At 45.0% G+C, this 72089-nt stretch overlaps 1 protein-coding gene across 1 annotated transcript; it reads left to right on the top strand.

Moving 5' to 3' along the window:
- Positions 1-60675: 60675 nt before the first annotated feature.
- On the top strand, positions 60676-69863 carry LOC127300335 (DNA polymerase alpha-associated DNA helicase A). The gene is made up of 7 exons (XM_051330434.2): positions 60676-61214; positions 61357-62372; positions 63044-63327; positions 64618-65661; positions 67445-67613; positions 68865-69022; positions 69195-69863. Exons 1-7 carry the CDS (start codon positions 61189-61191, stop codon positions 69441-69443), a joined length of 2946 nt encoding a protein of 981 aa, XP_051186394.1. The 5' UTR covers positions 60676-61188; the 3' UTR covers positions 69444-69863.
- The last annotated feature ends 2226 nt before the right edge of the window (positions 69864-72089 follow it).

The following is a 72089-nucleotide window of genomic DNA, read 5'->3' as shown; positions in this document are numbered from 1 at the left end:
CTAAAAAACCTTTAATTTCAAGGGTTCCCTAATTTCAAACGATCGGCGCTCGATCTCTTTGCGAGAACTCCCAAAAAAATTTGCGGACTATCTTGACGGCAAGGAGCCAGCTAAGGTGTATCTGCGAGCAGCTGATCTGGTCCTCGTCTCTGGACCGTGGAGGTCCTATTTGACGGACAAGGCCGGATGTACCTCGACAAGGGCTGGGAGAAATTCGCCATCGCGCACGGTGTGGATTTCGGCTGGTTCGTACACTTCAAATATGAAGGCGATGATGTGCTCACAGTGAAGGTGTTCGACGGAACAATGTGCAGGAGGTACTACTACTCGGGCAGCGAAGATATCGACGATGAAAGCGACGACGACGTGAAGCCATGCATCCATCCCCTTTAGATAATTAAGGGGATTATGACCAAGAATATATATGTAGCTTCATATGCATCGATTTAGAGATCTAGCTATTTTCTATATATTATGCATGTAAAAAATAATATCGCATTTCCACTATTATTCGAGCACCACATCCTCCAAACGATGCCGATGCCGATGCCGATATCGGCATGGTCAGAACGGCTATGCTCGCCGCCACTGCTAGGTCAACGTCGGGATACACAATGTTTAGCATAAGAGTCACTTTAGATTAAGCTGCGAAAATGGGCTGAGGCGACCCCTACAGAGCGGCTCTATATTATATTCTCTAAATAAAATAGACGACCACAGCGGTCATTGGCTGCGGAGGCCCCACAGAGCGGCAATATATAATTTTCTATAAATAAATAGACGACCCACTGGTCATTGGCTGCGGCAGCCCCATAGAGCGGCCCCATTTGTCATTGGCAGCACCGCGTATACAATCAGGAAATAAAACGGCCCACGCGTCAGCGGTAGATAGATCCACCCGTCAGCACGAGACGGTCAGCGAGGAACTGACCTCACGGTAACGGTAAGGCCTCTGACCTGACGGCAACCCGCGTCTTCGAGGGGTTTCAAACTAGAGGGAGGGGAAAACTGAGGAAAAACTAACGAGCTGGGGAAAACTGAGTACAACTAACGAAGCAGGGGCACGAAAATAGAAATCCCTATGAACTAAAACCCTAACTCTATTATTTTGTGGGAACCCTAATTTACTTCCAAACCTAAACCCCAAGTTAACATGTGATCATGTTACTCCAATAGTAGTCATAGAACCATAATAGCAACTAAATATTTGCCATGACCACATAAAATGTAGAAAACCTATCACTAATAAGATGGGTATCCCATGTGTTCATCTGCATCAGACCTAGATGATCAAATAGGGTTAACCAAGTGTAAACCCTAGTTCATATCCTTAGAGACAACAACCCTATTTATCCATGCTTAGCATCACCCCATTGTGATGAACCCTAATAGTAACCATACCTATTATTTTGCACTACATACCCTTGTTCCACTAAACCCTACTAGTGTTGGATACTTATGAACCATCCTATCTAGGAACCAACCATTTTACTTAGGGAAATAAATAGCAAACCTAAACAACCCCAACTTAATTGATATAATTCTTATTTAAGAAGTATGTTCTTCAAAACTTATTCTTTTGAAGAAAATAAGGAATCATCATCAATCCTGCCTAATAGGACCTATAGCCAATAACCATCTATCACCAACAAGGTATAACCCACCTTATAGCACCATGTGTAACTAATTGCTTAAGATGCTTAGGCTTAGCTCAACCTTACAAGTTCTAGCTATTGATGAATCCAACTTTGTTGTGATCCATCTACTACTTACTCCAGAAACCAATTAGAACCATAGAAAACCATAGAACTCCACAAACCTAATTATCATACTTGTTCTTCATTAAAGAACATGTTCTTCAAAAGTTATTCTTTTGAAGTATATGATAATTAATCATTAACCATGACATATAGTAATAAAACTGACAACTATTCTTTACATGTTAACATTATGCCAAATATCATTCTTTGTGTGCTCAATTGATTACTATACTTTATTATCTACCTGTCTATGATACCAAGTAATCCTACCTGAATAAGAACCTTGTTTGTGAATCACTCTAAAAGTGCAACACACCCTGAATCAATCATTACAACTCACTGATCCTAAATCATCGGGGTTAGGTCACGCTTAGAACGATTGCATCTCATACTTATGCATTAATGCATCCTTGCCAATCTTTTAAACATCGTCCTTACCGGACGATGATGCTATTTCAGAATTTGGAGTTATTACGTATCGAAGACCTTGTCTGCATAATCTTGCAGTCAAGAAAGGCAAGTTCATCACTTGCTCATGTCATTTGAGTATCTTTATCAAATTACTTGCAAAGTACTATGATTATCACTATTGCATAAAAACCAAAACCACTATTTTCATAACTATGAATATGACTATGTGGTGGGCAATGGAACCATGGATTGTGTTGATATGGTGGAGGTTCCATTGCAAGGGTTTATATCCATCTAGGATTAAACAACAAATGTCGTCCAGTGATTCTTGTGCCGTAATACCCGTGTTAACCATAAGATCTGGAGTGGGACGGAATAGTCAATTGTATTTCCACCTCTTGTACATCAACGGATGCGCTTTACCGTAGACCCTTGATCCAAGAGAGGACAAGTGGTACCCTTGATCCAAGAGAGGACAAGTGGTAGGGTGGGGGTCCCGATGAAGTCCCCACGGTTATTGCGGTCTATGATGGGTTGCAGCTGCCGGCGAAGGAGTTCATGGTAGAGACATGAACTGTTGTCGTGGTCGGGGTCCATCCTTAATTGGTGTAAGAGGACCGGCGAGGACCCAGGGTCGGGGTATGCAACAAAGGGTGGGTGTGCGAGGTAGCGGAGGAATATGATTGGCTATGACCTTATACCGGGCCTCACACCATAGGAAGTGTGGACGGGAAACTCGAGCCCGGTTGGCACCAAGGTTAAGATCTCTTATGGGTAAAGCAACACACCTCTTCGGAGTGTAATAAACCGTGACCTGTCACTCCCTGTTCCGGGATATGGAACTGCGAACGCTGCCGGAAAGGAGCTCCATGAAGTTCTAGTAAACCGGTGAAGGCTGACGGACATAGTTCTTCTGAATAAAAGCAACCTTTTGAAGAAATGGTTATGAAAACCTGCATTGGTATTAGACTTTCTGGTCTAATGTTGTAGCTAGTGCATTAAACACCTCTTTCCTATAATGAACTTGTTGAGTACGCTCGTACTCATCCCACTCTTAAATCCCCTGCTTAGATATGGAGGCACCGAAGGAGGATCTACAATGCAACTCGAAGGCCGAGGAATCAACAACTACTTCAAGGGACAGGACCCTGTCAGAAGAGTCAGATACCACATCCAACAAGGAGAAAACCTAGATTAGCAATAGAAAGGAACTAGCTTCCTAAACTTAGATCCTATTTAGCTAGAATCTATTCATAGCCTCTATATATAGCTAAATACTCTACAAATAGAGTTCGTGATAGGATTAGACTACGAGTCGTTCTTCTGGAGTTTAATTGCAGTTTTACCTCATTGTAAAGTAGGAGGCTGTGTTGATCTTCTGTAATAGAGTCTGTATGTAATTCTATAGACATGCCTTGGACCCGCATATGTTTCTGTTGTACCACTCTGAGCGATATAATACTAGTGGAACGGTGTTTCATTGGTGTTATATCAGACTTGCATACTACACCATGCAGTGGTATGCCGGGTCACCACAGCTGGTATCAGAGCAAATGCTTTGACCCTAGGATTAAAACCCTTTAAATGAGACCTATACGATTGGTAGTGTCTATAGGAAGTTGCCTTAGTTAAACCAAATGCTTCTTATGACTTGAGATGGATATTCACTTGAGAATAATCCTGACACACTTGAGTCAACATTTCTTACCTAGCTTACCAAGATGAAGTCAAGTTAGTCAGCTAATCCCAAATATGTAGTATACCATGAAGTCCTTAAACAATAGATGAGTAGACCCCAGTTGGTATACAATACAGGGTAGTCCAAAGAGAGGATACAACCATAAGGAAGCTATCCTATTGGAAGATGTGTACCAACATATGTTATGATTAAGTAAGAGTTATCCAGACCTGTAATAGGAGTAATAACAAGTGATTAAAATCAGTATACCAGGAAGATATCCTATTAGAAGGTGTAAACCAAGTTAAGTAATGAGTAAGTAAATTATTTAGACATGTGAAACAATTGATAGTAAGTGATAACTATGAGTCATATGAGGTAGTATAGACCATGATGAGTCAATCATGGGAGGTAAGGAAGAGTGATAGGAATAATATATGCTACTTACATGGTAGAGTTGTTAACCATATATGATTCACTTGAGAACCATTATGTGATGGAATAGAACATCATAAACATTTAGGAGGAGAACAATAAGAAGCCAGACAATAGTGCAAGAATTGTGTTCCAAAACAATGGGAAGTGTGCCAAGCACATCATGACCATAGTCTTATGAAAGAAACACATGGAAGTATAGGAGCTATATTCTAAAAGTTATGTGTTTAGATTAATCATGTTAGAACTTAGACATATCATGTGAAGTAGTCCTCAACAAAACAGAAGTCAAGCTAATACTTCCAAAGAACTTTAGGTCAACCACAACTATTCTAGACCACTTTGTTTCAAGTTTATCTCATTGCAATTGTGCAATTCAGGTAAATGTCAAGACAAACAGTAGAATGCCAGATATATGTGCTAAGTATCACAATATAAACCTATCTTATGTGGTGTTATATACTACACATCAGAGCCTGATGTTTAGAGATGTTTTACTCAACTATTATATTCGGGCTTATGATGGTGTGTATTATAAGCACAAAGCTGAATCTTCTTGGATTTTATTGGATTTTCATTGTTTGACTAGATCCATACATGAAGTTTGACTTTGATATGCAAATGCATGTTGCAATATCAAGTTCTTACGTGATGCTATAGATCTAGAGGGTAATAGTATTCGTGTGAGGAAGCGACGAATTCTGGAAGATTCCGAAGACAAGATGAAGGTGCATCAGAAAAAGGAAGTAAAGTTGTGGGAAGCAACCACAATCTTTGGAAGGAAGTACCAATCAAAACTCATGCTTAGCCTCAACAGAGGAGTACTTTAGTACGGAAGAAGCATGAAAGTGAGAAATATGGTGATTATGGTGAAGCTCAAGCAGAACCATAGTCATCATAGAAGAGGGAATGCATGGGAAATCACTTAGGATACTATATTCATAGTGTCAGCTAGTGGATTTCTTGCAAAAATAAACCCTTGAAAAAAGAAGAAGACCAATGAAACCATAGCAGATTTAAGAAGACCATAGTTGGCCTATGAAACCATAGCAGATATAAGAAGACCACAGTTGGTATAAGAAGACCACCGTTGGTATCAGAAGGCCACAGTTGGTATAGGATCAATACTGCGAGATAAAGTAGAAGATGTCTGGTCCAGTTAATCAAAACCTATAATAGAGTACACTTCTAGATAACAAATAGCCACAATTGGTATCAAGTAGTCCATAATTGGATTATTCGTACCGAGAAGTTGTGAACAAATAAAATTTTGTCAGTCAAATAACTATGACCTATAAACATTCAGTCGAAGGATTCATATTGGATGTCCATAAATGAGTGGATACACCACAAAGATTCTTCGCGAAACCTTAGAAGAAGTACAAACCATAAGTTAGACCCAGACCAATATCCTAACCATAAGTCCAATGGCTGGAAGAATAGGAGTGGAAGACCATAAGAAAACTCTAAGGGGTAGAGTAAAGATTGAGTTGGATGTACAATAACTCAATATTTTGAGAAAGATAGATGAAGAAGGTCTGAACTGAGAGGAAGTTCGATCTTATTTTCATAAGATTGTTGAACAATACTTTCAGAAGGATGTCAGACCAGAAGCCAAGGTTTATATCTCGAGGAAGTAAGACGTGGACTATAACTTGAGAAAGTAAGAAATATTTACTCAGAAGTACGATAGCTCAAGTAAACTAAGGTTAATGAAGTTGGGCGAAGGAAATATCGGATACCAAACAAAGCTTTGAAAAGGCCAAAGACCGAAGAAGTTTGACCATACCAGAACCACAGACTAATTGAAAGATTCCTTTCATGGAACCTAAAGAACCCAAAATAGTTTTAGGTATCAGCCATAATCCATGATTGGATAGATTAAGTGAGTCTAATCCATCCCTTGGGAAATAGACCATCAAGACCATTTCCATAGTAAGTAACTGTTATCACCAGAATTTGACTGAGTCAGAGGTGGGCCGCGATCAAGATTGGGCTTGAAGAATATACATAGAAGAAATACGTGAACCGGCCTTATACACGAAGATTGGGCAGTTTGCCCTTGTATCTGTAAATATAGTAGGATACGTGTCGGTTAGATAAAACTTGACTCGTGCACGGTTGGGATTATTCCCACGTTAGAAAGTCTACGGACTATAAAAATGTATCTAGGGTTATCGAGAAAAACAACAATCACGTTCATCACAAACCAATCTTGGCGCATCGCCGACCCCTTGTTTTGAGGGTTTCTTCCGGGTAAGCATCATGCTGCCTAGATCGCATCTTGCGATCTAGGCAGTATACGTTTATTCGTTGTTCATGCGTTGCTCGTGCTGAAGCCTTTTTGATGGCGAGCAACGTGGTTATCATAGATGTGTTAGGGTTAGCATCGTTTTACCTTGCTACATGTTTTCGTTCATGCAACCCTTAGACGTCTAGCCGTCCTTACACCTTTCTTAGGTGTAAGGGCGGCACCTTGCTTGATCATTATTTAGTAGATCCGATCCGTTATGATTGTTCCTTGTTCTTCAAGGATTAGTTTAATATCTGCATAGTTAGGCCTTGCAAACGGGTTGAAGGATCCGGTGGCACGTAGGGTGCAGTTTGCTAACCCTAGATAAGATGTTCCGGGGATCAACTTCATGTTGGTTTTTAGGCCTTATATAGGGTTGGTTTATTGACACCGTGCGTGGCTGCTAGGCTCAATCACGAGTAGGATGTTCCGATTATACGGTGAAAACCCTAAATCGTTGTAGATCGTTTTAGCTTTATGTTGATCAAGTAGGACCACCATGCTATCGTAAACCCTTTACGAATCATGGGTGGATCGGCTCCTTGAGCCGATTCACGGGAAAACCTGAGAGCCGATCGAGGCTCGTATTTAATGTTTACGTGTATGCCATGCAGGAAACCTAAGCGAAGCAAATCCATCACCTCCCGGACCAGGTATAGGTCGGGTGGCACGCCTTGCACCGGCATCGGACGTGTGTGCGAGTCTTTGCGGGCCGTCGCGTGAGGGACCGGGGCCAGCCGCGGCTACGAGTTGTTCCCGGCTCTTCGTGTTGCCAGCCGTTGCTCGCCGGTGGGTTTCGGACGCCAACACATTACGGCACGCCCAGTGGGACAGTCTTCGACATCAACTGCATCGCCATCTACATCTGAGATGGCGGAAGGTACTCCAGTCACGTACGAGGATCTGCCAGAGGAGCTCAAGAAGAAGTATGACGATGTCAAAGCTCTCCTCGAGGCCGACCTCATCGGCTCTTTCCACAGGACCCGCTCACACAGCATCAGGTGGAGAGGGTTCTCACCTGAAGGCGCGCTCGATGGAGTGGACCTGTCCACCCCTTCAGAAGAACGCACCACGTCCTTGCGTCAGGAGATCAATTTCATGGTAGCTCATTCTCTACACCGCCACTCTGAGAGCCTGGTTAACACTTTGGAGCGGGTCGCTCTTCGAGTGCTCCATGAAATCTTGAATCATCGGTACTCTCCGTCAGGACCAGCTCTAGGAACTCATCAAGGGGAGCTACCACTCCAGAGCCGACCACCGCTGCCGTTCGCGCTGGCAGCACCAGAGGTGCCGAATACACCGGCATTCGTTGTCTACAAGATCGGGGGCGATCCTAGTGATTACCAGTTCTTGTACGAGGCGCCCAAGGAGATCCCTCACGGATACACGTGCACATACGTGCCAGACAGCAGTAACTGGGCACTCATGAACCAGACTACAACAGCAGGGACTTCTGGAACAGCGGGGAGGAGTTTCGGATCAGATCTTGAGAAGCAGTACGTGGCTGGCTAAGTATGCCGCTCCGACGAACCTCCGAGCTCAACTCCTGTGGCTAGCTCAGATCTCGAGAAGCAAGCGTGGCTAGCTAAGTACGCCACCCCAGCAAATCTTCGAGTTCAACTCCTGCAGCTAGCACGGCGGATCGGATCGGCACGATCTTAAGAGACCGATTCGGCATGGTGCCGAAAAGGAGGGCAATCGGCTATTCCAAGCCGTATCCCAACGACTACGATTTGATCCCACTACCACCCAAATATCGGCTCCCTGAATTCTCCAAGTTTAGTGGGGCAGATGGCTCCAGCTCAATCGAGCATGTAAGCCGATATTTGGCGCAGCTGGCACGATCTCAGCTGCCGATCCACTACGCGTGAGGTTCTTCGCACAGTCCCTCACAGGATCGGCTTTCGGGTGGTACACCTCGTTGCCACCAGACTCGATCCGGACTTGGAAGCAGTTGGAAGAACAGTTCCACATGCAGTATCACTCAGAGGCTTCCGAGTGCGGCATTGCCGATCTAGCACAAGTACGTCGAAGCGTGGAGAAAGCGTGGCAGAATACATCCAGCGCTTGAGCTGTTAGGAACCGATGTTATTCGGCTCGTGTGACTGAAAAAGAAGCGATCGAGTTGGCGGTGGTGGGCCTTGCATCACCAATCAAGGATATGGCCTCCCAAACGAGACTACCCTTCAGCAGCGCACATGGTTCGAAAGCGTCGTTATATGAACAGCGCCACCCAGACTTGTACCAGGACAAATTCAAGCGTGCGGTAGTCTTGGTTGAAGCAGATGAAGATGAAGGGTCCGCGGGAGATCAAGAGGTAGCAGTAGCTGAATGGACTCGGGGGGCAACCCCCGTGTCCTGCAAATGGGTGAAGCCACAAGGTCCTCCTAGAGGGTTTGACTTCAACGTGACCAAAGCCGAGCAAATTTTTGATCTCTTACTCAAGGAAAAGCAGCTGAAGTTACCCGACGGTCTCAAACTCCCCATAGCACAGGAGCTGAATGGAAAGCCATATTGCAAATGGCATAACACGTTCAGCCATAACACTAACGACTGCAGGGTGTGGCGTCAGCAGATCCAAATGGCGATAGAGCAAGGGCGTCTAATCTTCAACCGCATGCGCCATGAAAGTCGACACACACCCCTTCCCCGCCGTTAACACGGTGGAGTACGCTTACCCCGAGGGGTGCCAGCCAGGTTTTTCGTTAAGCATCAACATGGTCGAGCCTGGGCACCACTCTGGAAAGGACAAAGGCGAGGGCAGCCGCTCTCGTAGCAAGGACAAAGAGGAAGCCGCGCCACGCGATCGGCTCCGACACGATAGAAAGCGCTACATCACAGAGGGAGAAGTGAAGAATGTACGATATCAACGACCTCTCTCTGATCATCTCCTCAATAAATACGTGAGTCAGTATGACCAGCACCGGCGGTACAATAGCGACGATGAAAGGGATCGTCTAGCTAGCAGGAACGCCAGGAGACATCGTCGGCATGATCGCGACGAGGTGGGATATGAGCGCTACGCCAAGGAGAAGTCGAGAGAACAGGACGACGTGGACAAGCACTGGGACTGCCCTTTCTTCAAACACTGCTGGGATTCAGGAATGAGCCGATTGCCTACAATCGGCAACTGCCCAGAATGTAGACAGAAGAAGAAGGGTGCAACAGACGTGTTAGTGTTCAAACGTCTTGGGCCTCTCCCATCTAGGAACAAGCCAACTGAGTCCTCTCGAAAAGAAGACCTCGAGGAGTTGGAAGATGACTATGAAGAAGAAGAGGACAAGTACCACCGGCCAAGGTGGTGCCCTGATGGACTCAGCCGTTCCCAAAAGCGTAGGGTTCAGCGACTGCGTGGTTTGGAGGAAGCCGAAAGGTTATACCTGCACACGCTAAGGAAGGCGCGGCCCGATCTGGCCGCGAAAATTCAACGAACCCTAGACGAAGAGGGTCGACCACAAAAGATGGAGTGGCGCCCCAAGCAAAGGAAAGCCGATGATGGGACATCGGCTAGTACAAACATGGTGTTCATCCTTCCAGCGGAGTTTTGCGCTCCAGGATTAGACGAAGCACCTGTGGCACAACTTGACTGCGGCCCACGGCCGGTCATCTTTGAGAAGCCACGTGAAAGAAGTTACAGACACCTGAAGGCCCTGTACTTACGAGGTTATATCAATGGGCAGCCTATCAATAAGATGCTGGTGGACACCGGAGCGGCAGTCAACATCATGCCATACTCAATGCTACGTCGGTTGGGACGCTCTAGCTCGGATCTGATCAAGACCAACGTGACACTGAGTGATTTCAACGGCCAAGCATCTGATGCACAAGGTGTTCTGAACGTGGATCTGACCGTAGGAAGGAAAACCATCCCTACGACGTTCTTCATTGTCGACAGCAAGAGCACTTACGCTGTCCTGCTAGGGAGAGATTGGATCCACGCCAACTGTTGCATTCCATCTACGATGCACCAATGCTTAATACAGTGGGATGGAGATGAAGTAGAAGTCGTCCATGCAGACGATACAGCCGAGGTTTCAACGGCTGGCATGAACGTTTGGGAGACGGAAGGCCAAGAGCCACTCTCAGGCATCACTTTGGACGACTGCGAGTACATCGACGTGTCAAAAAACGGGGTGAGGCTGGTCTTATCCACTGGCCTGACCGTGTAACAGGAGCAAAGTCTATGAAGGTACATGGGCTGGCCGATCCTTGTGATCGGCCCCCAAAAAATGAAAAGTAATGATCTTGTCTCAAGCATGTCACGTAGTCATAGTGAAGCACGAACATTGCAAAACCTTCATTGAGCGATTTGATCAACATGGAGGCCGATTCCAGCAATCGGCCAAAATTATCCTGACCATGCGTTCTGCCTGTGTTCAACATCGATCGAACGGGCAACGGATTTACGTCGGCTGATGAGCTGGAAGAAGTCAACATTGTTCCTAACAGAGCCGACGTTCAAATATAGTGCCTTGGATAACTGCAGAGCCGATATCTGCAGTAACCTGACAGATTCGGCTCGGGGGGCACATAATCAGAGGAACATGTGAGATACATGGGCAGTGAAATTTGGCCGATAGAAAAATTGGCCAGTAAAAAAAAATTCTCATGATGAACAGCCGATGCACAGCCATCGACTCTAGTACAAATTACACAGGATCTACCAGCCGCGTGTTCAAGACGCGTATTTTCGACCAAGTCGGTCTTCAGTTCAGCCCCGAGGCCTTCTGCTTCCTCGAGGGAGTGAACGATGAGAGCTTCCTCAACTTCAATGAGCTGTTGCCTGAACCTTCTCTTCGAGGACCTCCAACCCTTTGTGCAAGGTCGCCAGTTCAGCAGTGCTGTTAGAGGTGTCAGTTGGGGCGTACAAGGCAGCCTTGTGCTCATCAAGCCGTTGGCATTTCGTCTGCAATATCGGCTTTCAACGGAAGAAGAGGTGATCGGCTCTGGTGTTTCTGCTGTCGGTTTGGCCAAGTTGGCCACCTTCTCAACTGCATTCATAGAAGTTGCTAAGGCCAGAGTGGCGGATGGCGTGGGTGCCTCCTTGACATCCCCACTGGAGGTGTCATCAGTTTGCAGAGGAAGAGGTTAGCCGATAAGAACGACAAGGGGTCAGCATGCAACATGAGCCGAGGAGAGGATGGAGCTGCCCTGCCCTTTTTTGGTGGGAGTTTGGGAAACGGCAGGTTCAGGGGCTGATCTTTTCTTGAAGCCGACGGTGGCAAGTCTGGCTGGCTCTGCATGGTGACTGTCTCAGAATTGCCTGAGTTCGAGGCCCTTCGACTGAACTGTGTGTCCTCGCCGCTGTTCTCGCCTTAACTGAGGCTCGGGGGGCAGCTGATCTGGTAGACCCTCTGTTTTTGGAGCCGATTGGAGTGTTGTCGGCTGGCTCTGCATCATAACCTTCTTCAGAAGCGGTGAATTGTTGCAGGAGAAGACCACCAGAGCTGTTGAAAGGAATCTGAAAGGGGATCCATCATCATTGACAGGCTCTGGGCCATCTTGTTGCTGCAAAGAAATAGAGCAGGGTTATAAAGCATCACTGGAAACTATCGCGAGGAGATTTGCGAGCAAGTGGCACCTGTTCTGCAGAAGTATCAGCTTCAGCGTCAAGTTGTTTCAGCAACGGTCCTAGGGCTCTCCTGAAGTCATGGGTCTTCCACATTATACACCAGATCTCAAAGTCGTCAGTCGAAGAGATGAAGGATACTGCGATGGTTCTGCTCTGCTACGACATGACCCGACGAAGAAAAAACAGAGTGATTTTGGAATTGTTAATTCCAAAACCAGGGGGGCATGTGTTATCACCAGAATCTGACCGAGTCAGAGGTGGGCCGCGATCAAGATTGGGCTTGAAGAATATACATAGAAGAAATACGTGAACCGGCCTTATACACGAAGATTGGGCAGTTTGCCCTTGTATCTGTAAATATAGTAGGATACGTGTCGGTTAGATAAAACTTGACTCGTGCACGGTTGGGATTATTCCCACGTTAGAAAGTCTACGGACTATAAATATGTATCTAGGGTTATCGAGAAAAAAAACAATCACGTTCATCACAAACCAATCTTGGCGCATCGCCGACCCCTTGTTTTGAGGGTTTCTTCCGGGTAAGCATCATGCTGCCTAGATCGCATCTTGCGATCTAGGCAGTATACGTTTATTCGTTGTTCATGCGTTGCTCGTGCTGAAGCCTTTTTGATGGCAAGCAACGTGGTTATCATAGATGTGTTAGGGTTAGCATCGTTTTACCTTGCTACATGCTTTCGTTCATGCAACCCTTAGACGTCTAGCCGTCCTTACACCTTTCTTAGGTGTAAGGGCGGCACCTTGCTTGATCATTATTTAGTAGATCCGATCCGTTATGATTGTTCCTTGTTCTTCAAGGATTAGTTTAATATCTGCATAGTTAGGCCTTGCAAACGGGTTGAAGGATCCGGTGGCACGTAGGATGCAGTTTGCTAACCCTAGATAAGATGTTCCGGGGATCAACTTCATGTTGGTTTTTAGGCCTTATATAGGGTTGGTTTATTGACACCGTGCGTGGCTGCTAGGCTCAATCACGAGTAGGATGTTCCGATTATGCGGTGAAAACCCTAAATCGTTGTAGATCGTTTTAGCTTTATGTTGATCAAGCAGGACCACCATGCTATCGTAAACCCTTTACGAATCATGGGTGGATCGGCTCCTTGAGCCGATTCACGGGAAAACCTGAGAGCCGATCGAGGCTCGTATTTAATGTTTACGTGTATGCCATGCAGGAAACCTAAGCGAAGCAAATCCATCACCTTCCTGACCAGGTATAGGTCAGGTGGCACACCCTTGCACCAGCATCGGACGTGTGTGCAGAGTCTTTGCGGGCCGTCGCGTGAGGGACCAGGGCCAGCCGCAGCTCTGAGTTGTTCCCGGCTCTTCGTGTTGCCAGCCGTTGCTCGCCGGTGGGTTTCGGACGCCAACAGTACCTTACTAAGTTTCATTATTGCAGTTTTGGTAGTAAGGGAAAACAAAGACCTATTTACCAATTAGGAGTAGGTCATCAAATTAGTCTTCAGTTAAGACCAACAACACCAGAAGAAGTCCCAATCATTGAATCTGCAATGAGAAAGGAAACAAGCGTATAGTATTAAAAGAAATCAAGGAATTGAAGGAAGAAGCCACTATTCAGAGACAAACACTAATGGATTCTAGGAAGAATCTGGACAAGGGAAATATTCAATTATATCCAGAAAGATCACCACGGAGTTTGAGAAAAGATGTAGACTGCATAAGTCAGATCCACACTCCGAAACGTGAGAGAGATTAAACTTCGAGGACGAAGTTTAGTTTAAGGGGTAGAGACTGTAATATCCCAGTATTTGGGGTTACAAAAACAAAGGAAACAGATGTGTGCATTGCATTCATGCATAGAAAATTCGAGGAATTTTCGCGCTTTTGTTTAAAACTGTCAAAGTGATCGAGGTTTCTCTTGCATCGGTGGAATTGAGTTAGTCATCGATGTAAGTGCGACAAATTTCGACATGACCTTTGTGCATTCATGTGTTTTTGGGAGAACAAGTTTGAATTCAAATCAAATATGAATAACATGAACTCAAATAAGATATTGAATTGAATTTGAATTCCAAACTATAATTTGAAATACAATATGTAAAAGTTAACACATTTGATAATTCAAAATAGATAGATAATCTAAACCTTATTACAAATATCATAATTCAATTATTTACAACTCCATGAAAAGAAACCAAATTTACAAAGAATAGAAAATGGAAATAAAAGAATTCCTAAATCTAATCTTCCCAATCCTCTAATTCTTCTTTCCCTGCAAAATAAACCAATAACAAAGACAAAAGGAATTGTTTGTGTTAATGTTAAAATATTTGCCTCACCTTTGGTGAGGCAATGTTAATATTGGAAACTAGCTAAATGGAAATTAGGAACTTGTCCTAACCCCCAAATGGTGATTAGAGGGAGTAAATCAGAATTTGGCATCAACGAGGCATTATCATAGAAAACCAGTGATCAAGAACGCAACCAGGAACACAAGGCATCATTAGATGATCCATCTCTGAGGGACAAGGCCACACATGATGCTCCACTAAATATAGGCAAATATATTTTCCCTCTAATCTAGCTAGAATCTGTGAGGCACCACAAAATTGCTTTAATGAATCATTACTGACATGGAAAAGTCAGTATGATCCTCAGCCACTAGTTAATAATTACATGTATATAAGCAGGACTGAATTTAAATCCACACTTAGTTAAGCAAAATGACCATTAAATAAAGCCATATAGAAATAGCAGCCAACAGAAGTATTTTCACTTAATAGTACCAACGATAGACAGAATAGGATAAGTACAAAGTTGAGCAATGGCTTACACATGAGGCAAGGAAAGTCAAGTTGGCAACGTGCACATGGAGGGGAAGCAGCCTACCTAGCAGCTCACACACACATGCAATCTCTGTGTTGTCATCACCACAGTAGTTAGCCCAGTACTATAAAAGCAAGGGCATCATAGCCAGCCAAACCATTTGGCTCAGGTTTCACCAAAGTAGAATAACAACCATCTAATAGCTAGTTGCAAGATCGACCAGACATGTTACATCTCTCCATTAGCACAACATCAAGTATTAGTTCAGCAGCCATATATCAGTAGCTAGATCAATATGAAGCAGATCAAGAAGCTAGGAGGAGCAGGCATGTCACCAGAAGCAAAGTATCACAGAAGCTAGAACAATCCACTAGATATCAAGCTACCAAATCAGCAGGTAGAAACCCATCAGCAATACCAGTTTTGTTCTTAGTTTTTGCATACAACCGGGGAGAAAAAGGGGTAATATGCAAAGCCAGCAAATCCATCTATCCTTCCACTAGATTTTTATCTAGGGGAATTGGAAGGATCTTTTCCTCTCAGATCTGGCATAGAAGTGCTATGCCAATATCATCACTGAGAAATACAAAGCCACATAAAAGCATCTGTTCTTATCCAAGATTTTGCCTCAGCCTTTGCATCATAGGCAGGGTCAAGAGGATCCAACATTGGATCTGTTCTTATCAATTATATCTAAAAGTAGGGGACAACAAGATCCAACTATAAAATCCAACATTGGAAAAATCATCTCTTGGTTACTATTGAGCAACCAGATCATATTCCAGAATCTACAAAAGCATCCCTTGTGCACTACAGCACAATTCTGTCCAGGATCATATATAGATATGCTTTAGCCATTATCATAAGCAAACAGTAATAATCAACATATTACAGAAATCTACTTAGGGTCCAGGAACACAATCCCAGGCCAACCAAGTAGTACCATAATCGCAGCATAACACTGTAAGCATGCATATGAGCTCAAAATCAAACTCCCAGGCCAATCATCAAGTAAATTGTCCTTTTGTAGCAACAATATCTGTATCTTATTGTCCGCACTCATATATGAGTTAAATAGGGTACCACACTATCACAACAATCTCAAGTTAAAGATTAAGCCACACATAGCACAAGCCAGTGAGCAATTAAATCAGAGCATGGTCAGCCCCAAACCACACCTCACAGAAAGCTATAACACATGCCGGGTTGATTCATATTGAGGCATTGAATCAAGCACAAGGTACTGGATCATCTGGCAGCATTACACTCATATATATCACTAACATCACCTCATGACCACAAGCTTTCAATAGTCAATTGAATGAACTAGTACAACCACAGGCTAGTAGTAACCAGATAGCAGTAGCTATGAGCACAAAAAGAAAAAGAGGAATAGCTCACAGTGTAGTAGGGGCGTAGTCGCAGCCATCGATGCCGGGGTTGCACCTACGGCACCGTCCAGCCGGCGTCGAGAACGAAGTAGCCGCCACACCACCAGTTCCCCGTCAACGTAGGCATCACGAGCAGCACCCCAACACCAGCATCACCACTTCATGAACCAGAACAGCCGGACACAGCGGAGTAGAGATGGAACCTGAAGGGATTGAGGTACAGGTGCTCATGGAGGTGTAGAGGAGACACAGAAGACCAGAGGGAGGCGCAACGGCGCGTGGCAGTACGCCGGCGACCGAGCCATTCGTAGGCTAGGGTTGCCGTGAGGCACGCGTGCGGGAAAGGAGGCGGCGCCGAGGCAGCGGCTGATGGTCGGTAGGTCCGTGGTGAAGCCACGCCGGGGAGCAGCGTCGGGGGAGTAGACCGGCGACGGCCGGAGCAGCAGCAGGCGGCGGTAAAACCGCCGGTGACCACTAGGGTTTCCAGGGTCGTGAGCGAACAACCTAGGCCGAGGAAAACAAATCGATCAGGGAAAGCTTGTAGAGCTTGGCGAGGCCGACCAAAACCCTAACTCGCCGGTCTCGGCGAGGGCCGGGAGCGGCCGGGGGCGGGCGCCGGGCGGTGACACCGTAGGGGCCTGGTGGTCGCGAGATAGAGATAGGTGGGGGTCGTGTGCGTGAGACGAGAGAGGGGAGAGAGTACTGGGGGTCGATGACCGGCCGGGTTCGGTCCTAAACCCGACCAGGTTGGGCCGGACCTGATTGACCTGGCCATTGGGCCAAACAAACAGGCCATTTGGTCTATATATATATTTTTTTCTCTTTCCTTTTTCCTAGGAAATATTACCATAAAAAAATTAATTAAATAAAAACTAATAAATAAAAGTGGGTAACAGAAAACTACTTTAATAATAATACTATAAAACAAATACTTTAAAGCTAAAGGACAATAGTTTGAAGTTTTCTCTAAATTTAGAAGACCAATTTTAAATCTTAAATTATTAAGACCTAAATACTAAAAATATAATTCTCTTGTTTCTATTTTCTTTCCATCAAGAAAATAGTAAATATCACTTGTATTAAAATTTCATATAATACAAAATTGTTTCATTATGGTTATGTTTAATCATATGAAAACTCTAATTGATCATTACTTCTACATATAATTCCAAAACCTAGAAAAGAATTAAAAGATATACCCTTATTTCAACTACTATTTAAAACTCTAAATTGCATTTACCTTATTTCTTTTAAATAAAAAGATGTCCGACTTAATAATAACTTGAACTTAGGATTTACTGATTTCAATTTGCTCATCAATTTATTATATGACAAATAGGAAATCCTATTCCATGATTCCAAATGCAACCCTAATTCCATTATGAACTAAAACCCTAACTCTATTATTTTGTGGGAACCCTAATTTACTTCCAAACCTAAACCCCAAGTTAACATGTGATCATGTTACTCCAATAGTAGTCATAGAACCATAATAGCAACTAAATATTTGCCATGACCACATAAAATGTAGAAAACCTATCACTAATAAGATGGGTATCCCATGTGTTCATCTGCATCAGACCTAGATGATCAAATAGGGTTAACCAAGTGTAAACCCTAGTTCATATCCTTAGAGACAACAACCCTATTTATCCATGCTTAGCATCACCCCATTGTGATGAACCCTAATAGTAACCATACCTATTATTTTGCACTACATACCCTTGTTCCACTAAACCCTACTAGTGTTGGATACTTATGAACCATCCTATCTAGGAACCAACCATTTTACTTAGGGAAATAAATAGCAAACCTAAACAACCCCAACTTAATTGATATAATTCTTATTTAAGAAGTATGTTCTTCAAAACTTATTCTTTTGAAGAAAATAAGGAATCATCATCAATCCTACCTAATCTATACCTAATAATAAAAGCAAAAGAGCTTCTTATTGGTCCGTTTTTTATTACCCCTGAAGTTGGTTAAAATTACAGCACAATGCCGACCGGTAAGTAAAATACCGATTCGTATGTTTTACCTCCGCCCTTACTTTCCTTCGTCGCTGGCCTCACCTCTGTTTTCTCTGGTGTCTCGCGCGTGTCGGCGTGTGACCTCTTGACCCGACGCTTCTGGTCCCCCATCTCGCCTCCAGCTGCTCAACGGCACATCGGCGGAGATTCAGCGCCAGTGGCAGCAACAGCAAGCCTTGCCTCACGGTTGAAGAGCCGGCGCACCGTAATACAGCCCCCGTGTCCGCGGCCTCACCCGGCAATAACGGAAAAAGATGGGCGGATATTATGGCCGCGGCGCCGGCAAACGAGACGTCGTCGATGGTGTCCTCTACGCGCCAGCTTGGCAGATTTAGTCGACGTAGTCAGAAACAGAACACGACGTCTCGACGTTCACCATGCCCCACTGTGCTGATTACCTCGCGCTCAAGCGTTGTTGGCAGGTACGGTCGATCTGGATCTGCGCAGCGCACACTTCATGCTTGGATTTAGGATTCGTCTTGCTTCATGTGAGATGCCGCTTTGATTTCTGGTTCACACAGTTCATACGCTTATTGCACGGGCATATTGCAATTTCTGTGGCAGTTTCAGTTTGGGGAGGGGATCTCCTGGTCCATGGGCTTGGCGGAGAGCTTGGCGAGGAGGAAGCGGTTGGCGCTGTTGATGGCCTCGTCGCTGCCAGAGCACATGATGGCCTGGTTCTCCACATAGAACACGACACCTTCTGAATGTGTACCAATCTGCTGTACAAGGTGGATAGAGTTGATCAGTTTTGTTTGTTCATAATCTGCACATGTGACTAATCGTAGGAGACTAGAGCCATGAGGCTTCTGCGTACTCCATCGTGGTTAAATTGAGGTCGCAACTATCAACGGAGAAGTTGGCTGTCGACCTGGTGTGCATCACTTGGGACGTGCGTCGCTGCCCTGAGCTCATCGGCCAACAAATCGTCTGTAAATTTTGCATATTTGTTGTATATAGATTTCTCACGGAGAAGGAATCAGCTCGCTGGAACACCTTCCCAGGTAGTACATTCCTATCTATTTTGTTTGGACGCTTCTAGCGGGCGGCCGCGTGCCCGATGGTAATTCCTGGCGCCCCGCCGATTTAGGAAAGTTTCTGTCGCCTCGATAGAAAAGGAAAGAAAATAATCTGTCGTCTGTCTCCGCTCGATCAGTGCCCACCAGGCTCCATTTTCCAGTGCCGAATCGCCCCCGCCCCATTCCCCGCTCCAGCCAGGAGCATCACCCCCGCCGGCCACGCGCACCGCCCAGGCCAACCGTGCTCGCCGCCGTCCAACCATCTAGAGGCCCCGCCGCCGACCTCCCCTCCAGACGCGCTCCCGCCGTCGGCTTCGCTCCAACGTAGGCAAGACGCCGGGTAGGTTCCCCATCTCCCACTGCACGAGCTCCGACCTGGATCCCCGCTGCCTGCCTCCTCCCGTCCGCCGCCAACTTCCCCACGAGACCGTGCGCCTGTCTCAACTCTCAATCCTGCAGCTCGCAGAACCCAGGGGGCAGGCGGCCATGTCGCTCCACTCGGCGCAACTCCCACTTCAGCACATGGCCTTTGGTCCCAAGCGACCTCCCGCTGTGGCACACCCCTCTTCTGACCTCAAGCTCTCAATGGAACCCACGGCAGCCGGAGTTAGCAGTAGGGCATCGTTTACTGGATGAAATCGGGAGGGATCGAGCGATACTCAGAAGAAGATAATGGAGAGAGATGTGCACATACATTGAGTGGTCGGTCCCATGTGAAAGAGAAGTTTGGTACGGAATACTTACCATGTGAAAAATAAAGGAGTAGTTTATTGCCTAAAATCATATAATAGTTGCTAAAAAATGCTAGTTTCTTGCCTAAAATAACATGTAGGTGCTATTTTATTGCCTAAAATCATATAATAGTTGCTAAAAATTTGCTCAGGTACAAATGTTATGTCGTCGGGCTAAAGTTCCTCCGGCGCGAGACACCTAAGGGACAGGACTGGAAGGATTGGTCGGCTTTGTTCCTCTTTTTTTTTTAGACGGATTCCTCGTTGTAGAAGAAAAGGGACAGGAGAGAAAACAAGAACATAGGAAAAGAGTAAAATAAATGTCGGGTTGTGCCCTTCATCCATCCGCTATAAAGTTGTGCACTATAATTGAACCATTGGGCACCAAAGTTGTTTTATCAGGCAACACAATTGCTACGTTGGCATCAAAGCAACTTTGGTGCCCATCGAAGCAACTTTAATGCCCCCAAAGCAACTTTAGTGCTTAACGGCGCAATTTTGTAGCAACATTAGGAAATTTTAGTTCATCTTTAAGCAAGGTCAATATAGCGGTAGGCAAAATTTAGGGTATCACTAGGCAACTTCAGAACATCACTATTCAACTTCAGAAACAACGGTACATAACTGCACGACAATCGAGTCAACTTTGTATCTGTACTAGGCAATTTAGTGCAGTTGTATGCAACTTCACTTTAGCGAAATGCAACTGCAAAGCAGCACTAGGTACATTCAGAACAAGAGAAGGCAACTTCGCATGCACCTGGGCCTCAGCAGCTAAAAGGCTCAAATGAGAGTGCCAAATATCAGCCTAACATCCACCACCTCTAGCGTGCCACCACCCATTTGGTATTTCTAGCATTGACGACCATGCATTCGGAAACCATCGCTACGTCGGTCCCCACCCACACCGCTTGAGTTAGCCTAGCAACTTCACAACTGCGGGGGCAAACTTAACAATGATGATGCGAAAATTCATTGTATCGGCAAACAACTTCAAAAATGGTAGTAAGCAACTTATCTTTAGTGGTAGGCAAGTTCGCAACACTATTAAGCAACTTCACAACAATAATAGGCAAGTTCAGTACAGTGGTAAGTAACTTCATGATAGTAGTGAGCAAAGTTGCTCCATCATGTTTCAATGTTGCTCTGTTGGGCAGTAAAGGTGCTCTATCCGGCACCAAAGTTGCTCCATCGAGTTCCGAAGTTGCTCTGCTGGGCAGCAAAGTTGCTCTGTTGGGTTCCAAAGTTTCTCCATTGGGTTTCGAAGTTTCTCTGCTGGGCAGGAAAGTTGATCCGTCGGGTTCCAAAGTTGATCCGTCGGGTTCCGAAGTTGCTCTGATGGGCAGCAAAGTTGCCCGTTGGGTTTCAAAGTTGCTCCGTCGGGTTCCGAAGTTGCTTTGTTGAGCAGCAAATTTGCTCCATCGGGTTCTGAAGTTGCTCTGTTGGGCAGCAAAGTTGCTCCGTCGGGTTTCAAAATTGCTCTGCTGGGTAGCAAAGTTAAGAATAATTATAGATCACTTAGCAACTTCGTGGCTACGGTGAGCAACTTCGTAATAATTAAGAATAATTATAGATCACTTAGCAACTTCGTGGCTACGGTGAGCAACTTCGTAATAATTCTGGACAACTTGACAAGCACGATGGACAACTTTAAAATTTAATCACTTAAACAGATTGTTAGATAAGTTGACAGCACATTTAGGCAAATTTATGTAAAGAATTGCCTCCACACAGGAGGATACTGATCACGATTGTGCACAGAAGATCAATCTTACACTCAAGTGAGTGAAAAATCCTGATCATCGCGGGAGAGTAGCAAAAGCCAAACTGAGTTCTATATCTCTCCTGCTCCTCCGCAAATAAATGGACGGGTGGCGGCGACGCCCTGTCGCCTGTCGGGCAGAGCATCCGCACCGGCCAGAGGACGAGACCTCTGCAGCGGGCACCGGCGGCAGGACGGGGCAGATGTACGTCGTCCGGACCACGCGCAGCTAAGAGATCGACGACAGGTGTAGCCGTCCCCAGCGGGAAGACGAACCGATGGAGAAGTCTACATCGGCGCACTCCATAGTCTGCCCGGCTCCGGCTCCACGCCGTGGACTCCGGGGAAAGAGCGAGCCTCGCCCGGGGGAGCTGGGGAACCTGGCAGGCGGTGGTAGCAAACGCTAGAGGGGAGGCCGGCGGCAGCGCGCGCGCTGGTTCCTATCGACGGCGCCGCACGTTGTAGAGGAATCGGGTTGGAACCCATCGTGAGAAAGAAAAGAGGAGGTTGGAGAAAGAACGGTGGAATTTTTGTCCTGTAGTGCGCCCGCCCTGGACTTCGCTTTGGCACGCGCCCGCCCGAAAGAATTTGGGATTTTGTTTTGGGATAAAAGAGCAAACCTGGGCAAGGTTGGGATTCGCATACATGTTTTCTACATAATTACATTACAATAACATACTACAAAATAATTTGCTTTACCACTTTAAAGAGCATGCTTGATATCAGCGTGAGATCATCTTAATTTTATTAATTGAAATTTATGCTCTTGACGATGGTCTCCGTAATGAGTTGGAAAAGAATTAGAGAAAACCTAAAAATAATTTACTTTGTCGGTTCGTCTGCCTCTATGATCTAATTAATATTTGTTCCGTTGCAACGCACGGGTTTATTTACTAGTCTATACCTAATAATAATAATAATAATAATAATAATCTTTACTATTAAACAGCGATCGGTGGTGGTCGTACGTAAGAAAACCCTTCGTCCGTCAAAAAAATCGATCCTCGCTTCGTTAGATCGAATAAAAATCGGTCCTACGGTTGTTCGTGCGTTCGCGCTGGTGCTAAAAAACCGGAGAGTCCTTGTTTCGTGCTTGGTTTCGTCCGTCTAGGAAATAGCTCGGATCCTTTGCCTTCCTACCTCGTGGTGAAGAAAGAGCTCGATCGATCCGACCTATACTCCAACTCCGGCAGGAGACACGGAAATAATCCTCATAAGGCCGGCAAGGCCTGAGTTCAAGGTTATCCTGCAGGCACGCACAAGGCAACGTCTTTGGATCGATTTCCCCATACGCGAGCAGCATCACCTGGCGGTTGTTGCCGCCGACTACGGCCGCGTGCGTCGGTGACGTCGACGGAACATCCATCGATGGAACAGGCTGCTCGCAGCCCCACCATTAGGCTTCGGTTCACCCCAGGTGCTACCGCCGCCAGACCTGGAGCGCCGACTACATTCTCGCTTCATCTTCAGCCTGCAGGACCGCCATCACTATGGCGACCGATCGATGGTGCCCCTGTCCTATCCCGCACCGTGCTGGGGCGTGCCCTCAGTGCTGCCGCAACAGCAACCGCCCTGGCGCTGGCCGCTTGCACCGCCACATATGCAGCACCACCAGCGGCCGCCGGCAACCTGGGGCTACATGAGGCCGCCGGCACCTGCTGCTGTGTCGCTGCAACATCCGCCGCGTTTTGAGGACCAACATCATATATACGCCGCAGCCCAGGCAGGTGATTTACTTTTAGGGAATGTTGTCTGCATTGCCTTTGCTACACCGTGACAGCGGATTAGGGATAAGATTACCCATCTTACTAGAATTGAGAACTGTCACAAAATAACAGAGGACGATCTCGACGGCTCACCGGCTGGAAGGCCATGGATTTGGTGCACGTTGAGACGTGGTTCTACAGGTCGCCAGGCACTTGGCCGAGTTCTTCATTGGAGTCTCCCTGCTGTTGTGCCTTTTTTGGAGGATATTTGATTGCCTGTTGCGTTTTTGGTTGCGGCGAAGTGCTTCTTCGTTTTCAGAGATATGAGATGAGTTTTTTTTCTATCCCAGTGGTTATGATTTATCCGATGGAGGACCTTGAGGAAGTTCAGAACATAGATCCCACTATGAATTGATGATTTCATTGGCAGGCATGTGGTCGCCTTGGTCATTCGACCTGGCCACCAAGAGGCCACCAAGAGGTCATCGACCACACACCTGGTGTTCTTTTCTGAGGCGGTGCCCCTGAGGTCAATGGAACGCTACCCCGTCTAGAATGTTGTTTTGCATATATCGCATGCAGCTATCAAGACATGTGTTGGGCGATGCGGAGCGACAACATGGCTTTGCTTGAATTCTTCGATCCAGCCATGTTAATGCCAGATCGTCACCTCGGCAAAGGAAACATTCAGTGGTAAGAGTTGCTTAGATAAAAGGAAAACTTTATTTTCCTTTAAACATTTTGCAATAACTACTTCGGTTGTTTATTAGTATGATTTTTTTTTTAGGATACGGCTTGGTTTAGATAAAATTAGGCTCCAAAGCAGAACGGGAATATCAAACACTCATGGTTGTTATGATAATATTTCTTTATTCAGGAAATTTTTGCAGCTCCTTGTCACCAACATTTCCTTTTATGTAGAATCATCCTCTGCGCGGCGTTGTCAACTTATTGATTATTTTCGTACAAAATCATATTTCTTAAAAAAATATTTGTTTAACTAAAGTCATATCAAAGGCTTACTGTTTGACATAAAGTGTTAACGGAGATAGCAAATTTTGTGGTGGTAGTGACACTTTGTTACTTTAGATTTTCTGAATGAAGATTTACTATATAGATGATCGAATGAAAATGAGAAAAGTAGCACAAAATGTTTTCATTGTTGAATTAATATATATTATGTAATAATTTATTAATCCGTAGCAACGCACGGGCATTCGGCTAGTAATAATAATCTTTCTATACCTAATAATAAAGAAAATAAGGTTTCTTGTTGGTCCGTCTATTGTTGCCCCCGTTTTTCGTCACAATTACAGAGCCTGCCACCGCAAAGTAAAAAAAACGGTTCGCTCGAAGCCAAATAATCTGCGTTGGCTGTTCCTGGCGCCACCATCATTGCCGCCCCTGGAGCTTCTCTACGACGACACCTAGACGGCCATGTCAGCTCGATCTTTCCTCCGTCCTTCTCAGGCAGCGGCTGCAACACGCTCCTGCGCTTGAGGTGAAGCCGTCGGAAATCAGCGGCCCGGACCATACCTAGCACCGTGCTCTGGCCATGTCCAGCATGCCCACTCCCCTACTGCCATCTCAGGCGTGGCCGCGTGGGAGTGCGTCTAGGTGTGTCCCGCTCCAAATTGAGCTGCTCCTTCGTCACGTCCTGCTCCTACAAGCTGCGCCACTCCCTGCTATGGCAGACACTTCTCCTACTGCGCTCGGCTCCGGCCCGCTGTGGCGCCTCCCGTTCCTAGAGTTGTTCCGCGCTCCATCGCATAGAACCTGCTCGACATAATGTCCGCATATGGGCAATGGCTGAATGGCACATGCGCTGCTCAAGTTGTCCAGACCGCAGATCCACATCCTCCGCGGAGCCAGAGGTGGACGGAGGCCGGTGCTGGTGCCGAGAGGCAAAGGCCATCCGCACACCAGGTCTTCTTCGGTGATGGCCCTGCTCAGGGCAGAGGAGCCATGGCGTCGTGCAGAGAAAGGAGATCACGAGGGAGTTCCATGGCAGTTAAGGTGATTGCTCGTGAGATTGCTGGTGCCCTACTGCTTTTTTGCCAAACGCATCAGGGAGCCGGTTCTTGATGATCACGCACGAGGCAATCTCCTCTAACCGAGGAGTCAGCCCATCGATCCTATTCCCGTTCGCTCACCGCATCGGCGATCAGATGCTCCAGGAGACCAACCTCGCAGCGGCCGTCCTCATCGCATCCACTCCGCAAACCGCGGCAGACGAGGCGGTCTCCTCGGTCCCCGATCCGGCCGTTGCCGAACTGCTCTGCGCCTATCCGTACCTTGCCCGTCCGCTCCGCCCCAAGCTGTCCAACGCTGGCGAGCTCCGAGCAACTATCCTCCAGTCCAGGCGAAGCCGATTTCGTCGACCGGCCTGGTGATGTGTGGCTCCTCCCAGCTACGCGGCCGCTGCTCTGCACCGAACCAATAGCATGCTGCTCCTCTCCTCCATGGACTGGGCTATTCTCTGAACTTTCACTTGCGGCGACGTGCATTACCAGTCTGCTCTGCTCTTGCACTTAGGGATGGGTGCCATAAAGCTATACTAAAATCTGGTTGTTCTGAAACTCAACTCAGAAAGACAAGTACAGGTCTCGGGTTGGCGCAGTTGTAGCAGATATAAGTATTGTTTTCTTATCTAGATTATTAAAACAAATATATTTTATTTTACACATATTAGTTGTTCTTTTTTTTGCAGGGACATATTAGTTGTTCTATACTGACTTAATGATAGAATTCACGTCTCAAAATTATTGCAGACTTCTATTAGAGTTTGAAGATAACATATTTTCTCAGGTCATCAGTTTTTTTTGCTAGATCTATGGTAGGCCAAAGCTAGCCTGAAAACACGGGTCAATTAATTTTACAAAGTCAAAATACGAGAACATCGATCAAGGTACGTGGCTCAAATTAATTACCCCAAAAAACTAAGAAGTCGGGATCTATGTGGGATTGTCCTGCTATGCTATCAGAGGATTAATCACATTAGAGTAAAATCAGTGTGTTGTCTATCTCAAATCTATTATTGTCAATATTTCTGCATGGTTTAGTTTCTGAATTATAATTTGGGCTCACCGTTTAGAATATCGACACCGATGCAACGCACGGGTATTGTCCTAGTACCTACTAATAAAGGAAGGAAGGTTTCTCCCCAGATTTTCGTCCGTTTTAAAACTGCCCTCGGTTTTCAGTTGAATTACAAGGATTGCCACCGCGTGTAGATGAGAAAACAGTTTGCCAGACCGTATGTTGCTGGCCGATCGCTCGTTTTATGTGGGCTTCTTATTCCGTCGTGTGGGCCGGATCATGTATAGAACGGCCTAACGAGCCATCGACCTGCGCGATTGACGACCCAATTCACCAGCACGTTCAGAAACCTGGGCGATCACTGTAGATTAGTCCCACCTCGTTTGTTTACATGGACTCTCACCAGTTTATATACGTAAAGTTACAGCATATCTACAAGCCGCCTGCAAGCAGCACCATGGTCCGAAAAAATTAAGGGAGCTATAAGTACGGCGAGTAAGAGGGTTGACATGATGTGCACAACGAAAAGTCCTGCCGCTAAGAATCGAGACTGCCAGATATTCGAAGGAATCGGAGCACAACACCTCTCATGCATTAACAGATCACAAGCCTTGATGTAGAAGCCCCGGTAAAAAAAAATGCTATGTTAATTGAGCAGCTCGATGGGATATATAATTTTCTGTGCTCTGAATTTTTTGATGTTGCCATGCGTTGTTTCTATCTGCTACTGCCGCTCTGTCATCTGCTAAAATTGTTTACTGCTATGGCTTGGGTGTGAGAAAGAGAGACACGAAATCTAATATCCAATTCAAGGACGGAGCTAGCTCTGACTTTGCTCGGCGAGTATACTATCACGTGGAATTCTGAAGTTTGATCTTAGCGATGATAACTCGGAAGTAGTTATTTCTGATTGTAGTAAAAATAGATGCTAACAAAATTTGTGTCGGTCAAGCTGTTAATACAAAGAGGGGAAGATAGAAAAATGTTCCAATTTGTTTTTACGGAAATGTGATTTCATCCGCAGCAACCGCGCGGGCATTTTTGCTAGTAAAAATAAAGGGAGGATTGTTTCCTTGGTCCAACATTTTCGTTTCCGATTTTACCCCTAGGTATGGACAAGCCTTAGCGTCGGAAGCAATGCCTCCGTCCGTGTACGTCTTCCTGATCGTAAGTCAGGCAAGCATCTAAGTCCACCTCAAACACGATCTACCGTATTCAACACAGAAAGCAGAGTCCGGCTTTAACACGTTGAACCCTGTCCTCAAATAAAAACTCGAGATCGGTTCGCTTCGCCAACTCACAAACCCCACATGAGATAGATCGAATAGTTGGCCGGAGGCTTGTCATGGTCAGCGTCAATGAGTAATTGGGCAGCATCTGGCTCGCCATGGGCGCCACCAGCTAACGCTGGCGGTGTCGATCATCGAGCTGGAGCTGAACGACTCCCGGCGTGGGTCAAGACATAGTTGGCCGCGCGCTCTGCGCCGGCGACTCCTGAACCGGGACGACATGATCGGAGGGAGAGGCCGCGTGCTCTGCATCGGCGACACCTGAACCGGGGTGACATGGTCAGAGAGGCAGCTATGCTTTGTCAGCAACTAAATGGTGATCAGCGCTAGCTTGGCGAGCAGCACCGTTCCAGGCTTATACACAGCATCGAAGACTGCTCGAGGAGGCCACATCACCGGTGGGCGGCGGCTCGAATCACTCGATACGAGTGCCTCCACCAGCCTTCAATTTGTCGCCAGGCTCAGCACCACTGTATATCTCCTCCCGTCCTAGCTCAATGTTTTCTTCTCACGTGGAGGCCTCAGCCCTGCCGGCGTTGAAGAGGTAGTCTCAGGCGAGACTGATGAGGGCTCAAGTGGAGGGGGGATATCAGATGGAATCATGGAATTAGCCGGGGCATGATATTGCAGGACGGAAGACAGAGGGAAGTCAACATCTCTGGTCGGGGTCTCCTGCCTGGGAGCATCCAGGCGAGGGTTTGGTCGGTCGTGAGTTGTGCAGGTAACAGGACACGGAACGCTTTTCAGATGTACGGTAGGGAGTGGCGACCAGATGTATTGATGTTGCTGGCCATATTTGGTTGTAAATGCCGCTGCAGAATCTGATCCATATATCTGATTATGCCCCGTTGATGATTAGTGACATGAGAAACGGGATGGCGATGAATTGGGCTGATCGAAACAAAAAGGAAGCTGTTTCCTAGGGTTGATTTCAGATAATTCTTTTGATGTGCTCTGAAAGTAGGACCAATTCTCTTTTCCCAACTACCAATCTTGGGTCACTGTAACACAATGGATTCCGTGGAATACAGGAGTTACATCAGGTGTCAATCATCCAGAATTCTATCAGCTTGCACCGTATTTGTAGAGCCCACAATTGGTAATGTTGTATATGTTTGAGGAATGCAGCCATCAATCAAAAGTAACACGATGTGATTATCAGGTGTGAGAGATGGCAAGGGTTTGTGGTATGTAATTATTGTTCGTGCACTCATAAAAATAAATTTTTGAATACTTGCAAATAATGAGTTCTAAGAGCAGCATATTACGATGGATACGAAGATGTAAAAACACACTACAGTGTATCCTTTCTTCCAATTAGTGCACACTTTTTCTAAGAAGGAACCTCTCCGGATTCTGTAACAAGCACATGTCAATGGACTGATTGCACAAAGGTAAAACCCTAGAGGTAGACTGCATTGTGCTGCATTAAATTTGTTCCATAAAGCTGCAAAAATTTCATGTGGTATTTAATTTATTTTAAAGGAAATTTGAAGTTTCTGGCGTGAATTGCTAAATTTTATTCATACAGCTAGCATTGACCAATCATTTTAACTTCCTCCATGAAACTGTTTTTTACAGGATTTGAGGGGAGGGGCAAAACGATTTCTTTTGCCCAAATTACCAACTTATAATTCATATATCTAGAAATTTCAGGACCGTAGCAACGCACGGGTATTCTTCCTAGTAGGACCTATAGCCAATAACCATCTATCACCAACAAGGTATAACCCACCTTATAGCACCATGTGTAACTAATTGCTTAAGATGCTTAGGCTTAGCTCAACCTTACAAGTTCTAGCTATTGATGAATCCAACTTTGTTGTGATCCATCTACTACTTACTCCAGAAACCAATTAGAACCATAGAAAACCATAGAACTCCACAAACCTAATTATCATACTTGTTCTTCATTAAAGAACATGTTCTTCAAAAGTTATTCTTTTGAAGTATATGATAATTAATCATTAACCATGACATATAGTAATAAAACTGACAACTATTCTTTACATGTTAACATTATGCCAAATATCATTCTTTGTGTGCTCAATTGATTACTATACTTTATTATCTACCTGTCTATGATACCAAGTAATCCTACCTGAATAAGAACCTTGTTTGTGAATCACTCTAAAAGTGCAACACACCCTGAATCAATCATTACAACTCACTGATCCTAAATCATCGGGGTTAGGTCACGCTTAGAACGATTGCATCTCATACTTATGCATTAATGCATCCTTGCCAATCTTTTAAACATCGTCCTTACCGGACGATGATGCTATTTCAGAATTTAGAGTTATTACGTATCGAAGACCTTGTCTGCATAATCTTGCAGTCAAGAAAGGCAAGTTCATCACTTGCTCATGTCATTTGAGTATCTTTATCAAATTACTTGCAAAGTACTATAATTATCACTATTGCATAAAAACCAAAACCACTATTTTCATAACTATGAATATGACTATGTGGTGGGCAATGGAACCATGGATTGTGTTGATATGGTGGAGGTTCCATTGCAAGGGTTTATATCCATCTAGGATTAAACAACAAATGTCGTCCAGTGATTCTTGTGCCGTAATACCCGTGTTAACCATAAGATCTGGAGTGGGATGGAATAGTCAATTGTATTTCCACCTCTTGTACATCAACGGATGCGCTTTACCGTAGACCCTTGATCCAAGAGAGGACAAGTGGTACCCTTGATCCAAGAGAGGACAAGTGGTAGGGTGGGGGTCCCGATGAAGTCCCCACGGTTATTGCGGTCTATGATGGGTTGCAGCTGCCGGCGAAGGAGTTCATGGTAGAGACATGAACTGTTGTCGTGGTCGGGGTCCATCCTTAATTGGTGTAAGAGGACCGGCGAGGACCCAGGGTCGGGGTATGCAACAAAGGGTGGGTGTGCGAGGTAGCGGAGGAATATGATTGGCTATGACCTTATACCGGGCCTCACACCATAGGAAGTGTGGACGGGAAACTCGAGCCCGGTTGGCACCAAGGTTAAGATCTCTTATGGGTAAAGCAACACACCTCTTCGGAGTGTAATGAACCGTGACCTGTCACTCCCTGTTCCGGGATATGGAACTGCGAACGCTGCCGGAAAGGAGCTCCATGAAGTTCTAGTAAACCGGTGAAGGCTGACGGACATAGTTCTTCTGAATAAAAGCAACCTTTTGAAGAAATGGTTATGAAAACCTGCATTGGTATTAGACTTTCTGGTCTAATGCTGTAGCTAGTGCATTAAACACCTCTTTCCTATAATGAACTTGTTGAGTACGCTCGTACTCATCCCACTCTTAAATCCCCTGCTTAGATATGGAGGCACCGAAGGAGGATCTACAATGCAACTCGAAGGCCGAGGAATCAACAACTACTTCAAGGGACAGGACCCTGTCAGAAGAGTCAGATACCACATCCAACAAGGAGAAAACCTAGATTAGCAATAGAAAGGAACTAGCTTCCTAAACTTAGATCGTATTTAGCTAGAATCTATTCATAGCCTCTATAAATAGCTAAATACTCTACAAATAGAGTTCGTGATAGGATTAGACTACGAGTCATTCTTCTGGAGTTTAATTGCAGTTTTACCTCATTGTAAAGTAGGAGGCTGTGTTGATCTTCTGTAATAGAGTCTGTATGTAATTCTATAGACATGCCTTGGACCCGCATATGTTTCTGTTGTACCACTCTGAGCGATATAATACTAGTGGAACGGTGTTTCATTGGTGTTATATCAGACTTGCATACTACACCATGCAGTGGTATGCCGGGTCACCACAAACCACCACTTAATTGGGTGGGTTCTTCGACTAGTTCAGTCTTGGCTCTCTTTGGTGAAGGGGCTCGGGGGCTGATACGTCTCCGACGTATCGATAATTTCTTATGTTCCATGCCATATTATTGATGATACCTACATATTTTATGCATACTTTATGTCATATTTATGCATTTTCCGGCACTAACCTATTAACGAGATGCCGAAGAGCCAGTTGATGTTTTCTGCTGTTTTTGGTTTCAGAAATCCTAGTAAGGAAATATTCTCGGAATTGGACGAAATCAACGCCCAGGGGCCTATTTTCACACGAAGCTTCCAGAAGACCGAAGGGAAGACGAAGTGGGGCCACGAGGTGGCCAGATGCTAGGGCGGCGCGTCCTGGCCCTTGGCCGCGCCGACCTAGTGTGTGGGCCCCCCGTGTGGCCCCCTGACCTGCCCTTCCGCCTACATATAGCCTTCGTCGCGAAACCCCCAGTACCGAGAGCCACGATACGGAAAACCTTCCAGAGACGCCGCCGCCGCCAATCCCATCTCGGGGGATTCAGGAGATCACCTCCGGCACCCTGCCGGAGAGGGGAATCATCTCCCGGAGGACTCTACACCACCATGGTCGCCTCCGGATTGATGAGTGAGTAGTTCACCCCTGGACTATGGGTCCATAGCAGTAGCTAGATGGTCGTCTTCTCCTTATGTGCTTCATTGTCGGGTCTTGTGAGCTGCCTAACATGATCAAGATCATCTATCTGTAATGCTATATGTTGTGTTTGTTGGGATCCGATGGATAGAGAATACTATGTTATGTTGATTATCAATCTATTACCTATGAGTTGTTTATGATCTTGCATGCTCTCCGTTATTAGTAGAGGCTCTGGCCAAGTTTTTACTCTTAACTCCAAGAGGGAGTATTTATGCTCGATAGTGGGTTCATGCCTCCATTAAATCTGGGACAGTGACAGAAAGTTCTAAGGTTGTGGATTTGCTATTGCCACTAGGGATAAAACATTGATGCTATGTCTGAGGATGTAGTTATTGATTACATTACGCACCATACTTAATGCAATTGTCTGTTGTTTGCAACTTAATACTGGAAGGGGTTCGGATGATAACCTGAAGGTGGACTTTTTAGGCATAGATGCATGCTGGATAGCGGTCTATGTACTTTGTCGTAATGCCCAATTAAATCTCACCATACTCATCATATCATGTATGTGCATTGTCATGCCCTCTCTATTTGTCAATTGCCCAACTGTAATTTGTTCACCCAACATGCTATTTATCTTATGGGAGAGACACCTCTAGTGAACTGTGGACCCCGGTCCATTCTTTTAATCGAATACAATCTACTGCAATACTTGTTCTACTGTTTTCTGCAAACAATCATCATCCACACTATACGTCTAATCCTTTGTTACAGCAAGCCGGTGAGATTGACAACCTCACTGTTTCGTTGGGGCAAAGTACTTTGGTTGTGTTGTGCAGGTTCCACGTTGGCGCCGGAATCCCTGGTGTTGCGCCGCACTACATCTCGCCGCCATCAACCTTCAACGTGCTTCTTGGCTCCTACTGGTTCGATAAACCTTGGTTTCTTACTGAGGGAAACTTGCTGCTGTACGCATCACACCTTCCACTTGGGGTTCCCAACGGACGCGTGCTGTACGCGTATCAAGCTAAATTTCTGGCGCCGTTGCCGAGGAGATCAAGACACGCTGCAAGGGGAGTCTCCACATCGCAATCTCTTTACTTTGTTTTTGTCTTGCTTTATTTTATTTACTACTTTGTTTGCTGCACTAAATCAAAACACAAAAAAATTAGTTGCTAGCTTTACTTTATTTACTATCTTGTTTGCACTCTATATCAAAAACACAAAAAATTAGTTACTTGCATTTACTTTACTTAATATCATGCATGTTTTTATTTCACTAGTTAAGCATAATGGAAAACAACAAAAATATGAGAGATCTTTATGAACTTTATCTTGAATTAGGACATGATGTGTTTGAAGAGAGAATTAAAAAACCCATGGAACTTTATATGCATGCTAATGGGAATATTATTACTATGAATGCTTTGAACACCATTGTTGCTAATGCTATGGAAAATTCTAAGCTTGGGGAAGCTGGCTTTGATGAGAATGATCTTTTTAGTCCTACAAGCATTGAGGAGAAAATTTTCTTTTATGATTACAATATGCCTCCTATATATGATGATAACCACTTTGTTGAATTTTCTCCCACTACAACTAATAAAATTGATTATGCTTATGTGGAGAGTAATAATTTTATGCATGAGACTCATGATAAGAATGCTTTATGTGATAGTTATATTGTTGAGTTTGCTCATGATACTACTGAAAGTTATTATGAGAGAGGAAAATATGGTTGTAGAAATTTTCATGTTACTAAAATGCCTCTCTATATGCTGAAATTTTTGAAGCTACACTTGTTTTATCTTCCTATGCTTGTCACTTTGCTCTTCATGAACTTGTTTATTTACAAGATTCCTATGCATAGGAAGCATGTTAGACTTAAATGTGTTTTGAATTTGCCTCTTGATGCTCTCTTTTGCTTCAAATACTATTTCTTGCGAGTGCATCATTAAAATTGCTGAGCCCATCTTAATGGCTATAAAGAAAGAACTTCTTGGGAGATAACCCATGTGTTTATTTTTCTATAGCAATTTTGTTTTATATTTGTGTCTTGGAAGTTGTTACTACTGTAGCAACCTCTCCTTATCTTAGTTTTGTGCATTGTTGTGCCAAGTAAAGTCGTTGATAGTAAGGTTCATACTAGATTTGGATTACTGCGCAGAAACAGATTTCTTTACTGTCACGAATCTGGGCCTAATTCTCTGTAGGTAACTCATAAAATTATTCCAATTTACATGAGTGATCCTCAGATATGTACGCAACTTTCATTCAATTTGAGCATTTTCATTTGAGCAAGTCTGGTGCCTCAATAAAATTCGTCTTTACGAACTGTTCTGTTTTGACAGATTCTGCCTTTTATTTCGCATTGCCTGTTTTGCCATGCTTGATGGATTTTTCGATTCCATTGACTTTTAGTAGCTTTGTGCAATGTCCAGAAGTGTTAAGAATGATTGTGTCACCTATGAACATGTAAATTTTAATTGTGCACTAATCCTCTAATGAGTTGTTTTGAGTTTGGTGTGGAGGAAGTTTTCAAGGATCAAGAGAGGGAGATGATACAATATGATCAAGGAGAGTGAAAGATCTAAGCTTGGGGATGCCCCGGTGGTTCACCCCTGCATATATCAAGAAGACTCAAGCGTCTAAGCTTGGGGATGCCCAAGGCATCCCCTTCTTCATCGACAACATTATCAGGTTCCTCCCCTGAAACTATATGTTTATTCCATCACATCTTATGTACTTTGCTTGGAGTGTCTGTTGTTTTTGTTTTTGTTTTGTTTGAATAAAATGGATCCTAGCATTCATTGTGTGGGAGAGAGACACGCTCCGCTGTTGCATATGGACAAATATGTCCTTAGGCTTTACTCATAATATTCATGGCGAAAGTTTCTTCTTCGTTAAATTGTTATATGGTTGTAATTGGAAAATGATACATGTAGTAATTGCTAAAACGTCTTGGATAATGTGATACTTGGCAATTGTTGTGCTCATGTTTAAGCTCTTGCATCATATACTTTGCACCTATTAATGAAGAAATACATAGAGCATGCTAAAATTTGGTTTGCATAATTGGTCCCTCTAAGGTCTAGATAATTTCTAGTATTGAGTTTGAACAACAAGGAAGACGGTGTAGAGTCTTATAATGTTTACAATATGTCTTTTATGTGAGTTTTGCTGCACCGCTTCATCCTTGTGTTTGTTTCAAATAACCTTGCTAGCCTAAACCTTGTATCGAGAGGGAATACTTCTCATGCATCCAAAATCCTTGAGCCAACCACTATGCCATTTGTGTCCACCATACCTACCTACTACATGGTATTTCTCCGCCATTCCAAAGTAAATTGCTTGAGTGCTACCTTTAAAATTTCCATTCTTCACCTTTACAATATATAGCTCATGGGACAAATAGCTTAAAAACTATTGTGGTATTGAATATGTACTTATGCACTTTATCTCTTATTAATTTGCTTGTTGTGCGATAACCATGTTCCTGGGGACGCCATCAACTACTCTTTGTTGAATATCATGTGAGTTGCTATGCATGTTCGTCTTGTCTGAAGTAAGGGAGATATACCGCTTGAATGGTTAGAGCATGCATAATGTTAGAGAAGAACATTGGGCCGCTAACTAAAGCCATGATCCATGGTGGAAGTTTCAGTTTTGGACAAATATCCTCAATCTCATATGAGAAAATTAATTGTTGCTACATGCTTATGCATAAAAGAGGAGTCCATTATCTGTTGTCTATGTTGTCCCGGTATGGATGTCTAAGTTGAGAATAATCAATAGCGAGAAATCCGATGCGAGCTTTCTCCTTAGACCTTTGTACAGGCGGCATAGAGGTACCCCTTTGTGACACTTGGTTAAAACATGTGCATTGCGATGATAATCCAGGTAATCCAAGCTAATTAGGACAAGGTGCGGGCACTATTAGTATACTATGCATGAGGCTTGCAACTTGTAGGATATAATTTACATAACACATATGCTTTATTACTACCGTTGACAAAATTGTTTCTTGTTTTCAAAACCAAAGCTCTAGCACAAATATAGCAATCGATGCTTTCCTCTTTGAAGGACCTTTCTTTTACTTTTATTGTTGAGTCAGTTCACCTATTTCTCTCCGCCTCAAGAAACAAACACTTGTGTGAACTGTGCATTGATTCCTACATACTTGCATATTGCACTTGTTATATTACTTTGCATTGACAACTATCCATGAGATATACATGTTACAAGTTGAAAGCAACCGCTGAAACTTCATCTTCCTTTATGTTGCTTCAATACCTTTACTTTGAATTATTACTTTATGAGTTAACTCTTATGCAAGACTTATTGATGCTTGTCTTGAAGTACTATTCATGAAAAGTCTTTGCTTTATGATTCATTTGTTTACTCATGTCATTTACATTGTTTGGATCGCTGCATTCATTACATATGCTTACAATAGTATGATCAAGGTTATGATGGCATGTCACTCCAGAAATTATCTTTGTTATCGTTTACCTGCTCGGGACGAGCAGAAACTAAGCTTGGGGATGCTGATACGTCTCCGACGTATCGATAATTTATTATGTTCCATGCCACATTATTGATGATACCTACATATTTTATGCATACTTTATGTCATATTTATGCATTTTCCGGCACTAACCTATTAACGAGATGCCGAAGAGCCAGTTGCTGTTTTCTGTTGTTTTTGGTTTCAGAAATCCTAGTAAAGAAATATTCTCGGAATTGGACGAAATCAACTCCCAGGGGCCTATTTTCACACGAAGCTTCCAGAAGACCGAAGGGAAGACGAAGTGGGGCCACGAGGTGGCCAGATGCTAGGGCGGTGCGGCCTGGCCCTTGGCCACGCCGACCTAGTGTGTGGGCCCCCCGTGTGGCCCCCTGACCTGCCCTTCCGCCTACATATAGCCTTCGTCGCGAAACCCCCAGTACCGAGAGCCACGATACGGAAAACCTTCCAGAGACACCGCCGCCAATCCCATCTCGGGGGATTCAGGAGATCACCTCCGGCACCCTGCCGGAGAGGGGAATCATCTCCCGGAGGACTCTACACCGCCATGGTCGCCTCCGGATTGATGAGTGAGTAGTTCACCCCTGGACTATGGGTCCATAGCAGTAGCTAGATGGTCATCTTCTCCTTATGTGCTTCATTGTCGGGTCTTGTGAGCTGCCTAACATGATCAAGATCATCTATCTGTAATGCTATATGTTGTGTTTGTTGGGATCCGATGGATAGAGAATACTATGTTATGTTGATTATCAATCTATTACCTATGTGTTGTTTATGATCTTGCATGCTCTCCGTTATTAGTAGAGGCTCTGGCCAAGTTTTTACTCTTAACTCCAAGAGGGAGTATTTATGCTCGATAGTGGGTTCATGCCTCCATTAAATCTGGGACAGTGACAGAAAGTTCTAAGGTTGTGGATGTGCTGTTGCCACTAGGGATAAAACATTGATGCTATGTCCGAGGATGTAGTTATTGATTACATTACGCACCATACTTAATGCAATTGTCTGTTGTTTGCAACTTAATACTGGAAGGGGTTCGGATGATAACCTGAAGGTGGACTTTTTAGGCATAGATGCATGCTGGATAGCGGTCTATGTACTTTGTCGTAATGCCCAATTAAATCTCACCATACTCATCATATCATGTATGTGCATTGTCATGCCCTCTCTATTTGTCAATTGCCCAACTGTAATTTGTTCACCCAACATGCTATTTATCTTATGGGAGAGACACCTCTAGTGAACTATGGACCCCGGTCCATTCTTTTAATCGAATACAATCTACTGCAATACTTGCTCTACTGTTTTCTTTAAACAATCATCATCCACACTATACATCTAATCCTTTGTTACAGCAAGCCGGTGAGATTGACAACCTCACTGTTTCGTTGGGGCAAAGTACTTTGGTTGTGTTGTGCAGGTTCCATGTTGGCGCCAGAATCCCTGGTGTTGCGCCGCACTACATCTCGCCGCCATCAACCTTCAACGTGCTTCTTGGCTCCTACTGGTTCGATAAACCTTGGTTTCTTACTGAGGGAAACTTGCTGCTGTACGCATCACACCTTCCACTTGGGGTTCCCAATGGACGCATGTTGTACGCGTATCAGGGGCTTGCAGGTGGAGTTGGATGCTCGACGTTGTGTTGAGGAGGCGAAGTTTCCTCCACATCAGGTTGAACATCCGAAACAACTAAAGTACGTGACGTACTCGTTCGAGCAGCCACGTCAATAGGTGGATTTTCTTCCTCGTCATCACTGCAATAAAACGTCGACAATATAAGGAAAAAACTACGACAAGTATTTTGCAAGATAAACAACAGCGAATAATAAGGACTTACGAGCTGACAAGGGCATCCAAGAAAGGGTCGAAAGCTTTCTTCCCTTCGGAAGGACCAACTTCTTCGGCTTTGGAGGTGCCGGAATCCTCGACTTCATTCCTCTTCCTCTTGTTCTTCGGAGAAACAGCAGGAGGAAGGGAATGTGCTGAGGCAGTGACCTCAGAATCGGTCTCCTTTTCAGAGGATACCGCAGATTTTCGAGAAACTGCGGCTTCACTCTCAGGGCGAGAAGTACCCTGGTTGTCGTCGGTGACAACGGCCCGTTCTTCGACTTCTCCACCTTCAGGAAGGGGAGGAAGAGAAACAAGATCTGGATGGTTCTACAAAACAGAAGAATGTCGACAAGAAAGTTATACAAAGGATGTCAACAAAAACAAAAAACAAAAAGTGGTCGATAAAAATAGTTCACACGAGAAATTACCTCAGGGAGCGGGTTGGTGGCGCTATACGGCTTTACGCGGCAAGACGAGGGGACATGATCTTTCTTGTTGAGGGAAGAGATTTTTCGGACAAGTTTTTCTAAATCTTTGACCGGCAAATCCACTGACAAGCGATCCACATCTTCGTTGCCAGCATACTTCCATAGGGGATTTTTGCGAGCTTGCAGAGGCTGCACTCTAATCCTAAGGAAATACGCCGTGATTTGGATACCCGACAGCTCTTGGCCACGAGTATTTTGAAGTTCGCGGATGCGAGTCATCAGCGCCTCTGTCGCCGCTTTTTCTTTGGCGGTAGCCTCTGCATCCCAGGATCGGCGGCGATAGATTCTTTCGGCACCATCAAAAGGAGGAATGTTGTCTTCAACAGACCCATGGTTTTCCTCATGGATATATAACCATTTTTTGCGCCACCCTTGAACTGAATCAGGGAATTTGACATCGAAGTACTCGACATCAGGGCGAACGCAGATAACAACGCCACCTATGTTATAGGCGACGTTGGCAGAGCCATTGTGGCGACAAAAAAAAGAGGCGCTTCCATAAAGCCCAGTTAGGCTGGACTCCAAGGAAGGACTCGCAAAGGGTGATAAAGATCGAGATATGGAGTATGGAGTTGGGACTGATAGCGTGTATACACACGTCCGTTGGGAACCCCAAGAGGAAGGTGTGATGCGTATAGAAGCAAGTTTTCCCTCAGTAAGAAACCAAGGTTATCGAACCAGTAGGAGCCAAGAAGCACGTTGAAGGTTGATGGCGGCGGAGTGTAGTGCGGCGCAACACCAGGGATTCCGGCGCCAACGTGGAACCTGCACAACACAACCAAATTACTTTGCCCCAACGTAACAGTGAGGTTGTCAATCTCACTGGCTTGCTGTAACAAAGGATTAGATGTATAGTGTGGAAGATGATGTTTGCAAAAAACAGTAGAACGGGTATTGCAGTAGATTGTATTTGATGTAAAAGAATGGACCGGGGTCCACAGTTCACTAGAGGTGTCTCTCCCATAAGAAATAGCATATTGGGTAAACAAATTACAGTTGGGCAATTGACAAATAAAGAGGGCATAACAATGCACATACATGTTATGATGAGTAGTGTGAGATTTAATTGGGCATTACGACAAAGTACATAGACCGCTATCCAGCATGCATCTATGCCTAAGAAGTCCACCTTCAGGTTATCATCCGAACCCCCTCCAGTATTAAGTTGCAAACAACAGACAATTGCATTAAGTATGGTGCGTAATGTAATCAACAAATACATCCTTAGATATAGAATTGATGTTTTATCCTGTTGGGGGGATGACCCCCGGTGTGCCAAAGGCATGCCAAACCGGATGGTTTGAGCCATCAAGATACCGGTTTAATGTTTATACCGGAGGACAAAGTTAAGTGTTTGGCTAAGTAGAGCTAAGCCGGTATCCCCAAGAGGGGTATACCGGAACCGGATGAAGAAGACACCGGGCTACCGGTAAGAAGAGCATGTCGGCAAAGCTGGTCAAAGATTCTCTGCGGAGCTAGAAGACAAAGATGAGCTAAGCAAAGTTGCTTTAAACGAAGGCCTGACGATAAAGAGGAAGATGACGCCAAAAGCAACCGGAGGACGTCAGCTTCCCTGATTAAAGACACCGGCGCCGTCGTTTATGATTAAAGTAGCTTTGTAAAAGTAGTTTGTCTAGTCAAAGATGCCATTAGGGTTCCTTGCCCTGTAAGCCACCTCTCCCCTATATAAGGAGAGGGGGTAGCCTCATTACAGGCACGCACGAATAGATAGCGACCAGATGTTGTACGAGAAACCTGTATCCTGTTAAGATCAATAAAGAGAAGGATCTAGAGCAGAGTTCTTCCTTGTGTTCTTCTTCTTGTATCGCTGCCTTTGGTTGTGTTCTTGAGGAAAGCATCCGGAAGTTCATCCAATCTAATCCAAAACCCTCCCCCGAATCCTCTAGCGCACATTCGGCCCCAACTTAAGCCATCCCATGGCATCTGCTCGTTCGCCACGACGACAGTTGGCGCCCACCGTGGGGCCAGCAGTTGCGCTTGCTGGAGTTCATATTTGGGCGGGCCTTCTCACCATCGCCGGCGAGCATGTCGTCACCGCGCTCGTCGACCGTGTACTCGACATGGGCTTCATCAACGACAACACGGGCTGCTTCGCCAATGGAGGTAAGTTCACCAAGAACGGCCACATCATGGAGTTCGGCAGCCACCGCATCTACTTCGGCACCGTCCCGGAGCGCCAGCGCCTTTCGCCGGTGCTGGTGGCGCCGGAGCCCTCATGATCTTCTTCCGCTCGCGGGTTGCGCTCCGACCGCACCGCCGGCAGCGTCCAAGTGATGGTGGTCCATACGGGAGCGCCCGGCAAGGAAGCCGCCGCGGAGACCGTTGCACCGCCCAGGCCCACGCACACGGCCAAGCCGCCGACCGAGCGCGACGAGATCGTCACCGGAACTACTACCGCGCCACCGGCGGCAACCCTGCTGCAGGTCGCCATGAGCTCGTTGGCCACACCCGTCGCTATCAACCCAGGTACTGTAAGGAGTTTATACGCTTTGTTAAGTGGTTTGCTATCAACAACATGTCGGCACCTCGGAGGAAACTCGGGGACTGTCTTACCGAAAATCCTGTATGCTTCTGTTGTTTCCATCTTTTATATGCCGGTTTAAAGTGCAAAACTCCGAATTGTTTCTCTAAGTTCAAGAATTACATGCTTGGTGAAGGTGCTTTGGGCCTCATACGCCAAAAAACCCAGAGAGGTAGGCAGAGCCAAAGTAAACGAGCCGGACCTGTGAGGAACGGAACTCAGGAATTAATCCGGAGTGTACTTCACTTTAAGCTTTTATTAATGTGTTTATTTTTTCAGTATACCGATTTAGTTGTTGGACACTTCCTTTCTTCGGTTTAGTAACGTGCTAAACTTACCGGAGTCTTCGACTTTGCTGCTGTCCGAAACCCGGCTTCATGGCTAGCAAGATAAACCGGTAGGATCTAAGCACGCGAAACATGTAGAAAGGAACCAAAAACAAACAATCCGAAGAAAGTTTAACTAACCCCGGTTGTACCGGTTTTTTGTGAAAAATTCCGAATTATTTCTTAAGTTCAAGAAAGTGCTTGCTTGGCAAATGAACTTTGAGTCTCATACGCCGAACGCCCAAAAGAGGTAGGCAGAGCCAAAGCGAAAGAACCAAGTGTGCATCGGATTGGATGCGGAAAAAAAAATCCGGAATCTTCACAGTGCAAGATCAAAGCAAAAACTATGAGCAAATTGCTAAAGTTGCATATCAACATCACATAATATCATGCCGGAATATCATATAAGATACCGGTATAGTTGAAAGTAGCACCACCAAAAGGACTTGAAAGTATTTGATACAACTCCCACCCGGCATACCGGGGAAATTTCACGAGGTTGCTTTTCATGAGACAGGAACACAGTTTTCACAGGTAAAGTGGAGATGAGCTCTCTGGGGCTTGGGTGGCAGTAGCAGGTGTTTCTGGGGCTTGCTCAGGGGCAGCGAGGCTCGAACAAAGCCGGGCTCGAACAAAGCGGGCTCGAGCAAAGCTGGGCCGACCTTCCTGTGCGAAGAGTTGCTACTAAGGTAAAATATTTATTGCGTATATGCATTGAATAACCTTGTCTTCAGGCATAACTACTTCCGGATGAGAATTCATCGCTACCATTAGCTTTCTTAGCTCACAATATATCATGGCATCATCTATTATCTCATATCGCCGTTTATCATGGCATCATCTAATATCTCATATCACCGTTTATCATGGCATCATCTAGTATCCCAAATCGTTGTTTACCGTAGCATCATCCAATATCTCAGATCGCCGTTTATCATGGCATCATCTAATATCCCAGATCGTTGTTTATTCCGGTTGGCCAAAGTATCATGCCAAAGTCAGCTACATCATATCACAAGTAACGTGGCATTGACTACTAAGTCAACCACTGTATGTCTGGGATGGCCAACTACCATGGCTCGTCGAATATCATCTTGACATAGCCCAAGAGGGAAAAATGTCAAACGTGCCAAGATGGCAAAATTTCAATCCGGTATACGCCAAGAAGGCTATACACCGGTATGTGACAAGCCCAAGAGGGCAAAATGTCAAACGTGCCAAGATGGCAAAATTTCAATCCGGTATACGCCAAGAAGGCTATACACCGGTATGTGACAAGCCCAAGAGGGCAAAATGTCAAACGTGCCAAGATGGCAAAATTTCAATCCGGTATACGCCAAGAAGGCTATACACCGGTATGTGACAAGCTCAAGAGGGCAAAATGTCAAACGTGCCAAGATGACAAAATTTCAATCCGGTATACGCCAAGAAGGCTATACACCGGTATGTGACAAGCCCAAGAGGGCAAAATGTCAAACATGCCAAGATGGCAAAATTTCAATCCGGTATACGCCAAGAAGGCTATACACCGGTATGTGACAAGCCCAAGAGGGCAAAATGTCAAACATGCCAAGATGGCAAAATTTCAATCCGGTATACGCCAAGAAGGCTATACACCGGTATGTGACAAGCCCAAGAGGGCAAAATGTCGAACATGCCAAGATGGCAAAATTTCAATCCGGTATACGCCAAGAAGGCTATACACCGGTATGTGACAAGCCCAAGAGGGCAAAATGTCGAACATGCCAAGATGACAAAATTTCAATCCGGTATACGCCAAGAAGGCTATACACCGGTATGTGGCAAGCCCAAGAGGGCAAAATGTCAAACATGCCAAGATGGTAAAAAGATGTCGGTAAAAAGATGCCGGTAAAAGAAGGAGATGATAACAAGAGCTAACCATTGGCAAGTTTTGCGCCAAGTACTGCGTGCTTAACCTGAAACTCGGGGACTGGCTATGCCGGTTTCTTGGCAAGTTTCGCTCCAAGTACTGCGTGCTTAACCCGAAACTCGGGGACTGGCTATGCCGGTTTCTTGGCAGGTTTCGCGCCAAGTACTGTGTGCTTAACCCGAAACTCGGGGACTGGCTATGCCGGTTTTCTGACAAGTTTCGCGCCAAGTACTGCGTGCTTAACCCGAAACTCGGGGACTGTGAGTATATACATCGGATTTCATGTGAAAACCGGCATAAGATACCAGATAAGTTATGAATGTTCCAGGTAGGTGCGGTCCTGCGTTGGAAAAACGCAGACGATGTTCGGAGTGGTAAAAATAGATACCGGAGTAACTAATCCGGTATGGAGTTTGAGTGAACCTGGTACAGCCCATCGACTGATACCGCTGACCCGCACCAGCTTCGGGTGAAACAGCAGGCTAGGGTAAAAGAGCTACTTGATACAATTGAGGCACAAAATGCAGAGATGGCACGCAATAACAAAGCGGCATCTCAATTCATGCGTTCGACATGCCGGGCAACATGATGCCGGTAGGAAAAGCCAAGGGGCGAGGTAGGCCGAAAATGGCTATGCCGAAAAAAATGATGCCGGAAGAGGCAAGACCGGGCAAAGTTATCGCGCGTCCAGAGCGGCGTATGCCGGTTGTGAAAGGCCGCCAAGGTACGCAAGGGGTAATGTCGCAGTGCCAAACCGGTATGATGAAGCCGATTCCGGAATGGAACGAGCTTACCGGAACCCATTGGGGAGCGTGTCGGAAAAAGATGCCTGCCAGACTGGGATGCGAGGCACAGGCTGGACGGGGTGCATCTATCCGAAATGATCAAGTCCGAGGGACCACCAGGCCCAAAGTGCTTTGGCCCCCGGGTCATGAGGGAAGAACCACCAGTGCGCAACTTTCAGTTGCCCCGAGACGCAAACATGCGATGGCACCACTAAACCGGAAGGCTGTGGTGATGAGGTTTACCCGGAGGAGACCGCCATCTGTTCCTTCCCCTTCCGGCCTGAGGGAACGGAACTCGATACCTTCCGGCGCTTGGCAGCCGGAGCATCGCTGCTGCCGGCATCGGAAGCCGGAGCCTTACGTACTCTGGAGGCCGGGGGATCGCCTACTTCGGCATCGATGGGAGTCACGTGCTCTAGCACCGGGGGTTACCGGTCAGCTGAAACCGGCGCCACAAAGAAAGCACAAGATAACGCAAGTGACGTAAATACCTCAAGCACAACACAATCGTTGTCGTCATAGCCGGAACCGGCGGCCCAAGTTCCGGAAGGGTCACATGGATCCGGTGCGCCACATTAACTGCGCGAGGGAGACGAAGGATTTGAAGCCCGACGATGGCGCGCCAGGTACAGTGCGCATGTCTCTGACAGGCACAAGTTTCGGGGTACTCTGGACTTCGTCGAGACAAGCATTAAAGACCAAGGAACCGGCAGAAAGAAGCCGGAGATGTTCGATGATGGTTGTTCAGCTAAGAGAGTTCGGCAAGGAGCCGGATGAGTTTAAATGGAAACCGGAAGGTTTAAACCGGTACCTTGAGAAAATAGAACCTGGCATGGTCCGTTGGATGGGATCCACCGGACTATACCAGCTTCGGGGACTAATGTTGGGGGGATGACCCCCGGTATGCCAAAGGCATGCCAAACCGGATGGTTTGAGCCATCAAGATACCGGTTTAATGTTTATACCGGAGGACAAAGTTAAGTGTTTGGCTAAGTAGAGCTAAGCCGGTATCCCCAAGAGGGGTATACCGGAACCGGATGAAGAAGACACCGGGCTACCGGTAAGAAGAGCATGTCGGCAAAGCTGGTCAAAGATTCTCTGCGGAGCTAGAAGACAAAGATGAGCTAAGCAAAGTTGCTTTAAACGAAGGCCTGACGATAAAGAGGAAGATGACGCCAAAAGCAACCGGAGGACGTCAGCTTCCCTGATTAAAGACACCGGCGCCGTCGTTTATGATTAAAGTAGCTTTGTAAAAGTAGTTTGTCTAGTCAAAGATGCCATTAGGGTTCCTTGCCCTGTAAGCCACCTCTCCCCTATATAAGGAGAGGGGGTAGCCTCATTACAGGCACGCACGAAGAGATAGCGACCAGATGTTGTACGAGAAACCTGTATCCTGTTAAGATCAATAAAGAGAAGGATCTAGAGCAGAGTTCTTCCTTGTGTTCTTCTTCTTGTATCGCTGCCTTTGGTTGTGTTCTTGAGGAAATCATCCGGAAGTTCATCCAATCTAATCCAAAACCCTCCCCCGAATCCTCTAGCGCACATTCGGCCCCAACTTAAGCCATCCCATGGCATCTGCTCGTTTGCCACGACGACATATCCCTAGTGTCAACAGCACATCCACAACCTTAGAGGTTGCTGTCACTCCCCCAGATTCAATGGAGGCATGAACCCACTATCGAGCATAATTACTCCCTCTTGGAGTTACAAGCAATGACTTGGCCAGAGCCTCTACTAGCAACGGAGAGCATGCAAGATCATAAACAACACATAGATAATAGATTGATAATCAACATAGCATAGTATTCATTATTCATCGGATCCCAACAAACGCACATGTAGCATTACAGATAGATGATCTTGATCATGATAGGCAGCTCACAAGATCTAACAATGATAGCACAATGAGGAGAAGACGACCATCTAGCTACTGCTATGGACCCATAGTCCAGGGGTGAACTACTCACACATCAATCCGAAGGCGACCATGGCGGTGTAGAGTCCTCCGGGAGATGATTCCCCTCTCCGGCAGGGTGCCGGAGGCGATCTCCTGAATCCCCCGAGATGGGATTGGCGGCGGCGGCGTCTCTGGAAGGTTTTCCGTATCGTGGCTCTCGGTACTGGGGCTATTATTGACGAAGGCTTAAGTAGGCGGAAGGGTAGGTCAGGAGGCGTCACGAGGGGCCCAGACGCCAGGGCCGCGCGGCCAGGGTCCAGGCCGCGCCGCCCTGTTGTCTGGCCACCTCGTGGCCCCACTTCGTTTCTCCCTCGGTCTTCTGGAAGCTTCGTGGAAAAATAGGACCCTGGGCGTTGATTTCGTCCAATTCCGAGAATATTTCCTTACTAGGATTTCTGAAACCAAAAACAGCAGAAAACAACAACTGGCTCTTCGGCATCTTGTTAATAGGTTAGTGCCAGAAAATGCATAATAATGACATATAATGTGTATAAAACATGTGAGTATCATCATAAAAGTAGCATGGAACATAAGAAATTATAGATACGTTTGAGACGTATGAAGCATCCCCAAGCTTAGTTCCTACTCGTCCCGAGTAGGTAAACGATAACAAAGATAATTTCTTAAGTGACATGCTATCATAATCTTGATCAATACTATTGTAAGCACATGTAATGAATGCAGCGATTCAAAGCAATGGTAAATGTAATGAGTAAACAACTGAATCATACAGCAAAGACTTTTCATGAATAGTACTTTCAAGACAAGCATCAATAAGTCTTGCATAAGAGTTAACTCATAAAGCAATAGTTTCATAGTAAAGACATTGAAGCAACACAAAGGAAGATATAAGTTTCAGCGGTTACTTTCAACTTGTAACATGTATATCTCATGGATATTGTCAACATAAAGTAATATAATAAGTGCAATATGCAAGTATGTAGGAATCAATGCACAGTTAACACAAGTGTTTGCTTTTAAGATGGAAGGAAATGGGTAAACTAACTCAACAATAAAAGTAGAAGAAAGGCCCTTCGCAGAGGGAAGCATGGATTGCTATATTTGTGCTAGAGCTTTTATTTTGAAAAGAAGAAACAATTTTGTCAACGGTAGTAATAAAGCATATGTATCATGTAAATTATACCCTACAAGTTGCAAGCCTCATGCATAGTATACCAATAGTTCCCGCACCTTGTCCTAATTAGCTCGGATTACCTGGATTATCATCGCAATACATATGTTTTAACCAAGTGTCACAATGGGGTACCTCTATGCCGCCTGTACAAAGGTCTAAGGAGAAAGCTCGCATTGGATTTCTCGCTTTTGGTTATTCTCAACTTAGATATCCATACCGGGACAACATAGACAACAGATAATGGACTCCTCTTTAATGCATAAGCATTTAGCAACAAATAATGTTCTCATAAGAGATTGAGGTTTGTTGTCCAAACTGAAACTTCCACCATGAATCATGGCTTTAGTTAGCGGCCCAATGTTCTTCTCTAACAATATGCATACTCAAACCATTCAACTCATGGTAAATCGCCCTTACTTCAGACAAGACGAACATGCATAGCAACTCACATGATATTCAACAAAGAAATAGTTGATGGCATCCCCAGGAACATGGTTATCGCACAACAAGCAACTTATAAGAGATAAGATGCATAAGTACATATTCAATACCACAATAGTTTTTAAGCTATTTGTCCCATGAGCTATAGATTGCAAAGATAAAGAATGGAAATTTTAAAGGTAGCACTCAAGCAATTTACTTTGGAATGGCGGAGAAATACCATGTAGTAGGTAGGTATGGTGGACACAAGTGGCATAGTGTTTGGCTCAAGGATTTTGGATGCATGAGAAGTATTCCCTCTCGATACAAGGTTTAGGCTAGCAAGGTTGTTTAAAGCAAACACAAGTATGAACCGGTACAGAAAAACTCACATAAAAGACATATTGTAAGCATTATAAGACTCTATACCGTCTTCCTTGTTGTTCGACCTTTACTAGAAAATATCTAGACCTTAGAGAGACCAATTATGCAAACCAAATTTTAGCAAGCTCTATGTATTTCTTCATTAATAGGTGCAAAGTATATGATGCAAGAGCTTAAACATGAGCACAACAATTGCCAAGTATCACATTATTCAAGATGTTATACCAATTACCACATGTAGCATTTCCCGTTTCCAACCATATAACAATTTAACGAAGCAGTTCAACCTTCGCCATGAATATTATGAGTAAAGCCTAAGGACATATGTGTCCATATGCAACAGCGGAGCGTGTCTATCTCCCACAAAATGAATGCTAGGATCCAACTTTATTCAAACAAAACAAAAACAAAAACATACAGACGCTCCAAGTAAAGCACATAAGATGTGATGGAATAAAAATATAGTTTCACTAGAGGAACCTGATAATGTTGTCGATGAAGAAGAGGATGCCTTGGGCATCCCCAAGCTTAGACGCTTGAGTCTTCTTGAAATATGCAGGGATGAACCACCGGGGCATCCCCAAGCTTAGAGCTTTCACTCTCCTTGATCATATTGTATCATCCTCCTCTCTTGACCCTTGAAAACTTCCTCCACACCAAACTCGAAACAAACTCATTAGAGGGTTAGTGCATAACCAAAAATTTCACATGTTCAGAGGTGACACAATCATTCTTAACACTTCTGGACATTGCACAAAGGTACTGAAAGTTAATGGAACAAAGAAATCCATCTAACATAGCAAAACAGGCAATGCGAAATAAAAGGCAGAATCTGCCAAAACAGAACAGTCCGTAAAGACGTATTTTTCTGTGGCACCAGACTTGCTCAAATGAGAAAACTCAAAACTAATGAAAGTTGCGTACATATCTGAGGATCACGCACGTAAATTGGCATAATTTTATGAGTTACCTACAGAGACTACTGTACAAATTCATGACAGCAAGAAATCTGTTTCTGCGCAGTAATCCAAATCTAGTATCATCCTTCGATTAGAGACTTTACTTGGCACAACAATGCAATAAAACTAAGATAAGGAGAGGTTGCTACAGTAGTAACAACTTCCAAGACTCAAATATAAAACAAAGGTACTGTAGTAAAATGATGGGTTGTCTCCCATAAGCGCTTTTCTTTAACGCCTTTCAGCTAGGCGCAGAAAGTGTGTATCAAGTATTATCAAGAGACGAAGCATCAACATCATAATTTGTTCTAATTATAGAATCAAAAGGTAACTTCATTCTCTTTCTAGGGAAGTGTTCCATACCTTTCTTTAGAGGAAATTGATATCTAATATTACCTTCCTTCATATCAATGGTAGCACCAACAGTTCGAAGAAAAGGTCTTCCCAATATGATGGGACAAGATGCATTGCATTCAATATCCAAGACAACAAAATCAACGGGAACAAGGTTATTGTTAACCATAATACAAACATTATCAATCCTCCCCAAAGGTTTCTTTATAGCATTATCAGCAAGATTAACATCCAGATAACAAATTTTCAATGGTGGCAAACTGGCAAGTCAAGCATATCATAAATTTTCTTAGGCATAACAGAAATACTTGCACCAAGATCACAAAAAGCATTACAATTAAAATCATTGACCCTCATCTTAATGATGGGCTCCCAACCATCTTCTAACTTCCTAGGAATAGAAGTTTCAAGTTTTAGTTTCTCTTCTCTAGCTTTTATGAGAGCATTTGTAATATGTTTTGTAAAGGCCAAATTTATAGCACTAGCATTAGGACTCTTAGCAAGTTTTTGTAAGAACTTTATAACTTCAGAGATGTGGCAATCATCAAAATCTAAACCATTATGATCTAAAGCAATGGGATCATTGTTCCCAATGTTGAAAAAAAATTCAGCAGTTTTATCACAGGCAGTTTCAGCAGTTTTAGCAGTTTCAGGCAGTTTTACTCGCTTTGCATTAGGAGTAGAAACATTGCTAACACCAATTATTTTACCATTGATAGTAGGAGGTGCAGCAACATGTGGAGCATTAGCATTACTAGTGGTGGTAATAGTCCAAACTTTAGCTATATTATTCTCTTTAGCTAGTTTTTCATTATCTTCTCTTTCCCACCTAGCATGCAATTCAGCCATTAATCTTATATTCTCATTAATTCTAACTTGGATGGCATAACTTTCAATTTCAAAAGATCAACATCAGCAGCAGGACTATCAACTTTAGAAGCAAGTATATCAATTTTCCCAAGCTTTTCTTCAACAGATTTGTTAAAAGCAGTTTGTGTACCAATAAATTCTTTAAGCATGGCTTCAAGTCCAGGGGGTGTATTCCTATTATTGTTGTAAGAATTCCCATAAGAATTACCATAACCATTACTATTATGAGAAGGATATGGCCTATAGTTGTTACTAGAATTGTTCCGATAAGCATTGTTGTTGAAATTATTATTTTTAATGAAGTTCACATCAACATGTTCTTCTTGGGCAACCAATGAAGCTAACGGAACATTATTAGGATCAACATTAGATCTACCATTCACAAGCATAGACATTATGGCATCAATTTTATCACCCAAGGAAGAGGTTTCTTTGACAGAATTTACCTTCTTACCTCGCGGAGCTCTTTCCGTGTGCCATTCAGAGTAATTAATCATCATATCATCAAGAAGCTTTGTTGCTGCCCCCAAAGTGATGGACATAAAGGTACCTCTAGCAGCTGAATCCAATAGGTTCCGCGAAAAAAAATTCAATCCTGCATAAAAGGTTTGGATGATCATCCAGGTAGTCAGTCCATGGGTTGGGCAATTTTTAACCAAAGACTTCATTCTTTCCCATGCTTGTGCAACATGCTCAGTATCTAATTGCTTAAAATTCATTATGCTACTTCTCAAAGAGATAATTTTAGCAGGAGGATAATATCTACTAATGAAAGCATCCTTACATTTAGTCCATGAATCAATACTATTCTTAGGCAAAGATAGCAACCAATCTTTAGCTCTTCCTCTTAATGAGAAAGGAAACAATTTTAACTTTATAATGTCACCATCTACATCCTTATACTTTTGCATTTCACATAGTTCAACAAAATTATTAAGATGGGCAGCAGCATCATCAAAACTAACACCAGAAAATTGCTCTCTCATAACAAGATTCAGTAAAGCAGGTTTAATTTCAAAGAATTCTGCTGTAGTAGCAGGTGGAGCAATAGGTGTGCATAAGAAATCATTATTATTTGTGTTTGTGAAGTCACACAACTTAGTATTTTCAGGAGTATTCATCTTAGCAATAGTAAATAAAGTAAACTAGATAAAGTAAATGCAAGTAACTAATTTTTTTGTGTTTTTAATATGGAGAACAAGATAGTAAATAAAGTAAAACTAGCAACTAATTTTTTTGTGTTTTGTTTTAGTGCAGCAAACAAAGTAGTAAATAAAAGTAAAGCAAGACAAAAACAAAATAAAGAGATTGGAGGTGGAGACTCCCCTTGCAGCGTGTCTTGATCTCCCCGGCAACGACGCCAGAAAAAGAGCTTGATAGCGTGTATACACACGTCCGTTGGGAACCCCAAGAGGAAGGTGTGATGCGTATAGAAGCTAGTTTTCCCTCAGTAAGAAACCAAGGTTATCGAACCAGTAGGAGCCAAGAAGCACGTTGAAGGTTGATGGCGGCGGAGTGTAGTGCGGCGCAACACCAGGGATTCCGGCGCCAATGTGGAACCTGCACAACACAACCAAATTATTTTGCCCCAACGTAACAGTGAGGTTGTCAATCTCACTGGCTTGCTGTAACAAAGGATTAGATGTATAGTGTGGAAGATGATGTTTGCAGAAAACAGTAGAACGAGTATTGCAGTAGATTGTATTCGATATAAAAGAATGGACCGGGGTCCACAGGTCACTAGAGGTGTCTCTCCCATAAGAAATAGCATATTGGGTAAACAAATTACAGTTGGACAATTGACAAATAAAGAGAGCATAACAATGCACATACATGTTATGATGAGTAGTGTGAGATTTAATTGGGCATTACGACAAAGTACATAGACCGCTATCCAGCATGCATCTATGCCTAAAAAGTCCACCTTCAGGTTATCATCCGAACCCCCTCCAGTATTAAGTTGCAAACAACAGACAATTGCATTAAGTATGGTGCGTAATGTAATCAACAAATACATCCTTAGATATAGAATTGATGTTTTATCCCTAGTGGCAACAGCACATCCACAACCTTAGAGGTTGCTGTCACTCCCCCAGATTCAATGGATGCATGAACCCACTATCGAACATAATTACTCCCTCTTGGAGTTACAAGCAATGACTTGGCTAGAGCCTCTACTAGCAACGAAGAGCATGCAAGATCATAAACAACACATAGATAATAGATTGATAATCAACATAGCATAGTATTCATTATTCATCGGATCCCAACAAACGCACATGTAGCATTACAGATAGATGATCTTGATCATGATAGGCAGCTCACAAGATCTAACAATGATAGCACAATGAGGAGAAGACGACCATCTAGCTACTGCTATGGACCCATAGTCCAGGGGTGAACTACTCACACATCAATCCGGAGGCGACCATGGCGGTGTAGAGTCCTCCGGGAGATGATTCCCCTCTCCGGCAGGGTGCCGGAGGCGATCTCCTGAATCCCCCGAGATGGGATTGGCGGCGGCGGCGTCTCTGGAAGGTTTTCTGTATCGTGGCTCTCGGTACTGGGGCTATTATCTACGAAGGCTTAAGTAGGCGGAAGGGTAGGTCAGGAGGCGTCACGAGGGGCCCAGACGCCAGGGCCGCGCCGCCAGGGTCCAGGCCGCGCCGCCCTGTTGTCTGGCCACCTCGTGGCCCCACTTCGTTTCTCCCTCGGTCTTCTGGAAGCTTCGTGGAAAAATAGGACCCTGGGCGTTGATTTCGTCCAATTCCGAGAATATTTCCTTACTAGGATTTTTGAAACCAAAAATAGCAGAAAACAACAACTGGCTCTTCGGCATCTTGTTAATAGGTTAGTGCCGGAAAATGCATAATAATGACATATAATGTGTATAAAACATGTGAGTATCATCATAAAAGTAGCATGGAACATAAGAAATTATAGATACGTTTGAGACGTATCAGGGAGTAAGATGGTGGAGTTGCAACCCGTACATGAAAAGCAACCCTCGAAGAAAATTGTGAATAGGGGCAGAGAGGCCGCGGATGAGATGATCAACAAAACTAACCCGATACTCCATTGGAGGGGTTGGGTAGCTTTCTTCGCTGGGGAAGCGCAGTGCGTCTTGCTTCTTGCTGATCCCCAGTTTCTTCAGCAGGTTGATGTCTTGGGCGGAGATTTTGGATCTCTCCCACTCAGCGCTTCCCAGATCTGCGGCATCCATTGTGGATTCAGGAGTAGTGTGCCTGGTGAGTTTGCGCGGTGGCATCAACAATGGCGCAGTAGCACAGTGCGAGCGAGGCGGAGCTCAAAGAACTATGGGCGCAAGGAAAGATTTTGGAAGAGGAGAGCAGAGGACCGGCGCGAGCGAAAGTGTGGAAGGAGGAAGACGATGACCTTAAATAAAGGTGTGGTGAATCGACGCACCGTTGGATGGAGAAATCGTGCGGTGGACAAGGAACTCGTAACTGAAGGGTAAAAAGGTATTTTTACTTAGATGGAATAGAATAGGCGTTACAGTGCGTGCACCAGGAAAAGAGGAGGACGTGTGTCCCCCACTTGCACGACGTGTCAACATGGTAGGAAATTTGGACCCACAAGGCAGGGACAACAGTACTCGAGTTTCTTGGATACAAAGATCGTGGCTATCGTCAGTACTGAGGTCACTTTGACCAAGGGGAAAATTTCGACAAGTATGAAATAAGAAGATATGGCGGCAGGAAAATGTATCTATTACTTCGGGAGCCTTTGATCAAATACAAGTTTTTGCCCAAATGCTCGGGGGCTACTTTGGAAAAAAGTAAATTCGAGTATGACAATATAGAAATTGCGGGAGCCTATGATCAAACACAAGCATTTGTTCATAGCCTCGGGGGCTACTCCCATCGGGAGCGCTGTTCGCGCACCTGATAGATATGAAAAGCTCGAGAAAGAATGACAATATAGCGGCATAAAATGTGGAGCCTACAACCAAGTCCAAGTCCTTGGCTGTAGCCTCGGGGGCTACTCCCATCGGGAACGCTGTTCGCGTGCCCGATGAAATTATAAAAAAAAAGAAAAAGAAGAAGAAAAACGGAGCATATTTTGAGTTATATAAATAACTCTACATATACTCCCATCGGGAGAGCAATATAAGTCATCCGTTGACTCAATAAAAATGTGCTATTCCAACAGCCGAATAAGCACTCGACAATATATTCTCAGAACGCAAAAGCTGCGAATAATTTCTGAATGCCGCAAAACTTTGCGAAGGTAAGACCCCAGATCCGTTCTGTGTGGCGTGGCGCCGTCTCTGACGTCGGTTTGCTACTTTTTTCCGTATCAATAGATACGAAGAAAAATCCTAACGGACGCGTTAGGTACCCGATAAATATGACTGGGACTCGACAGAATGGTAAGACCTTAAGCGGCACCTGTCGAAGTTTACACCAGTATCCCGAGATCATGTCCAGGGACGTGATCTTGAAGTAGGTTTTTGCGGATTGCCACTAGAGCAGTTAACTAGTACCTGATCCGTCAGATGAACTAGCCCCAACTACCAGTATCCCTGTACAATATAGAAATTTGTATGCAAAGATATGTGGTAAAGTTCAAAGATATTGAATAAATATAAAAGTGGAGATTTTCCTTAATTCTACGATTCAAACAAAATCTCGGGGGCTACTGACATAGGCATCCCCAATGGGCCTGCCGAAAATAGTACCCGGGGTTTACTGAAGGCCCACGTATCGAAGAATATAATGTTCGGAAGCCCAAGATGGTGTTAAGGAAAGCTAGAGTTGTATTAGGAAACATAAACTTGTAATCTTGCGGGACGGGTGAGAAACCCTCCCGGATTCTGTAAACTTGTGTATCACGAATCCCTCGGCTCCGCCTCCTATATAAGGGGGAGTCGAGGGACAAAGAAAGGATCGAATCATTGTTTTCTAAAACCCCAGCTTTTACATCATCGAGTACTTTTCGGTTGAAACCTTCGAGATCTACTTGCCCTCTACATCCAACGAAACCCTAGTCTACTACTTGTAGGCATTGACAAGTTAGTACCTTGTCAATGGCGTACGCCGGATCGGCGCGGACAGGCTCGCGCACAGGGGCTGGAGGGATGGGCACCCGGCGGCAGCTGAGCCGCCAGCCGCCAGGCAGTTGCACGCCGGACCAGCCCTCGCACGACAACCATTTGCCGTGCATGAGCCTCCCCAGCGTGACGGGCAGCGGCACCCTCTTGATGCCGCAGCTGGAGGCCTCGAAGTCGTTCTTTTTTCCCATGGCGTTGTGGCGGTGGTGGTGCGAGTGGAGGTGTGGGCGAAGGCGGAACGCGGCCGGTAGACTTTTAAGGGCTGCCGCACGCGGGATACGATGCCATTGAAGGCGGCGCGGAAGCCGAGCTGCCGCGCGCCAGTGCGAGTGCAGAACAGGCAGTCGCGCCATTGATGGCGAAGGCTGCGGCGCAGACGCGGAAGCGCTAACCGCCGAACGCCGAAGCGATGCCCTCGATGCAGACTCACTGCCAGGCGGGCCCGATGGAGACGCGAGCGGACACTTTGCGCGTCCGCGCAGCGTCCGCAGAGACGCAAATCTGCCGCAAATATGCGCCAGGTTTGCGTCTCTGCGGACGTCCCGATCACTTTGCGTCTCTGCGGATGGCCCGATCACTTTACGTCGCCGCTGGAAGTGGTATCAAACGTATTTTCTGTCAATACAGACGTAACGGTCGTCAGCGTCAGTTTGCGTGGCGCCGCTGGAAATGGCCTCCAAGAAAAAACGTATCGTATCAGCGCAGCAGCACCGCCAGAGCTCGCAGAGGATTATTACCAGATCGCGCAATGCACCTTTGCGTACGCGCTACAAACAACAACCTCTCGCTGATAGATGGGACCCAAGGCTACGAGGGCCCGATGTCTGACGCGTCTGCGTGTACGTGATGATTGGACTTCGGGGAACACGCGCTGTGGAAGCCTGTCCGGGTCAGCGCACGTGCACGTGGTGCATGGGGACGATGGAGCGCCACCAAGATTGCAGAACGCGGACATTTTTTTTGAAAAATATTCTCCCATACATAAACCATCCATAGCAGCAGTAAAAAGAACATACAAAATAATAAAGATTATAAACGAGTTTATACATCACCTAACGACCAGTAGGGACAATGGCACAAAGCCAAATGCGCGGGGGCGTGCTTGCCATTCTATTTCTATCGCCGGAGTCGGATAAACCATATCTATTTTAGTATTATCATAGAGCTTGTTGTAGTTGATAAATGAGAAACCGTCGTGCTAAGTCTCACGAGGACCAGCGCATCAGAATCGTAACCATCACCAAAGATGAGACCTATAAATCTGATGAGACGCACTTCCTCCGATTCATATTACTTGATGCTAATATAGATATGTATCTAGACACATTTTAGCTGCAGATACATCCATCTTGGCATCAAGTAATATGGATCGGAGGGAGTACCTGAAACCACACCAACGAACACGATAATGACTGAAACCCGTAATCCTCGGGACACACAACTCCACGCTCCATCTCCGCTGGCGCTAGGTAGACACGCCACTGAAGCGAGGATAGGGAGGGGAGGATCTTATTCCGACTTTAAGATGTAGTTGCCGCCTCAACATCTCAAAGAATACACTGAAAATGACATAAACAAACAAATAACATAAACTTTCCCGCCGGCGGGAGGCTGTGGTCCACCATACCTTCAAGACCCCAAGGTCACCGAAGGCGAAGTAGTCCGGCGAGGAGATAGAGCCCTAGATTGGAATTTGAATTCGCGTCATGATTACCCCTCTTGGCTCCTCCCGCAGAACATGGACTTGGTGCACCCAAGTACCTGTGCCCTATCAAGGAAGTTGGGATTGCCAAACATCCCCAATCTAGGTGCTAACAACACGTTTTGCGAAATGGTTGGGTCGTCTTGTCATGGAAGTAACCAACCTTCAATGGTCTCCCTCTCCCGACATCACTAGCATCTACATGCCTCTTCTGAGCACTATTCTCCCCTACTACTAGCTGAGAGGATCCTCGAAGCTTCAACTTTTACCAAGAATGTAATTTTTTTCATATTCTCATATAAAAAGAATACCAATATATGTATCAAAAGCAGGTACCATGGAGTTAATAATTGTATGGTTCGGTGAGCTTCAAAGAGCGTAAGGTCTTCCTCAAGCTTTCTACTGATGCAAATTGATCTCAATCCTTCAGATATTAGTGCCACCTATATATCATGTTAAAAAAATTATTGCAGCAACGAGGGACATTGACAATTTCCTGTTTATCCAAAAACAACAGAGGGAAGAGGGAGACAATCCTTTTGCCACCGTTTTTCCGAAAATAGGCTCTTTATTACTTGCGCAATAGACCCGGCCTCTGCATTTATGCCTCCGTATGCCCAAGTGAAGTCAACCAACACTTGTTTCAACAGGTAGACCATGTTCATTTATAATTGGGGTTGTTTTGGAACTCTGGTATAGGGGAAATAAATGCAAGAATGTAATCTACATAACTTCTACACAACAAACATCTTAGAGATAATGTATTTAGATTATTCAGCAAAAATGCTAAGAAATTTGAAAGCAAACATTTCTTGGGGAGGAACAATGAAGAGGGAAAGCGAGAATGCATTGGGCTTCTCAAAGGAAAGTAGGGGCGCGGGGGGGGGGGGGGGGGGTGGCATAGGAATGCAATGCCTAGTAATTTGACAACTCCAGGACCATTGGGTACAAATGCAAGTGGACCAATATTAGGGTACCCTTTTAACCTCTTTAATAAAAAAATAAACTAAAATGATGCTGCCGTGTTAGTTCATTTTTTAACCAAAGAGGGTAGAGGGTATCCTAATTTTGGCCCACTTACAGCATCTCTACCGGAGCCCGTAAAAATGTGAACTGAAAACTCAAAGTTCGGTTCACCGAACTCGTGTTTACGGTTCGGAAAATTGCCGGCGCAGAACAGAGCCCCTAATCCAAAACCGTAAAATAGCTAAAGGTCCACCTATCAGCTTTTTCTTAATTTTTTTCCTCCTTTTCTTTTTTCCTTGCTTCTTCTTTCTCTCACCAACAACGCTGGCCCTGCCCCGCCGCCACGGTCCACCACACGACGGCCCCTGCCCCGCCGCGCACCAGCCCCTCCCCGCGCCACCACGGTCCACCACACGACGGCCCCGCCCGCCACGCGCCGCTCGATCTTTGCGCGCCACGAGCTCCCCCGGCCCCGTCCTGGGCCACCCCGCGCCACCACGAGCTCGCCCCGCCCCTCGCCGCCCCACGCCGCTGCGAGCTCGTTGCACACAAGCTCATGCTGCCCCACGCCGGCCACAAATTTGGCTAGATTCCGGCGACTGTACTGGCGGAAGCAGTTGGTCTCATCAGAAATTTTAGCGCGCCACACATATAGTTTGGTGTTCAGTTCGTCCTTTCAGCCCCTACAAATACAGGTCGAGTTGGGTTTACGGTCTCGGACTAAAACTTTTTTCCGGTTTTGGCTCGTTTATGGTGACTGATCTGCACCATTTTCTGAACTGAACCCGTACATCGGCAGTTATTATTCGGTTTTACCCAGTTTACGGGCGCTGCTAGAGATGCTCTTACATTTCTACCATTGGCTTCCTCGATGTAGGTCCCCACTAGGTCTTTGAGCTTGCTTCCTTATTGCTAGGATCAGGTTTAGTATACTCTTAACACGAAATTATAAGAGAGAAAACCTACTAATACAAAAAAATGCATGTACTGTTCTGCATCCTGAATCGTGTTTACCTGGGAATTCCAGATAAGTTATAAGTGAGATGCAACTAAGACTTGAGTGACATCATAAGTGAGATGCAATTGAAACTTGAGTGACATCAGTCGAATTGTAACACTGGCACGGGAATCCAATTCGGCTCATGTGCGTATGATTGCGTTATTGGATCTATTTCTGCCAGAGCGAGAGGTGTTCACATTGTATCTTCTGTATCCCAAACAACTGAACTTCAGCACTGCTGCATCGGCAAGTTCCGCCGGCATGCCCACCCTGCCGGAATGCGGCATTTCTCCCATATCTCGCCGGTACAGGCGACACCATGACCGCCCGACGACAGCCTCCCCTCCCCTGACATGCCTGGCTTTCCGGCGTCTCTGCTACCGCCGTATCCCCGCGGCAGCACAATGGGTGGCATGCACGACCACCACCTGCCCGGGCGCTCGGCCGTCGCGCCGCCACGGCTCAGTGAGGCCAAAAGCTGAACTAATTCCGGGATCCATGCGCACCGCTCCCCTGTGACATTGATGTGTGCCTTCTCCCACTTCGCCCTCCACCTGCTCGACGGAATGCTTACGCCGCGCACCCGCGACTCTGCGTGCCGTGCGTCCGCAGGCCCTCCCAAGATCCACATTTCGAGGACGGAGCTTCGTTGCCCACAACTGCCACATTGCTCAGGCAGGCTGGGGTGGACCAGGTAGGCACCACGCTATCTTCTTGACCCTGCCATGCCATAGTTTGGCTTGGCTTGGTAGTTCCTAGGAAGCTGAAGTGGCATTTGGGATTTGCGATCCGGTCCAGGCTGGCTGTTGCTGCTTAAGAGTGGATGAGAAAAAGGGAACGACTAGAGAAGGACAAGTAGCGAGGGTGAGAACCACACAAGCAAAGCACTCATTCTAAACAAGATATAGTAGGGCCTGCAGCTGGAAATTTATGCAATTTGCCCAGTGGTGCCTACAGGATGGAAAAGAATCAGACATGTTAACCATCAGCAGATATATATGTGTTGGGTCAGAAGGCAACGTAGCATCACCGTCTCCACAAGTACGCACAGGCCAAGCTATCAGCAAGGACACGGAGTTGACACTTGACAGAATATCGGTGAAGTTCTGGCCTCACTTACACAAATACCTCTGCTTGTTAGTATTTTCATGGAAATATCAGAATCCTAGCCTGGTTCTTTGCATGGGATGATTCAGCAAGCCGAGGAGGTAGCTGTCCGGTACTGAGACTCCATGGTATATGGCCGTAGCAGGAACTTGTTACCTGCTCAGATCTAGAAAGACCAGTTTATGTTTGGAAAAGTGGAATGTTAAGTGATTGTTGAATTCAGCAGGTATAAAAGGATATTTGTGGCCTTCTAACATGTGGTGCTCGTTTTTCCATTTGGGTAGAGGGGATACTTGGGAAAAGAAAAGAGGGGAACAGGAAGTTGGTGGATCAGAATTGAACATTTAGGAGCTTCAGATGCCACAAGAGCAATATGAGCCTTTAAGGAGTAGCTTGACGGGAGTGCCTAACAGAACAGAGTGAATTGACACGGAAGTGGTTAAAATCTGGAGTAATATTCTGATATATGTATGGCTTGAAGTCTTGAAGGCAACGTAGCACTGCCTTCACCACAACTCTGAAGTCACTACCACGGGCATGGCCATGAAGCATGCTAAATATCAGTAAGCAATCCTGAGTCCTGACCGGAGCTTGTTGAAATTTCCATAATCAGTTCTGCTGAGAGTGATTTCTTTTCTTCTTAAGTGTTGCCTCCATTGCTAGCTTTCCTGAGCTTAGCATGTCTCTTCATATTTTGCCCTCTAGGTTCTTGTTTTCTGCTTGTGCCACCGTGCTACATCTAAGGAGGAGGGAACTGAAGCTCCTTTCATCACCATCTTTCACGTCCAGCACTGGTTCTGCTCCTATCTCTTCTTTACGGCAAGGTCATCTCCAATTGGTCCCATTTGCAGGCCCTATAGAACAGGTATTATTACCAGCTGATTCCCATTCCACTACCCCTGATGACACCAGCAATAAGGGAAACAGAAACAAGGGAAGGAGGAGAAGCAGGAGAAAGAGGAAAGAGACAACAAAAGAAGAAAGGGAGTCCGTGCCATCTGCAGAGGATTTGTCCATTAGAATAGGTGCGCCCTATGAAAGTGGTGACCCTCTTGGGCGGAAGGAGCTGGGCCGGTCTGTGATGCAATGGTTAAAGCTGGGAATGCACTCAATGGCTTCCACATTTGCTTCCACTGAAGTGCAGAATGATGGATCAGCGTTTTCATTGGATGGGGGATCATCCGAAGGCAACATGGCATTTATGATTCTGGCACAGCCTTACCTCGTTGCAACTCCCATGCCCAAGGGACAGGAGGCTCTCTGCCTCAAAGCCTCAACCCACTACCCCACCCTCTTCGACCACTTCCAACGTGAACTCCGTGATGTCTTGCTGAAACAGCAGAACGAGGGCCTTGTTTCTGATTGGCGCTCTACGCAATCCTGGATGCTTCTGAAAAAATTAGCTAAGTCATCCCTGCATCGGGAAGGTGCACGCAAACCTAAAGCTCCTGCGATGCACAGTTTTCTTGGCATAAGCCTTAACAAGACAAGGCTGATGCAGACTAAAATTGAAGACTTTGTCAAGAAAATGTCAGACCTTCTAAACATTGAGCGAGATGCAGAGCTGGAATTCACCCAGGAAGAGTTGAATGCCACACCAACAATGGATAGTGAAGCGAAGCAGCCACTCAAGCCAGTCGAGTATTTGGTGAGTCATGGTCAGGCAGAGCAAGAGCAGTGTGACACCGTTTGCAATTTGAATGCTATCAGTACCTCAACTGGTTAGTGTGCTTACATATTTTTTATGCTCTTAGTAGGGTTAGTAATTGCAAATATGCATCGTTAGGAGGGTTTTGTCTCAAAGGGTGTTCCCCTAAGTGGTTAAGAATGTAGTAAGATATGTTTTTGAAAATCCTTATGCACTTAAGCATGCAAATACAGATAAAGACTGTATATTCTTCTACATTAGTGGTTGTTTGGACAGCGATCAGTTTTAGTAAAACGTGTTTTGGAAGTTTTATTTTTGGAAAACCAGTTTTACTGATAATTCTGTTAGGAACACGTTTGTAGAAAATGCTGTATGGGCTCTGAAAATATTGAAACCGATATATGCACATCCTTATTTGGCTTAGTGACATTTTCTTCTCCAACAGTTCCACTTGCATTGGCCTAAAAAAATAGGAATAGATTGTTGAGGATAGCACAAACACGTTTATACGAAAGTGACTAAATGTCTTTTTCCCCAATACCTAGATATCCATGTGTTAGCTGGATAGTTCAAACAAAGTTTTAGTTTGTTAGGATGTTAAACAAGTTTACGGAATGCAAGTTCTCTAATTACCCAGTATCCAAACAACCCCTTAAAGTTGCTGATACTTGAAGTTTCTAGATGATGTAAACCATCAACAATTAATAAGCATGCTCATCTTGCTTCATGTATAATTGTGTGCAGGCTTGGGAGGCCTACGTCTGGTTCTATTTAGAGCGGAAGGCACCCATAAACTGCCTCCAACAACACTGTCTCCTGGGGACATGGTTTGTGTGAGGACATGCAATAACCAGGGTGAGGTTGGTACTTCCCGCGTGCAAGGCTTTGTACATAATCTTGGTGAGGATGGCTGCAGTATTACTGTTTCTTTGAAATCCCGCCCTGGTGATCCTACCTTCTCCAAATTTTCTGGGAAAAGTGTGCGGATCGACAGGATACAAGCGTTGGCTGATGGACTTACATACGAGGTAATGAAATTTTGCTCATGCACCAGGTAGTATTCAGTTGCGAAGATAGTTCACTATCTTGACCTTCCTTATGTTGGTAGCATGTCATACACATGCAATAACTTGATACAGCTCATGGTCACTTACACTTCGATGATATCTATCAAACATTGTTGAGACGTTTGCCATGTCCTTGCCATTTCAGAGAAGTATCAGTCTATTGTTTACTTAGGAGTAAACTGGCACACGGCACCACCCCTTTGATAATTTCTAATTAGCACAAGTACAATTGGCCTTTTGAATTAAATTTTAAATTCATAACTGGAAATGAATCCTTATTGGTCTAATTTTTTTCCCTTGGTATGTAGTAAAACTTAACTGTCAATCCTTGTAGGAAGGGTATATGGCAATGCAAGCTCTTTTAGTTTCTGTCTATAGCCCTTTTAAACCATGTTGCTGTTTCAGCATCACTGTTGCTAAAACATAACCGTTACTGTAATATATTGTACTGGTTGTGTCATTATTTCACTTTTTGCTTGGGTATTGTGCTGATATCACTGCAAGACAGATTTTAAACTTCACTCTGCTCAAGGTATGTGTAGTATAAGCTCTTCGGTCTAGCTAGTCAGCTGTGTGGGGTTGTAGTTTTGATGGTAGATTTTTTGGAACTTCCATTGCTTCAAGCATTTCTATACTAAGATTGTAAGACTGACTCCTTTTGTTTACGAAAACCGATCAGTTTCCTAATTCTCTTGCATCAGAATAACATCTTGTCAGAAGTTAGTGAAACTTCTTGTGTTCCAACAGGATTTTGAAAACCGGAACTGACCCAAATACTGGAACCAGGCAGGTTCTGGTCAGCTTTATTCGGATGAAGTATTAGCTACTAACTAGAACTAGACACACATAGTTGTGGAACTGGATAATATAGTTTTTTCCTGTAATTTAGTGGCATCAATAGTGAAATTTGTAATTGAGATGGTCAGATTTTATCTATCTAAGGGAGATATATATAACTTCCTAGTGTAGTCTACAACTTAAAAGTAAATAAACTAGTCCATTTGTGGCACGAGTGCAAGTCAAATGGCAGGGACCATATGGGCTTATGCAGTACTCCCTAATCTTGTAATTTGCTCTGAGGTTTGATATCGATTAAGATGCATGTTTGTATAGAAAACCGAGAAGATGGTTTTCCAGTTTTCGGTAAAACCTGACCAGTGTAAGGCAGAATATTTAACCTTGATTGTAATGTCAAGTTTTACTACATGGTTCATAATCTTAGCTCATTCATCTGCTCTTATGATTTGGCAGCGCAATTGTGAAGCACTGATACTTCTACAGAAGAAAGGCTTACAGAAAACAAATGCTTCCATTGGGGTAGTAGCCACTCTGTTTGGGGATAAGGAAGACACGATGATGCTGGAGCAGAATAATCTGACTGATTGGGGTGAGTCAGAAATACAGGATAATGGTTTATTGGGGAAGTATAACTATGACTTTGATGCCTCGCAGTCACGGGCTATGATACTAGGCTTGAACAAGAAAAGGCCTGTCCTAATTATCCAAGGGCCACCTGGTACAGGCAAGACTGGTTTGCTTAGCTATCTCATTGACTGTGCTGTCCGACAGGGTGAACGTGTTCTTGTAACTGCTCCAAGCAATGCAGCAGTTGATAACATGGTGGAGAAGTTGTCAGGTACTAGGCTTAACATTGTACGAGTTGGAAATCCTGCTAGGATATCTCCATCCGTTTCGTCAAGGTCTTTGGGAGAGGTTGTGAAGAAGAGGCTTGAGAAGTTCACACAAGAGTTTGAGAGGAAAAAATCCAACTTAAGAAGGGACTTAAAGCATTGTATACAGGATGATTCTTTAGCTGCAGGAATACGTCAACTATTGAAAAAAAATGGGAAAAACTTCAGAAAGAAGGAGAATGAAACAATCAAGGAGGTACTCTCAAATGCTGATGTTGTCCTATCAACTAATATAGGGGCAGCTGATCCACTTATAAAGGGAACTGGTCCTTTTGACCTCGTCATTATAGATGAAGCTGGACAAGCAATTGAACCCTCATGCTGGATCCCTATACTACAGGGAAAGCGATGCATTCTTGCTGGTGATCAAAAGCAGCTTGCGCCCGTAATATTATCAAGAGAGGCTATGCAAGGTGGGCTAGGAATGTCTTTACTGGAGAGGGCTTCATCTTTGCACGATGAACTACTGGCTACAAAGTTAACAATGCAATACAGAATGCATGAATCGATAGCCAATTGGGCATCAAACGAGATGTATTCTGGGTTGCTCAAATCTTCACCATCTGTTGCTTGTTGCCTTCTTGTCGATTATCCGTCGATTCAGGTATAGATGCTCTGTTTCTCTTGCTATAAATAACCAAGTTTCATACTCATATCATGATATCAAAGCTATTGATCACTCTGCTTTTAGATGTTCTACCCCACTATGTGCCATGACACAATCTGCACTACTTGAGTTCCTCCCTATACAATCTCAAGTAACGGGTTAAGAATTCCTTATTACAACATTTAGATAAAACACAGCAAAGCACATGAAGAGGAAGCTGTATGGGAAAAATGTTTATGGGTCGGTTGATTGTAGTGCAAAGAGAATTTACAGTGTAACAGGGTGCAAAGTAGTTTAAAACTGCTGGATCGACTTACTATGTCAGCTGATGATGGTGCTGTGCTTGCGATAGAATAATACCCGCATACTGTTCGCCAACTTGGGCAGTAATAGTTGGGAAGTACAAATAAGTTTAGCTAGTTTCCTCATTATCCAGGTTTATTTCTAATTTCTGTATAGATATATCCCATGTATTAGAGAAAAAATTCTATGCTAGTGATTGTTTCTAAGGGGGTCAATGATCCTTGTAGAAGGGGTACCATGAACCCATTAGCAATGAAGCAAGAGTGTGGACTAATCTTTCCTCTCCTGAAAGTTCTCACGACCCATTTTTTCCCTGTAATTCTCATCTACAGTTATAACCTCTCTCTACCCATGCTCTCTCGCTATCTTGTGCATGATTTTTACCCTCATCTGGCCATCATTTTCTGTTAAAACCAACCATAACGGTTTCCTCTGCTGAGAAGATGTTGCCATTCTAATTCCTATCCAACAATATGCCCACCACCCAGACTCCTCTTTGTTAATTGAGAAACACAGTACAAACACAGACGCTCACACATACACACATGCGCTCACCACTATGAATGCACGCATGGATATCCTACACCTATGAGCACCTTCGAGAGATTGAGTTGACAAATCAAATCTTGAGATTGCCGAGGTCATCACAGGCGCCTCGTAGTCAACAGGTAAGCCGTCTGAAAGAACATTGCCAGAAAGCCTGGAACAAATCCATGGAAAAGCGACCACCTATGGCGTCTAGGACTTGAACCTGGGTAGGAAGGTTCCACCGCAAAGAACCTAACCAACTGAGCTACACTCAGTTCACAGTACCCAGACTCCTCTGCCACCACCAGCATCCACATTACCTGGATAATAACCGTTATTCTTCGCCGTCGGCGACTATAAGCGGAGTCATCGAGCCTCTAGTTGGTGGGGGACAACAAAGAGTTCCAGTTCTTGCCACTCCTGTAGCTCAAGGACAGGGTGCTTGCTAAAGAAGGGTGTAATGCTGAATTTCTAGTTAAAGGAACTGTAGCAACTATTTATGTGATGCCACTGCAGCACGATGAGTACTGTAGCACGCCATACTGTACAGTCAGGCACACTAGATATAAGATTAGGTAGTTATCTTCCTAATTGGGTATATTTCATATAGACATATTACATGTGCTAGAGTAAAGATAAGTTTCATAAGCAGTATAGATTGTTTATCAAAGGTCAAATTCTTATAAAATGGGTTATCATGCATCCATCACTAATCAAGCAAGGGTCTTAGTCTTTTCTCTCACAAAAATCTCCGAAAAAACCAGATTATACCCTGAAAAGACCAGAGCCATGAATCCTCCCCAGGTCCTGTTATAAGATTCATTATGAGTTAGTGCTGAACCAGATGCTATTGCAGTTTTTGTTGCTTTCATATTTCAATAGTCGCTTAAAACCGTTGAACCAAAATTACCTTGCATGTGGTGAATATTTATCATTTTCTTTGTTTCAGGAAACTTGGATAACCCGGTCTGCCTTGCTTTTACTTGACACCCGAATGCCATATGGAAGCCTAAATATTGACTGCGAGGAGCATTTAGACCTCGCTGGCACAGGCTCGTTTTATAACAGTGGCGAGGCAGATATAGTTGCACAGCATGTAGTCAATCTTGTACTATGTGGTATGTTCCAGTATCCGTTCTTTAATAATGTACTGCTGATATATTTGCATTGTTTGAATATTTGTACTTGCCCTTGTATTTGTTCTTAAGATGATATGACCTTATCTTTGCAGCCAATTTGAATCCTTAATATTTGGGTTGCTATTGGATGAGTAATATAATTTATGTTTGCACCAATTTTGCTTTGTATGTTAGAGTTCTTAAGAGAAAGATGGGATTGTAGACTTGGCTTTGAAGAGTATGGTCTTCTGTTTCTATAGAAGTGGTTAGCCCCTAACAAAACAAAAAAAACCAACATAATTTAGCCAAACTAACAAGATCTTATCTCAACAAATTATAATTATAGCAATGCAATCAACCTATCTAAAACCACGAGTTACATTACCACGGTTATTCTTCACGGCATGTGGAGTGCGTGCGAAAAAACAGTAATTTCTTGTGTTAACATCTCTCCCCGTTTCGCGACCGTGCTTCTGTGGCTAGCAGCCATGGTTGCATCCTTAGTAACTGCCCAACGGTTGGAGGACATCAGGACTCGAGAGATGGTTGACGAGTATGGGCCGCCATTAGCATGGCTTGTTGACATTGTTGTCTATTGAGGCTCCTGGTGGGAAGGGACCCCGAACAGGGAAGCTTACCGAACCTCCTCTGACTAAGGGTGTATTTAGGGGCCATGATTTTGTTAGTGCTGGCCTCCGATTGTGCCATGCAAAACACAGCAGCAGAAGGAGAAGCCATGTTGTGGCTCGAATACCAAGTGCTATAAATCTTAGTTCATGACGCGGATAAATATTGCATGAAATGATGGCATGTAACAATGATTATGAAATTAGATGTGAGAAAAACTAATTAGTTACTTTTCCTTGGCTAGGAAAGGTACAGCTCTCTTTATATACTCCCTCAAGATCCCTATAACTTGTTGTTTCGGACCCAGATTTCAGAGGCTTTCTGGAACACAATGTTGGTACTAATTACCGAACAAAAAAAATCTAATGCAGTGTTATCCAATGTTATTTCAGTTTAAGTGTAACAATGCAAACAGACTAACTTATATCCTTGGTGTCGCCCTTCATCAGTGCATACTAGTCCCTTGTCTGCATGGTGCAAATAACTTGGTCTTAGATGAAACCTTCTCTTTGCTGCTTTTTCACTGGGACAATCTACTATGGTCGATCTTATCCATTGAAGCATTTGATTTTTCGCAACACGAAGAGTTTTGATCTTAATAACAGCTTAAACCAATCTGTGCAGGGGTCTCTCCAACTTCCATTGCTGTTCAATCGCCTTACATTGCGCAGGTACAACTGTTAAGAGATAGACTGGAAGAATATCCAGAGGCTTCTGGGGTTGAGGTGTCAACCATAGATAGCTTCCAGGGAAGGGAGGCAGATGCGGTCGTCATATCAATGGTAAAAAAACACCTTTGTTTTGCCCTCTTTCTGATTTGTGAAGATGGCAGTGTTTGCTCCCGAACTTCATAAATCATGCATGAATAAAGTAACATGGCACTCCTTTCTTCTTATCCCAACCTGTGGATCTATATTGAAGGCTAAAGTGATGTTTGTTTGCCAATCCTGTTAGGTTCGGTCGAACTCCATGGGCGCGGTAGGGTTCCTTGGTGACAATAGGCGCATGAACGTAGCCATTACTAGGGCACGGAGGCATGTCGCACTTGTGTGCGATAGCTCTACGATTTGCAACAATGCTTTCCTGGGCAGGCTGCTTCGCCATATCCATCAGCACGGCCAAGTAAGGCATGTTGAACCTGGTTCCTATGGTGGTGATTATGGTCTTGGCTTCAATCCGCCCGCCTTGCCCTCCATCAGTTAGTGCTCCGCTCACTTGCCAAGAAATCCACAATGCTTCAGTGTTCTATTTCTGTCCACATGCATATATGTCGCAGTTCTTGAGTGGCAAAGGCCCGTCTTCTGCAACGGTTCTGAGGCTGGCAGTTTGGGGAATCTGAGGTGTCTCAGTTGATTGCCCAGTATGACTTGTTTGTACTAATTAAGCTGCTGATTTGCATCTTTGCATTCAGCAGCTAAAACTGTTCACTGTCCTGGTTTTCCTGTAAATATTATTTTTTCATACTGAAATATTCGATTATCGAGATATATACAGCTACCCAAATACAGAACTTAATCTGCACTTTCCATCGTTTAAACTTATATTTCTGTAATCATTGTAATTTAATTACGATGTTGCAGCAGGGATAAAAAAAGTTACACAGGTGCGATCTGTATTTTGTTACCCCCCCCCCCCCCCCCCCCCACCACACACACACACATCTGTTATCTCCACCACGCTTTGTAATTTTTTTTTTCGAGAAAACGCAAAAGACTTTTGCGTTTCATTTCATTGAAAAGATAGATAGTTTTACAAGCCTCCTAGGAGGCGGGGTACAGGTACAAAAAGAGACTCAGTGCACATCCCAAATCGTCGGGAGCACTACCCTAATGCCCTTCGCGCCGGCCCTAGCCCAAAGATGAGCCTCATCGAAGATCTCCTGAACCAAGTCGTGCACCGAGGGCTGGGTTCTGTCGAACACGCAAGAGTTGCGGTGCTTCCAGAGCATCCAAGGCATCAACAGGGTGAAGGAGTCCAGCCCTTTGCGCATAGGCTTAGTGGTCATCTGCCTGGCGTTGCGCCACCACTCGTCAAGGGAGGCGTCGTTGCTGTCCGGCGGCTGACAGGTCATGCGGAGGCGAGCCAGCACCTCGTGCCAAACCTGTCTCGAGAAGGGACAGGCGAGGAGGAGATGGTGCATGGTCTCAGGCATCTGGTCGCAGAGGAGGCAGCGTGGATGGTGCTGGAGGCCCCGCCTGGCAAGGCGTTGGGCAGTCCAGCAGCGATCCAAGCAGGCAAGCCAAGTAAAAAACTTGACCCGCGGCGGCGCCCACGTCTTCCAAGTGAGCTTCCAAGAGCTGGAGGTAGTGGAGCCATGGAATTGCGCAAGGTAGCAAGACTTGGCGGTGTAAGTACCGCTGGCAGTCCACTTCCAGACCAGCCTATCAGGCTCCGTGCCAAGCGTGGTGCGCGAAACGGCCGCCCAGAGCGCCAGGTATTGGCCAATCTCGTGCACGCCGAGGAAGCCGTGGATGTCCTGAGCCCAGGCGTTTCCAAGCAGCCCTTGGGCGACAGTCCTGACCTTGCGCCGGCGCTTGGGGATGCAACCGTAGAGGTTGGGCGCAATCTCGCGGACGGCGCGACCGTCGATTCACCTGTCTTCCCAGAAGAGCGCGTCATGGCCGTTCCCAATCGTCATGGTGGTGGAGGCAAAGAACAGCGCTCGTTCCTCAGACGTGAACTGCAGGTCTAGGTCGCTCCACGCACGTCGATCGTCCGTGCGGGAGAGCCAAAGCCAGCGAAGCCGCAGCGCAAGGCCTGTCCGCTCCATGTCCGGTATGCCCAGACCGCCGTACGAGATGGGCCTGCAGACACGGCTCCAGTTGACGTGGCAGTTTCCACCTTTTGCTTCCTTCTTTCCCTCCCACAGGAAACCCCTCTTGATCTTGTCGATGAGCTTCAGCGTTTTCTTGGGGAGCCCAAGCACCAGCTGGTGGTGGATGGGAATGGCGCTGATCACCGCCTTGACCAGCGTAGCTCGCCCAGCCTTGGTCATGAGTTTCGCCTTCCAAGACGCTACCTTTGTTACTGTTACTGAACTGATTGTGAATTTTTTTGTTTGGTTTCAACTGGTTGTACATATTTTCATGTTTGCTATTGGCTCTGGATAAGATCAAAGGAAGTATAATCTTTTTTTTATGTTGGGTAAAACGGAAGAAATATATTTATAATATAGCAATCTATCGTAATGTAGCCATCCTAAAAAACTGCCACCGATCACCTATAGAGGTCACAATGAATGATAGAAAGATACTCTGGAGAATCAAGCATTTGGGCCTGCCTCCACTAGGGAAGGCTTCGGCGTGTCCATTTTCAACGTTGGAAGATATAAGTGGAAGTTTGTGGCTTGGCTAGGACGGATTTTCATTCTTGCTGACCTTGGTCAAATCTGTCGTTGCTTTGCTGGTTGTCTTGGCTCTCGAACTTGAAAAGGTTTCCTCAAAACCATGAAGAAAGAAAAGACACTTCAATTTTTTGTTTGGCCTGCAAACAATAGAACACTTTGGACATGTTAGATGTATATATCTGTATATTGTAGTTTCCTCATATGTTAGGGGGCTTTCTACATATGTGCACATGTACATGTACTATATATTGTGGCCTTGCCTCCCTGGTAATACAACAAGCATATTGCCCTAACATGGTATCAGAGCAAATTTTGGTCCTATTTTTTTAGTCCGTGCGTGCGTCTTGGCTTGTTCCGCGCCGGCCACCTCTTCCCCGCCGCCGGCCGCCTCTTCCCCGCCGCCGGCCGCCGCCCTGCCTTCTCCCGCCGGCCACTACCGCCGGCCGCCGCCCGTCCCGCGCCTCCCGCCGCTCCCTGCTCTCCGTCCGCGCGCCAATCGATCT

Source organism: Lolium perenne, chromosome 5 (genome assembly GCF_019359855.2).
Source record: "Lolium perenne isolate Kyuss_39 chromosome 5, Kyuss_2.0, whole genome shotgun sequence".
Classification (NCBI taxonomy): domain Eukaryota; kingdom Viridiplantae; phylum Streptophyta; class Magnoliopsida; order Poales; family Poaceae; genus Lolium; species Lolium perenne.
Note: the sequence above shows the minus strand (reverse complement) of the source record. Positions and strands in the feature narration are given on the sequence as shown.

Excerpts from the sequence above, each read along its gene's own strand:
- LOC127300335 (XM_051330434.2), top strand. The coding sequence starts at position 61,189 with ATGGCCATGAAGCATGCTAAATATCA. Across the intron at positions 61,215-61,356 it reads ATGAAGCATGCTAAATATCA|GTTCTTGTTTTCTGCTTGTG; the intron begins GTAAGCAATCCT and ends TTTGCCCTCTAG. Across the intron at positions 65,662-67,444 it reads TCGATTATCCGTCGATTCAG|GAAACTTGGATAACCCGGTC; the intron begins GTATAGATGCTC and ends TCTTTGTTTCAG.